We start from the raw sequence: 72089 nt of genomic DNA, 5'->3' as shown, positions 1-72089 counted from the left end.
TGTTATTTCAGACGACTGTGGGATTTTCTTTTTAACAGAAGGGTAGATGCTATGTCCAGAGACATTTCCTCATTGATTGTATTTTTCCAATCATAGATTTAAACCTGTCCTACCCAGTCCTCCAGACTGTCATAGTGAACATATCATTTATAGAAACTGGAGTCCAGGAGAGACTTGGCAACATCCACAAATGAGAGAGAGCTACAGATGAGGAATGTCTCTCTAAACACCACCACTGACGAAATTATCTTTTCCGGCTTGTTAATCCACATGACCTGCCTTGGCTTCCCCAGACTCTAAATGTTTTTTGAGAGCAAAACCACAGGGCCAATAATAAGCTAGAAAATGACAAGAACATGTTCTTCAAGTTGAGAATCTCACAGAAAATTGTCAATGACTTGAAAGTAATAGAGGAGACAAAGAGAGACATCCATTGGAGGGTAAGCTAAGGCTGCCTTAACCTCCAGAAACCAGGAAAAGTTTAAAGCTTCAAGGTATTTGTACTTGAGTCTCCAGATGGTCGGATTCTGGACTCTAAAGTCTAACAAGGGAACAATACATTTGAAGGTCAAAGGATGAGTCCAGAAACTGGGGAAGTTTCTCTCCAGTATCACAGAGAGAGAGTCACACACACCACCACAAACAACTGATGAGCAAAAAAACACTCAACAGTTCCTGGACTCCAAACTTCATCTTGCATATAAGCTGCTGAACTACCTAGAACCTGAGGAAAACTAACAAGACAGTAGACGACGGTGAAGAGAGCGAAGAGTATGAGCCATCCATCAAAAAATGTATTCCACAACCAGAAGCACCATTAACAACATACGGGGCCAGACACATACCAGAGATACTAGACTGATGAAACCAAGGTTGCAACGGCTAAAAATACATGACATGCATCAGCTGCAAGATGTTCCTCTGCATAACAAAGAAGAGAAACTGCGTCCTAAAGTACCGTCACTAAGACTTTAATGAAGGAAGAAAAGAAAGAGGAAGAGAAGGAGAACAGCGAAGAGAAGGTGGTGTTACAGATTCAAACCTGTGCTACCCAGGACCTCTGGACTGGAGACTTTAAGTTATGTTCATGTTCAGTTTCATTTAGAAAGTTTCATTAGAAAATGGATTGACATTCTTGTTTTCTTGTCAGTCTATTCTGATTTTGAAGTGTAGCTGTTTTCTAACAGTAAATTTGTTCTGCTGTCCACTACAGTGGACATGCTGTAAAATATCAAATAATAATATGTCTGTGAAGATTTTCAGTCCTCCAGGTAAAGTTATCTGGAAGTTGAGTCGTGACAACTGTACTGTCTTTCTTGTTAGGTTGAAATGTTTCACTACTCATCGAAGTCGCTTCTTCAGTCTGAGGAAAGTTGGTTAGAGACAAACAACAAACCCTTCAGGCTGGAAACCAACTAGTGATGTCTGTCTGACTTCACCTGATCTTGATTTGTTGTGGGAAAAGATCTGGAAAAAGACTGGATCAGACCAGTTGAATCTGGTTTGATCCAGTCAAGTGATTCACACTAGAGACCGAAGCAGTCAGTGCTTCAAAAGTCATTGGTCCCGTGTCTTTTTCAACACCAAAGTAAGATCAGGTGAAGTCAGACACACATTCAACAGGTTCCTTGATGTGTATTAGCACTACAGTATATAGCCACTCTAAATAATACACAACATGTTTCACCAAGAACACCTTTTACCAACAACTACTGACTAATAATCCACTAATCTTTACAAACATGTATGAACATTATTCACAGAAACTCTAGTTACACTCATCACATCTTTATAAAGACGCTGCTTTTACCACAAATCTTTGAATGAATGAACCCATTTTCAAGACAATTGATGAATTGATTCATTTGAACATAATCAAAACAACCTGGAAGAAACATTTTTCTTGGTTTTCAGTAGTAAATATATGTCTTCATAAAATAAAGTTAAACATTAACAGTGAAAACAAAGACACGGTTACACTGTTATGAAAGGAAGCGTGGAAACTTTGGTTTCTTTAAAGAGCTGTACAGTCCAACAAAAACACGTAAAACCCACGATTGTTGCTAAAACGGAAATAACTCAGTTTAGTTTCTTAGAAATATAAGTTTAAAACTATCATTTAGTACTTTTAACTACGTTTTAACGACGTAAAAACGGGAGAACCCGCATGGACTCACCTCAACTCAGAGACGGAGGAAAACAGGAAGTATCCACAGGAAGTGACATCATCGGGAGAGAAATCCGTTAATAAAATAAAATAAATAAATATAAAATAAAAAGAAATCCACCAAAATAAAATTTTTAGATACAGTTCACAAAACCATATACATACGTGGAGATGTAGTAGTGATGTAGTTTGATGTGAACAGGACATTCTACGTTATAGTAAAAGCCGACTTATTTAATAGAGACTTTTATTTTGGGGCCGTTTTCCGGTTCCGTATATTCGGTTCGCAGGGCATGATGGGAAACACCTGGCTCTCACCTGATCTACGATCTGATTGGTTCAGGAATTGGCTCAAAGACAGGAAGTTTTATAGAAACGTTTCCTCTTTTATTTACTGTGAAATGTTTTATATTAATTAGTCGAGTTTTCACTGTCACATTCTTTTACATTTATAAAAGTTGATGTTAGTCTGATATTAGACGATAAAATAACATCTGCACAGATGTTTGAGCCCTGACAGTCTAAACAGAGCATTAATAAAAATTTAGTCTATGTATCGTTTTACATTCATCAACTCAACTCAACTTTATTTATAAAGCCTTTATTTAAAACAGCCTTGGCTGACCAAAGTGCTGTACACAACTAGTCAAGAGAAAAAACAAGCAATGAAGACAATGAATAGTAAATAAAATGACGGAATGAAGAATAGAAACAAAGGAACAAACACAGAGTCTTCATGTTGAATTAAAAGCCAGGGAATAAAAGTGGGTCTTCAAGTAAGTTTTAAAAATGGACAATGAAGGTTCCTGCCTAATGTCATTCCATAATTTGGATGCTGCAACAGCAAAAGCTCTGTCCCCTCTAGGTTTCCGCCTTGACTTCGATACTGTCAGGAGAAGCTGGTCAGCTGACCTGAGAGACCGGAAAGGGGTCTTAGGTCAGCTTAACCATAGGGAATAAGTAGCTCAGCAAGATAAGTGGGGGCAAGACCGTGTAAAGATTTAAAAACAAACAGAAGCATTTTAAAATAAATTCAAAAATGCACATACAATCAGTGGAGAGACGTTGTAAGTTGTTCAAAGACGGTCCTGAGAGGTGTTTGTTTCATTACCAAACAACACAACGTAGACAAACTAAAATACCTCATCAGGATACATAATGTATTTATCCTAAAGGGACTAATAATACATGTAACCTATGTTTTAAGAATTAAATCAAATGGCTTAAAGGAAAACAACATGTTTCTGATACTGTATGTGTGAGGAAGATCTGATATTTTTGTGAGTAAAAGTAAACAGAGAAACATTAAATTAACATATTTGTATGTTATTTATTTTAGTCTGTTAAAAAACAAAACTACACTCACAGAACATTAAACATGTTTGCTGTATACATTTAGATTAATTTAGAAAGTCCAACATTTGTGCTTTGAATTTTGTTTTTATTAATTTTCAGAGTAAAACATTTTACTATTTAGTCATTAATTCCTGGTAGATTTCCTGCTGAGAGTTGTGTGAAGCAGCAGGTGGAAACACTTCATCACCTGGGACGAAGTTGTGGGCCAAACTAAAAATACTAAATATTGAAAAATTTACTGCAATTGTCCATATCTTCCCATATCAACTCAACTCAAAACTTTAGTTTTGAGTAAACATGAAATCTGGAGCAAGCAAAGCTTAATATTATAAACAAATGAGAAATTACATTTGAAATAAAACACATCAGTGGTATTCGCTTCTTATTTAAATAAATTAAATAACTTATTAAATCTCTATCTGTAGTCTTTCAAATTTCTTTTTAATGAAAATCTTTTTTTACAATCCAACAACAAAACAATCAAAAATAATAATAATTTACTTCAAGTTCTCAACTATTACCAGTCCATGTCTTGGACTAGAAATTGTTCATACAGACAACATCATTCAAGCTCAGTTCTGACTCTTTGATGTTTTCTCTGTGTCACTATGCTGTAACAAAAATAATTGTTAAAGTAAAACTCATATAGAATCTGTATTGTTACTGATATTGTGATAATTTTTTTATTGGATTGGATCATATTATTTTTGTAGATGTTTAATTCTCACCATTGTGGCTTCTTTGGGGTGGTTGTGGCTCAATAGGTAGAGTAACTGTCTTCCAATCATAGGTGGTGGTTCGATTCCCGGCTGCAACGTCACATGCGAAACTGTCCTTGGGCAAGATACTTGCCCCCGGTGAGTCAGATCAGCTGCATAGCAGCTCTGCCATTGGTGTGTGTGTGAATGAGAAGCAGTGTAAAGCACTTTGAGTACCAGTTAGGTAGAAAAGTGCTATATAAGTGCAGAACATTTACCATTCATTTATGGAGGCTGGTCATTCAGTAGGTGCAGCCAAACTACAAGACTCAGCAATCTGACTCCAACACAGGTTGAGCTGGACAGACTCTGCACAGATTCAGCCCGAATTTAGATCAAATTTTAAATTGTTTGATCTGCAGCTTTTGCTCACAGGAAGTCTGCCCAGCCTTAATTTTACCACTGGAACCTCTGAGTCGTTTTGCACATTGAGTAGGTTTTATTTTTATCCTATAGTGTATTTAGTGAATTGTGATCTCGACAAACAGCTGTTTAAATCTCTTGCAAAGGTGGAAGTGAATTTTATAAACAGCTATGGCTCTTATGGGAGCATATACTGTCTTATGTTTGTTGTGTTGTGCATCACTGTCCACAACACAACAAACATAAGACTATCACTGACCTGATAGTTGATGTTGTGCATCAACTATCAGGTCATAAAAAAAGGCAATTGTATAAAATTGTTATTTTATAAATTAAAACAAAATATTTTTTTCCCCACACAAGATAAAACTCAGTGAGAGTGATGAGATAATAGACCTACTTATTTAGAATTTTAGGGTTTGTTCCCAGTCAGATGCTTTCTTTTCTTTACTTGTCTCCTTACCTCTGTGGAGCAGCTGTAACCTCCTGAAGGAGGCGACCTTCACCGCCTGTAACAACCTCATTGACCCACAGCCCTACATCACCGCCTGCACCGACACTTTGTGCAAATATTCTGCAGTGGACGGACTCGACTGTCAGTTCCTGGAGGCCTACGCCAGAGCCTGCAGCCTGCTAAACAACAACACAAGTGGAGGACTGGTGGTCAACGATCGGCTGCTGTAAGACCTTCACTTTCACTCTGTGATGTTCTCAGAGAAACACAATAAATGTTGTAAGATAACAAGGTTTTAAAGACAAGACAGGACATGAACAGACACAGTAAGAACTAAGTACTGAGCCATGTACAGTAACTTCTGTATATTAAACATTATTTCTCCTTGTTTGTCTCTCTCAGCCCCCCCTCAGGCCTTCTGTCAGGACAGGATCTGCAGTGCTCATGAGTTCTGTGGTGACAACACAGACGGTGGAACTCGCTGCTTCTGTCGAGCCCTGTTTGCCGACAAGTACAGTTCAACGGGCGCTTTGGGTACGACAGCTGTGACACAAAGAGCTCATGTTTGACTCACTTGTGTCTGCAGCAAGAACTCTGCTTCACTTACTCTGGTCGGTTGTCTCGTGAGGTCAGATGGACGAGCTGACCCACATGGTGACCTTCAGCTTCAACAGCACCAACACCTGTGGGGCTGTGGTCAAGGTGGGTTCTCTCCTCCACCTCTTTACTGATCTTTTCCGATATTCTATAGCTTGAGATCTTTGTGAGTTCAGACTTGGCTCTAAACTTCTTCTTTTCTAGTACTGTTGGACCTCTATGTTGTCTATCTGAGCCACACAGGAGTCGTATTTTAAGACTAAAGTTTGTTAAATAGTTTAAACTTGTGAGGATCTTGAGCAGTGATTTGAATCCCTGTGGTTCTACAGGCCAACAACAGTCAAATAATCTATGAGAACACCATCATGAAGCAGAGCAGCTCCTCTGAGGTCATTTCTCGCAAAAACCAGGTCTACATCGACTTCTCCTGCTTCTATATTCAACCAGACATCAAGAGCGTGTCATTCAGAATTAAAGACAGGTGTGTGACAGATGTTTGTTTAAATTACTGTATGTTGTGAAGCTTGTAGTAAATGTAAAACTCAAGTGTGTGCTGTGTGTGTTGTGTGTTTATTCTGCAGCTCTGTGATCCAGAACATCATATCTGGACCTTGGGATTACACTCTGACCATGAAGTCCTACACTGATGCTGCTCGAAGGAAAGCTGTGGACTCCAGCACTGAAGTCCTGCTGGACCAGAGGATCTGGGTGGAGATAAAAACTGATGGTCTGGATGGCAGGGTCATTGCTGTGGTGACTGACTCCTGCTGGGCAACCAATGAACCATCACCCTATAGTACTCTGAGATACGACCTGATCAAGAACAGGTGAGACACACACAGAGGTGTCAGCTGCTCATTGATGATCCAAGAGATTCATTAATTAGATGTTTGACTCCAGAAAACAACATCTGTCCTGATGTGATGTTTGTTTCTCTATTTGTGAGCAGCTGTCCAAATCCCGCTGACCAGACTGTGCGAGTGCAGGGAAATGGACTGGGAACATCCAACTACTTCTCTTTCAACATGTTCCAGTTCTCTGGACACTCTGGTGACGTCTACCTGCACTGCAAAGTCCAGCTGTGTGTCAAACAGAACAACAACTGTGTCCCGGTACACATCGCAGCCAAACACATCACACATGTACACTGATGGAACCAGATCCTCCTCACTGGAAAACACTTAGCACAAGACGTTCTGCTGGTTAACACACAGACTGTAAACTGTTATCACATCTGTGGATCGATTCATGTGGTTCCTCTGCTCACTTTCCTTATTTCCTGTCATCTGTATTACACCCAGTTTAATTAAATATATCTGAACGACATCCTCCGGTTTCTACAGCGCACAGGACAACATTCATATACACTCACCAAGAAATGACACAGTCAAACACAAGTCCAATTGTCACAATTTAAGGAGGGGGGCGAGGCAGGAATGAACTGAAAACTGGATTTATTGGAGAAAACTACAAACTAAGGGGGGTTTCAACCTACACTACAAAAACAGGCAGGAAAACAAGAGTACAAAGTGACAACGTAAAACTACCAAAGCGGCATGGAACAAAGTAACAAAACAAGAAACCAAAGTACAAATCAAAACCACTGCACAAGGGCAGGAAAACGATCACGGGAAAAACAGGTAACACAGTCCAAGGTCCAGAGGGGGGAAATAGACAGGGCCGAGGAGGACTAGCAGGAGCAGGCAGGGTTGAGCAACAGGCATGGAACACAGACTGGAAACAGGTTGGGAACTGACAACGATCTGAGAGAGGGAAAAGGGCAGAGGAGAGTTTTGTAGGGAGAAGGGGACGCAGGTGAGTCCAATGTTCAGCTGATTGCTGTGAGCAGAGAAAGAGAAGGGGCTGGTGGGTGGAGTCCAGAGGGAAAGTGAGGTGTTAGAACTGAGGGAAATCCCAGCCTGGCCTGGTGCCAGGCCGAAACGGTGACACAAATGTTTTATTTCTAATCTTGTTTTCCTCCTTTTCCCAGTTACGTTTGTTGATCTGTAAATTTGTATTGTTTACAACAATATCAAAACAACGATTGATTGTCTGGAATTCACCTTTTCCAGGATTGTGTCATACCTCTTCGAAGTCGCAGATCTGCCAGACCTCCTAAATATGAACATGAAGCTGCAGCACTCATCACTATGACCTGGACTAATTAGGTAAGACACAACTTTTCTGCTGTAGATTACAATTAGTTTCAGACATTTATGTGTAATGTCATGTTTGTTAGTAACAACAGGCAGAGAAAGAGGAACTATAGCTTTACTGAAACATTACTAGATGATACATGTGGTTGTTGTATAGTTGTGTTGTACATGGAGCAACAGAACAGATTAAGCTCTGAAATGAGGTTAGAGTTTCCTGTGATCCTCTTCGTGTGCAGACAAACAAAGTCACCACAGTGAACCTGAACAGACAGTCTGTTGATCTGACTGTGGGAGAGGTTCTGCTTATAAAGGGAGCAGGTGAAAACATTCAGCGCTTCATTATTTAAAAGATGAAGAACTCTAAAGACTGAACAAGATAGTCAAGCTCGCAAATAAATAAAAAGGAGAGTAAACATGAAAACAGAGCTGAGACTGCAGGGGTGGGAAACTCATTGACTGAAATGCTGAGGAGGTGGGTGATACCAACGCAAATAAAATCAAACGTTTTCCAGTTTTCTGCTTGAGTGAACACACCTGATCCAGGTACAGTTTGAAAAAACAGGCAGGACAGTGGTCCTCGAGGAGCATGGTTGCTGTCCCCACTCTAATGACAGAAAGTGTGACTGAAAATAAATAAGTCACAGTTTGGTCTGGTTTGTTTTCACAGTCACTCTGACAGAGCGACAGGTTGTCGACCACAACAATCCCTGGCTATTTTGATGAATCCTCATCTACGTATCACAGTATCATGTGTGGGTTTAGATTTGATTTTCCTTTTTTTCAGCTCATATCTGTGATATATCAAACATAACTCTAACTGAAAACTTGTTGCATCACTACATCTCCTAAAAGTTTGGAGACAGTTCACAAACTCAGGAAATATTGTCCTGTGATCTTCTTCTTTAAAGAAACTGTATCTTGTCATAAATATGAATGTGAGAACCTCCTGCTGTTTGTACTATAACAGCTTCTTAACAACCAGAATGCACTGTTCTTGTTGAGCTCTGCAGTCCTTCTTTGGGAGCTAGCACATTACCAGCCAGATGCTTAAGACCAAACTGTGCATGAATGAACCAACACTGCACACTTCACAGAGGGATTACTGAGAAGTATTATTTTTGTTAAAAACTGAAAAATAAGGATTTAGAAAGGATTTCAGTCAATTGAATGTGATAAAAAAAAAAATCAACTCTTACAAAACAAATACCTTTTAACTTTATGTATAAACTCTGTCATTTTCCATATTTTTTCTATTTTCAATTTCCATAGAGAGAAATCAAAAAGGATTTAAACCATTAGTGAAACACACACCGGACGCTGAGGTTTCTTTGTGATGAAATGTGTAATTTATATTTATTTTTATTTCTTTCTTGCCTTTTGGCTGTTTCCCTTTCGGGGGTCGCCACAGTGAATCATCTGCCTTTATTTAACCCTATTCTCAGCATCCTCTTCTAACTTCTCTCTCACTACATCTATGAATCTACTCTTTGGTCTTCCTCTAGACCTCCTGCCTGGCAGCTCTAACCTCAGCATTTATTAGCCGATATTCAATTCAATTCAATTCAATTCAAATAAATATTATTGATATAGAGCCAAATCACAACAGAAGTCATAGCTGACTTTGCTGGGCATGAAAGACTCATCATTAACACAAACTGGAATCTATCTGATAGATATGATTTAAACCACTCTAGTGCTGTTCATTTGATCCCAATGACATGTTCCAGTCTGTGTAATAAAATGTTGTGATCTATAGTGTCAAATAGAACTATAGAAACGACTATAGAAAGTAGCCCATTGTCTGATACTTTTCAAGAATTTTAGAGATAAAGGGTAGATTGGATATCGGTATTAGTTTTAGGGGTAGGGGTTTGACTACAGCAACCTTAAAAGCCTGTGGTACGTAGCCTGTTCGTAAAGATAGATTGATCTGATCTAATATGGACGTGCTGATCCAAGGTAAGACATCTTTGAGGAGTCTAGTCGGGATGGGATCTAAGAGAAATGTTGATGTTTAGAGGAATTAATTACTGAAATTAATTCAGAATGATCTACGGGGAGGAAGCAGTCTGAGTATGAGCGTGGTCTTACAAATGAATCTAGAGTTGTTGTACAAATGACACCATCTATGCAGAATGCAGAGAGGATCTGATCAATCTTTTCTCTAATAGTTATGATTTTATTTGTAGAGAAATTCAAATCATTGCTGCTGAGAGTTGAGGGAATACTAGGCTCAACAGAGCTATGACTCTTTGTCAGCCTGGCTACAGTGCTGAAAAGAAATCTGGAGTTGTTCTTATTTTCCTCTATTAATGAGGAGGAATATGAGGTTCTAGCTTTACGGTGGACTTTTTATATATTATTAAGCTTTCTTTCCAGGCTAGGCAATATTCATCTAATTTGTTGGAAAGCCACCTCCCAACGGATTTGTGAATTGTACCATGGAGCTAACTTCCCCTGATTCATTAGCTTCTTTTAAAGAGGAGAAACAGTATCGAGTATTGTTCCGAGTAAGGCTGCAGTACTATTAACAAGATAGTCCACTTTTACTCCTCCACCTCCCCTATCTTTGCCTCACCAACCTGTACAAATCCACGTCTTCCTCCTTAGTGTCCAACCTCGTATAAGTCCTCATATACCTATGTCATATTGTTTGTCCTTAGCCAACTCTACCTTTACCTTACACTGTATCTCCCTGTACTCCTGTCTACTCTCTTCAGTCCTCTCAGTGTCCTACTTCTTCTTAAATAACCTGTTTCTTTGTATATACACACCTGAACTTCCTCATTCCACCAAGTCTCCTTGTCTCACTGTCTACTTCCTTAATGACACAACAAGTACCCTCCTACCTGTCTCCCTGATCACATTAGCTGTAGTTGTCATCTGAAAACACTTCCTGACCACAGAAAGAAGCAGCTTAAAGTCTGATCTGAAATGAACAGAGATCCAATAAAGGGAAGATACGACTGGTGTAATGTGTCTGAACCTTCTGGATTTAGTTCAAATTAAAATCTGCAGCACTCTGAACCATATGAAGACTTGTAGTGCTAACAACAACAACAACAACAACAACAACAACAACAAAAAATCTTACTACAACACATAACTACATCACCAGAATGTACTGCAGTTCTGTCAGTACTCTGGTCTGTTAATTGTTGTACTGATCTGTGAATTGACTTTTTGCCTTCTAATCATCACAGAAGGTAAAAAAAATATTAAATCTGAGAGAAAATATTGACTGATAACATTTATTAGTTGCAGTCACATCTCAGTACCATGTACCAGTACCATGGGTAGCACCGAGCACTAACCATGGCACTGTAAGAGGAACTGTAGGAGGCCAGCAGTTCACTGGGGCTGAGCAGGAGTCCGAGGCACCAAGAAGTGGTGGGAAAGGCAGGAACTAGGTCAGCAGACGCTGAGGCCACAAGAACAGCTGAAGAATAGACAAGATCTGCAGAGGAGAGAATCAGGTCTGGATCTGTGCAGTGTGGAAGCTTTTATTATCATTTAAGAGTCATCAAAGTTTGTGTTTTGTCTTTGTTATTACTTCAAAAGTATTCTTTAAATAAAACAGCTGCAGTTTTTTAATAGATCACAGGTTAATTATAGACAAACACTCACAGAGAGAACAGATGTGAACAGTTTGACCCAATGAAGTCAGACCGGTGTGTGGAGTGTGTTCTGAAATATGTGTTGTTTAGAAACAGCGTGTGTGTGTGTGTTGGAGGTTCAGTGGCTCCATCGAAGATAAACACGGTTTTGAAGTTAACTCTTGCAGAAATTGATATTTTCCATTAATAGTTTGCTAAGAGTTCATATATCCTTCACTTATTTTACACATCATAAACTTTCTTTGCTGAAGGAGCAGATGTTTTAGAGCAGAGATACGTTTGACTGAGTTAGAGTGGGAGACAACACAAAGTCTCTGACCCTGGAAATGAAGATAGCAAAACAGGGAGTATGAGGAGTGAGAAAGTGAGAGAGGCTTTGATAAATAGCCGAGTAACAGATAGGTCTTGGTTCATTTGCTGAGCCCTCTCTTGAGAGTCCAGTCATGTTCTCCTTTCTGTGCTTTTCTAACTTCTTTATACTTTGTAATAAACTGATTAAAAGACTCAAATTATTGATACAAATTCTCTTTATTTGCATGACATAAACCAGAGGGTGAAATGTAGAAGAACAGGTGAGAAACTTAAAAAAAGTTAAAGTTTAGAAGTTTAGAAACGGGTGATTGAGAAGAGAAAGGGTGCTCCCTCCTGGACTGGAAACCTGGATCCACACAGTACTAAATTACAGAAATGTGTTTGAGGGTGTTTTTAATGGAAAATCCCATTTCAGACAGTCAAAGTCAGAATACAGGCTTATCTCAGTATTTCAGAAAACACTCAGACTCTTTGTTGAGAAGAATCTACTCCCACAGCACAGTGTGTTTATAATAAAGAGATATGAAGTGATTAGAAAAACTTATAAACCGACCTAAAAAAAGAAATACAGTTAAACTAGAGCACTGAAAATCAGCAAACACCAACAGAGATGTGTTTTCATCATAATTATTATCTGTAAAAATACCAATAAATCCCCCTAAAAAGAGTTGAAAGCTGTAACATTACATTATTAATGTTTAATAAAGTCGATAAATAAAGGTCCAGGAAGTAACAACTGTACTAAAGTACATAACAGTGTTGTCATTAAAGTCTACTTTGTATTTGTACCGTATCAAATAGAACCAGTTAATAAAGGACTGAATCATTTCAGATTAACCAGCTGTCAGTAGATGAAGTGGATGAAATCAGTGATGTTCAGTCAATAGTTATTAAAATAAGTGTGTAAAAGTTGTCGTTGAGCAGTTTTTCCTTCCTGCAGCTCAGCTCGAAGATCCAACATCCAACATGTGGGACAGTATCAACTGTGGAGACTGATGAAGACAAGAGAAGCAGCAGGAGTCTCACTGAGGATTTAACAAGACTGTGGACAGAAACTGTGCTAAAGGACAGTTTCACACTTTATTCTTCTTTGTTCTTATATTAATAATAATATAATAATAAAATTATGAACACTTTAAATTAGCAAACAAACCGGAGTTTAGTACAGCGACTATATGATAAGACAAAAAGACTTCCTGTTTTCAAAATAAAATACCTAATTATATGTGTAAGTTTCCTTATAGAAATAAAACAAACTGCTTTATACTGTAATGTGAGGAGAAGCAGATCATTCATGGGGCTTTTACTATAACGTAAAATGTCCTGTTCACATCACAGCAACAACATCACTCTACTACATCTACACGTATGTATTTGGTTTTGTGAACTGTATATTTAATCTTATTTTGAAGGAGCTTTTATTTTCGTAACTGATTTTCTGTGAGTGACCTATGACCCGATGATGTCACTTCCTGTGGATACTTCCTGTTTTCCTCCGTCTCTGAGTTGAGGTGAGTCCATGCGGGTTCTCCCGTTTTTACGTCGTTTAAACGTAGTTAAAAGTACTAAATGATAGTTTTAAACTTATATTTCAAAGAAACTAAACTGAGTTATTTCAGTTTTAGCAACAATCGTGGGTTTTACGTGTTTTTGTTGGACTCTACAGCTCTTTAAAGAAACCAAAGTTTCCACGCTTCCTTTCATAACAGTGTAACCGTGTCTTTGTTTTCACTGTTAATGTTTAACTTTATTTTATGAAGACATATATTTACTACTGAAAACCAAGAAAAATGTTTCTTCCAGGTTGTTTTGATTATGTTCAAATGAATCAATTCATCAACTGTCTTGAAAATGGGTTCATTCATTCAAAGATTTGTGGTAAAAGCAGCGTTTTTATAAAGATGTGATGAGTGTAACTAGAGTTTCTGTGAATAATGTTCATACATGTTTGTAAAGATTAGTTGATTATTAGTCAGTAGTTGTTGGTAAAAGGTGTTCTTGGTGAAACATGTTGTGCATTATTTAGAGTGACTATATACTGTAGTGCTAATACACATCAAGGAACCTGTTGAATGTGTGTCTGACTTCACCTGATCTTACTTTGGTGTTGAAAAAGACACGGGACCAATGACTTTTGACGAACTGACTGCTTCGATCTCTAGTGTGAATCACTTGACTGGATCAAACCAGATTCAACTGGTCTGATCCAGTCTTTTTCCAGATCTTTTTCCACAACAAAACAAGATCAGGTGAAGTCAGACAGACATCACTAGTTGGTTTCCAGCCTGAAGGGTTTGTTGTTTGTCTCTAACCAACTTTCCTCAGACTGAAGAAGCGACTTTGATGAGTAGTGAAACATTTCAACCTAACAAGAAAGACGTACAGTTGTCACGACTCAACTTCCAGATAACTTTACCTGGAGGACTGAAAATCTTCACAGACATATTATTATTTGATATTTTACAGCATGTCCACTGTAGTGGACAGCAGAACAAATTTACTGTTAGAAAACAGCTACACTTCAAAATCAGAATAGACTGACAAGAAAACAAGAATGTCAATCCATTTTCTAATGAAACTTTCTAAATGAAACTGAACATGAACATAAATTAAAGTCTCCAGTCCAGAGGTCCTGGGTAGCACAGGTTTGAATCTGTAACACCACCTTCTCTTCACTGTTCTCTTTCTCTTCCTCTTTCTTTTCTTCATTCATTAAAGTCTTAGTGACGGTACTTTAGGAAGCAGTTTCTCTTCTTTGTTATGCAGAGGAACATCTTGCAGCTGATGCATGTCATGTATTTTTAGCCGTTGCAACCTTGGTTTCATCAGTCTAGTATCTCTGGTATGTGTCTGGCCCCGTATGTTGTTAATGGTGCTTCTAGTTGTGGAATACATTTTTTGATGGATGGCTCATACTCTTCGCTCTCTTCACTGTCGTCTACTGTCTTGTTAGTTTTCCTCAGGTTCTAGATAGTTCAGCAGCTCATATGTGAGATGCAGTTTGGAGTCCAGGAACTGTTGAGTGTTTTTTGCTGATCAGTTGTTTGTGGTGGTGTGTGTGACGACACCGTCCAAGAAATAAGAAAACACACACACACATGCTCCATTTCTTGGTTCTACTTGCCACAAGGTAGAAGCTCAGCATGCGGTCACAGGGGTCCACGCCACCCATGTTGTCATTGTACTCTCTAATGACTGTGGGTTTTTTCACTTGGACCTGGACTTTGTCTTTGTTTGACCATCTGGTGCAAATCATCATGCCATCTGATTTCAGGATCTTTCCTATGTGCCGTAGAGGCCATCAGCACTGGCTTGTTGTCAGACCATTTTCTGATCACAAACCCAGGACTTCTTCTGACCACCATCATTGATCCCCGGGTAGAGGTCTCTCTCTGTGATACTGGAGAGAAACTGCCCCAGTTATCATCCTTTGACCTTCAAATGTATTGTTCCCTTGGTAGACTTTAGAGTCCAGAATCAGACCATCTGGAGACGCAAGTACAAATGCCTTGAAGTTTTAAACTTTTCCTGGTTTCTGGAGGTTAAGGCAGCCTTACCATACCCTCCAAAGGATGTCTCTCTTTGTTTCCTCTATTACTTTTAGGTCATTGACAATTTTCAGTGAGTTTCTCAACTTGAAGAACCTGTTCTTCTGATTTTATGGCTTATTATTGTCCCTGTGGTTTTGTTCTCACAAAACATTTTGAGTCTGGGGAAGACAAGGCAGGTCATGTGGATTGACAAGCCAAAAAAGATAATTTCTTCAGCGGTGGTGTTAAGAGAGACATTCCTCATCTGTAGCTCTCTCTCATTTGTGAATGCTGCCAAGTCTCTCCTGGACTCCAGTTTCTATAAATGGTGTGTTCACTGTGACAGTCAAGAGGACTGGGTAGGACAGGTTTAAATCTATGATTGGAAAAATACATTGAATGAGGAAATGTCTCTGAACATAGCATCTACCCTTCTGTTAAAAAATGAAATCCCACAGTCGTCTGAAATAACATGAAAGTGACAAAAGTAATAACAAATATAAATTTACAAAAATAATAAAGCAGCATTACTAATCATGTGACTTGTGGCTTTGGAGTACAGATATAAACACTATACACAACATTTATAGTTGGACACACAAGTCATTTTATTTACATTTGTATTCTATAATTTCCAGTTGCATATGAAATGGTCCCAGTGAAAGATGCAGATGTGTTTGCAGATGTTTTTCACTAACTTACTGGTAGGAGAGCAGACATCATGAGATCATCAGATTAATCATCTGAAGGATCAACTGGATCAATTACACACAGTGATCCTCATCTGCTGAGTCAGTGATATTCTGTAGCTGTGTTTTTTGTCTTATCTTGTGTCTTTGTTTGTTCACAGATCACATTCATCTCAGGTGAGGACGAGCATTGTTTTGTCTGACATCAGGACTGCTTTGTGAAATCTGGTGCCACTGAGAAAGAAGCAGGATGAGTTCTCCCCAAAAGGTGAGTATTTAAATCTCTTACATCTCACATACTTTGCATTTTTTATTATCTCCATTAACAAAACCTTAAATTTTCTCTCTCTGTCCTTTTAGAAACACAGAAACGCAAAGAAACAATGTCAGTATTGTAACAAAGAATTGTCTTCATCATACAAACTAAAGATTCATGAGAGAGTTCATACTGGAGAGAAACCATACAGCTGTGATCAGTGTGGTAAGGTATTCAGATCAGTAGACGGACTAAATCTCCACAAGAGAATTCACACCGGAGCAAAACCGCATCAGTGTCAGGAGTGCGGCAGTGCATTCATATCAAAAGGAGACCTAAACAGTCACTATCGGAGATTTCACAGTGGAGAGAAACCATACAGCTGTGAGCAGTGTGACAACGCTTTTGTAACATCAACAGAATTAAAACTTCATCAGAGAGTTCACAGTGAAGAGAAACCATACAGCTGTGATCAGTGTGGTAAAGCTTTTGTAACATCAACAGAATTAAAACGTCATCAGAGAGTTCATACTGGAGAGAAACCATACAGCTGTGAGCAGTGTGGTAAAGCTTTCTCTCGGTTGGATTCACTAAAAAAACACTTTCTCATTCACACTGGAGAAAAACCCTATAAGTGGAAATAATGTGAGAAAACATTCATATCAGCTCAGAATTAGGTTTTTTAATCATACATTTACCTGGAGGATTAAAGAGTCTGCACCACACTCGTGATTGGAAAACTTTTTTCTCATCTTTTATGGATCCTCACCAATTTTGTCTTCCAACCCCATAACAAATGTAAACTTTGCAGCCTGTTCAGAGTTTGTATGAAAACTCTCAACTAGCTGTTCTCAGTAATACAGTCTGTTTTCCTTAATTAAAAATAAAATCTGTCAAACTAAACTGCTGAAAAAAATGTAAGGATCACTTTTAAAACCCATCAGAACTCAATGGGATATTTACACTGATCTGGACTCGGTTATGTGGAAGAAACAACAGGACGCCACATTGTTTGATGGAAATTCAAGTTATCAACCTACAGAGGACTGAATTCAAAGACACCTTCGAAACCAAAGTGAAAAACATCTGGTGGGAGGTTTGTCCATTTTGTTGAAATGTCATTGCAGCAAGTCAAATGGTTTTCAGTAGCTGTTATGTCCTTGTATACACGACTGACTACATCAGGACATGCTCCTAATGAGTCAACAGATGATGTTATGTCCTTCAAGATCTGGACTTTGCGTCACGTTTTTTTCGTTGCAGTTAAAATCTCTAAAAGTTAGATGAGATGAATTTGATGTATGTTGTTATCTTTTAAAAATATTCTGCTCATTGTGTTTTTTATTTTTAACGTGGTATTACAGTTGTCTGTGTTTTCATTTTGAATTAGATTAAATTAAATTCATTATTGTAGTTTTATAGTCAGCTCTAGTAGCTCATATTGTTTTTTTTTACCAGTATTCAATAGTCTTTAAAACATATTGGTATTTTCAACACATAGTATTACTGTCTGTTTCTCAATTTCTTAAACAACAAACACTAGTAAATCAGACCCTCAGCCACCATCACAGGTAGAATCAACTTCTGGGAGAAACACTGTTTGTTTGTTTGTTGTCGATTTTTAATTCTGGTCTTTTACTGATAAATGTATTCTGTGATGATATCGTTGAATTGTTTCTTACTTTCATAAAAAAAAAATAAGACATGAACTGATAACTGTAACAATAAAGCAACCTTTTTATTAAACAATATATGTTTTGAAGCGATTTAATAAACCAGTGTTAGTGTTGTATCTTTTGAGAAGTTTTAACATTTAAATAAGAAACTGACCCTCGTTAGTTCAACATAAAAATAAAAACAACAAAGCTGTAGTTTGTAAAAACTGAAGAAAACTGGTTGATTTCTAACTGAGCAAATATTAAACAAAGAAAATGGAAATAAAATTATAAATATTAAAATAACTCATGAAGTATGGCTGGAACTAATAAATGTTATCAGGATCAATATTTTCTCCCATAATTGACCTTTTTTGGCACCTGTGATCATTAGAAAGCAAAAAGTTGATTCACAGATCAGTACAACAATTATCAGACCAGAGTACTGACAGTACTGCAGTAAACTCTGGTGATGTAGTGATGTATTGTAGTAATGTTCTGTTTTCTGGGCAGAAACAAGTTAACACTAAAAGTCTTCATACGGATTGAAGGATTTTAATTTGAACTAAATCCAGAAGGTTCAGACACATTATACCAGTCGTATCTTCCCTTTATTGATATGATTGGTTTGGTGGTGAGTTGGTGATGGTCTGGAGAGGTTTGTCACCTTGAGTGCCATTAGTTATTAAGATGAAATCCTTAGACCCACTGTCAGACCCTACACTGGTGCAGTGAACAGATGGAAAAACTAGAGTAAAATCAGCAGTTTAACTAGTGATGTTTGGTTGTTCGTTATTAAAATAAGTGAGTAAAAGTTAATGTTGACCAGTTTTTCCTACCTGCAGCTCAGCTCAAATATCCAACATGTGTGACAGTAACAACTGTGGAGTCTTGGTCCATGTATTAAGTACAGTTAATTATTCAAGTAATACGGTTCCTGATGCTGTGTTTAGCTGCAGTAAGTTGGGATGAAGAACTTGAGACTTGCTATTTGCTTCAGTCTCTTTGTCTCCACTTGGAAAATAAAATTAGAAAAAGGAAACCGGAGGACAGAACAAGTAGCTTGACTTTCACAATAAAACACCCAATAGCATTTGTAGTGTTCAGCAACATGTTGTTGAGAATATTTAGGAAAAAGTTAGTCTGTATGTGGTAAGAAGAAGAAAATTAATTTAAATTCACTGTGCATGTAGAACAGAACCGATTCCAGCTGCCACTGGATGAAAGGTGGTGTACTGTACCACGTCACTCAATGTCCATATTACTCATTATACATCCAAATTAGTCATTGTCTATCCATATTGAGAGTTATCCTTTTACATTTATTTCGATCATGAACTTAAATGTAACTTAAAGTGACCCTTATGAAACTTGCCTTTGCCCTTGTTAGACAGTGCTCCAGACTTTTATCTTAGGGAGTCAGACAGGATGTCCTGGCATGGAATTGACCTCGAGACAAGAACCAACTGTAATGTCTCACAGACAATTATCATCTATTCACCTCTCCCTCCCATCTGAAATCCATAAAAACAACTGTATGGGTTAGATTCTTTGAGTATGTTTCTGTCAGTCGTGTGCTGATGTATTCATGCTCTCTGTGTAAGAAAATAAACTACTGCCTTATTAATCTCATCGGTGGTCCTGAGAAGTTTGTTACAGAAGTTTTTCAGTTTTCTTGTTCAGGTTTAACACACTACAGCTTTGTCGTGTTTGTTGACTTCACGAGAGTCAGTTCTTCATGTTGTGTTAAAATAGTTCAACACTGGTTGATTAAATCACTTCAGGCTAAATAGTGTCTATTTAAAAAGTTGCCTGATTGTTTTCAGTTGATGTCTTAAAAAGAAATCAAATCGTAAAAAACAATTCAACAATATGATCACACAAAACATTTATTAGCAAAAGGCAGGAATTAAAAATAAAATCAACAACAAACAAACAGTGTTTCTCCCAGAAGTTGATTCTACCTGTGATGGTGGCTGAGGGTCTGATTTACTACTGTAGACCTACACATAGCTGAACCAATCAAATACTGAGGATCTTAACACATTATTGACATGATATGAACATTTTAACTGACAGATTCAGATGATAATTAAAGATCATCAGGTTTCTATCCACCAACAACAGCACGTTTCATTTGTCCTGTCATCAATTTAAAACATTGAATTCACATCATTCATGCTGCTGTTTGACATTTTAGTAGAATTTAAATTCATCTAATTAATTTAATAAAATTTAAAAATGAAAAAACTATAAAAAAATTTCACACAACAAAACTAACAACATATATCAACTTCATCTTATCTAACTTTAAGATTACTGATGCTAATACAAATAATATGAGCTATAGTTATACAATAGCAAAAAAAAAAGAGATTTTAACAAGGAAAAAAAGTGATGCAAAGTCCAGATCTGGAAGGACATAACATCATCTGTTGTCTCATTAGGAGCATGTCCTGATGTTGTCAGTCGTGTATACAAGGACATAACAGCTACTGAAAACCATTTGACTTGCTGCAATGACATTTCAACAAAATGGACAAACCTCCCACCAGATGTTTTTCACTTTGTTTTTGAAGGTGTCTTTGAATTCAGTCCTCTGTAGGTTGATAACTTGAATTTCCATCAAACAATGTGGCGTCCTGTTGTTTCTTCCACATAACTGAGTCAAGATCAGTGTAAAAATCCAGCACGACCTTTTTACCCATTGAGTTCTGATGGGTTTTAAAAGTGATCTTTACATTTTTATCAGCAGTTTAGTTTGACAGATTTTAATTTAACTTAAGGAAAACAGACTGTATTACTGAGAACTACTGAGTTACTGAGTTTTCATACAAACTCTGAACAGGCTGCAAAGTTTACATTTGTTATGGGGTTGGAAGACAAAATTGGTGAGGATCCATAAAAGGTGACCAAAAAAAAAGGGTGGCGCAGACTCTTTAATCCTCCAAGTAAATTTATGATTTCTCACATTATTTGCACGTATTTGGTTTTTCTCCAGTGTGAATCCGTTCGTGATACTTTAATGAAGAGGACCTGCTAAAGATCTTCCCACATTGGTCACAAGGATAGATTGTTTCTTTAGTATGGATGTTTCTATGAACTGTTAATGCTCCTATCAGAGTGAATCTCTTCCCACACTCCTCACATCTATATGGTCTCACTCCAGTATGTGTTCGTTCATGTCTGTTGCGCTCTATTGAAGAAGTGAAAGCTTTTTCACAATGTCTGCACTGGTATGGTTTCTCTCCACTGTGAATACGTTTATGAACTTTTAGGCTTCCTGAATCAGTAAAATCTTTCCCACACTCGTCACAGTGATAAGGCTTCTCTCCAGTGTGAATCCGTTCATGACGCCTTAATGAAGAGTAGGTGTTAAAGACCTTCCCACATTGCTCACAAGGGTAGATTGTTTCCATAGTGTGGATGTTTCTATGAACATTTAAATTTCCTAGGAGAACAAATGTTTTCCCACACTCCTCACATCTATATGGTTTCACTCCAGTATGTGTTCGTTCATGTCTGTTGCGATCTACTGAAGAAGTGAAAGCTTTTTCACAGTGTCTGCACTGGTATGGTTTCTCTCCGCTGTGAATACGTTTATGAATTTTTAGGCTTCCTGAATAAGCAAAATCTTTCCCACACTCATCACAGTGATAAGGCCTCTCTCCAGTATGAACTCTCTCATGAATCTTTAGATGGTACGATGAAGAAAATTCTTTGTTACAATACGGACATTGTTTCTTTGCGTTTCTGTGTTTCTAAAATGACAGACAGAGAAAATTTAAGGTTTTGTTAATGGAGATAATAAAAAACAAAAAGTATGTGAGATGTAAGAGATTTAAATACTCACCTTTGGGGAAGAACTCATCCTGCTTCTTTCTCAGTGGCACCAGATTCCACAAAGCTGTCCTGATGTCAGACAAAACAATGCTCGTTCTCAACTGAGATGAATGTGATCTGTGAACCAACAAAGACACAAGATAAGACAAAAACACAGCTACAGAATATCACTGACTCAGCAGATGAGGATCACTGTGTGCAATTTATCCAGTTGATCCTTCAGATGATTAATCGGGCTGATCTCATGATGTCTGCTCTCATACCGGTAAGTTAGTGAAAAACATCTGCAAACACATCTGCATCTTTCACTGGGACCATTTCATATGCAACTGGAAATTATAGAATGCAAATGTAAATAAAATTACTTGTGTTTCCAACTATAAATAGTGTGTATAGTGTTTATATCTGTATTCTAAAGCCGCAAGTCACATGATTAGTAATGCTGCTTTATTATTTTTGTAAATTTATATTTGTTATTACTTTTGTCACTTTCATGTTATTTCAGACGACTGTGGGATTTCATTTTTTAACAGAAGGGTAGATGCTATGTTCAGAGACATTTCCTCATTGATTGTATTTTTCCAATCATAGATTTAAACCTGTCCTACCCAGTCCTCCTGACTGTCACAGTGAACACACCATTTATAGAAACTGGAGTCCTGAAGAGACTTGGCAGCATTCACAAATGAGAGAGAGCTACAGATGAGGAATGTCTCTCTTAACACCACCACTGAAGAAATTATCTTTTCTGGCTTGTCAATCCAACATGACCTCCCTTGGCTTCCCCAGACTCAAAATATTTTCTGAGAGCAAAACCACGGGGCCAATAATAAGACAGAAAATGACAAGAACACGTTCTTCAAGTTGAGAAACTCACTGAAAATTGTCAATAATCTGAAAGTAATAGAGGAGACAAAGAGAGACATCCTTTGGAGGGTAAGCTAAGGCTGCCTTAACCTCCAGAAACAAGGAAAAGTTTAAAGCTTCAAGGTATTTGTACTTGAGTCTCCAGATGGTCTGATTCTGGACTCTAAGTTATACCAAGGGAACAATACATTTGAAGGTCAAAGGATGATAACTGGGGCAGTTTCTCTCCAGTATCACAGAGAGACCTCTACCCGGGGGTCAGTGATGGTGGTCAGAAGAAGTCCTGGGTTTGCCATCACAAATTGATTTCTTATTTCTTGGACGGTGTCGTCACACACACCACCACAAACAACTGATGAGGAAAAAACACTCAACAGTTCCTGGACTCCAAACTTCATCTTGCATATGAGCTGCTGAACTACCTAGAACCTGAGGAAAACTAACAAGACAGTAGACGACAGTGAAGAGAGCGAAGAGTATGAGCCATCCATCAAAAAGCGTATTCCACAACCAGAAGCACCATTAACAACATACGGGGCCAGACACATACCAGAGATACTAGACTGATGAAACCAAGGTTGCAACGGCTAAAAATACATGACATGCATCAGCTGCAAGATGTTCCTCTGCATAACAAAGAAGAGAAACTGCTCCCTAAAGTACCGTCACTAAGACTTTAATGAAGGAAGAAAAGAAAGAGGAAGAGAAGGAGAACAGTGAAGAGAAGGTGGTGTTACAGATTCAAACCTGTGCTACCCAGGACCTCTGGACTGGAGACTTTAATTTATGTTCATGTTCAGTTTCATTTAGAAGGTTTCATTAGAAAATGGATTGACATTCTTGTTTTCTTGTCAGTCTATTCTGATTTTGAAGTGTAGCTGTTTTCTAACAGTAAATTTGTTCTGCTGTCCACTACAGTGGACATGCTATAAAATATCAAATAAAAATATGTCTGTGAAGATTTTCAGTCCTCCAGGTAAAGTTATCTGGAAGTTGAGTCATGACAACTGTACGTCTTTCTTGTTAGGTTGAAATGTTTCACTACTCATCAAAGTCGCTTCTTCAGTCTGAGGAAAGTTGGTTAGAGACAAACAACAAACCCTTCAGGCTGGAAACCAACTAGTGATGTCTGTCTGACTTCACCTGATGTTGTTTTGTTGTGGAAAAAGATCTGGAAAAAGACTGGATCAGACCAGTTGAATCTGGTTTGATCCAGTCAAGTGATTCACACTAGAGACCGAAGCAGTCAGTGCTTCAAAAGTCATTGGTCCTGTGTCTTTTTCAACACCAAAGTAAGATCAGGTGAAGTCAGACACACATTCAACAGGTTCCTTGATGTGTATTAGCACTACAGTATATAGCCACTCTAAATAATGCACAACATGTTTCACCAAGAACACCTTTTACCAACAACTACTGACTAATAATCAACTAATCTTTACAAACATGTATGAACATTATTCACAGAAACTCTAGTTACACTCATCACATCATTATAAAGACGCTGCTTTTACCACAAATCTTTGAATGAATGAACTCATTTTCAAGACAATTGATGAACTGGCTTAAAAAATCTTAAACAAAAGGAAATTTACCAGTGAACACAAAGAAGTTATTAAAGGGATTAAACTCTTAATAATAAAAAGTATAAATAAAAAAGGAGAAGACGTGCCTGTGTAAAGTTAAATATAAAAACTAGTAAACCAACTTCATTTGATTTGTTTCTACATGAACAACTTTAAAAGAGAGAAACAGCAGCGGACCGCAGGAGAAGTCTGGTGTGGAAACGGTAAACTTTAGAGTTTCTTTAAAGAGCTGTACAGTCCAACAGAAACACGTATAATACAAGACTGACAATAAAACTGAAATAACTCAGTTTAGTTTCTTTGAAATATAAGTTTAAAACTATCATTTAGTACTTTTAACTACGTTTTAACGACGTAAAAACGAGAGAACCCGCATGGACTCACCTCAACTCAGAGACGGAGGAAAACAGGAAGTATCCACAGGAAGTGACATCTTCGGGTCATAGGTCACGCAGAAAAAATCCGTTAATAAAATAAAATAAATAAATATAAAATAAATAGATAAATTTGTAGATACAGTTCCCAAAACCATATACATACGTGGAGATGTAGTAGTGATGTTGTTTGATGTGAACAGGACATTCTACGTTATAGTAAAAGTCTCCTTGTTTAATAGAGACTTTTATTTTGGGGCTATTCCGTATATATTTGGTTCGCAGGGCATGATGGGAAACACCTGGCTCTCACCTGATCTACGATCTGATTGGTTCAGGAATTGACTCAAAGACAGGAAGTTTTATAGAAACGTTTCCTCTTTAATTTACTGTGAAATGTTTTATATTAATTTGTCCGAGTCACATTCTTAAATAAAAGTTGTGACTTTTCAGAAAAGTTGATGTTAGTCTGAAACTAGACGATAAAATAACATCTGCACAGATGTTTCAGCCCTGACAGTCTAAACAGAGCATTAACCTAAATGAACATGTTTCATGTTTTGGCCATTACAGGGGATCAGGAATAAATTGTTCAAAGACGGTCCTGAGAGGTGTTTGTCTCATTACTAAACAACACAACACAGACAAACTAAAAAACCTCAGTAGGATACATAATGTATTTAATACATTACTACTAATACATGTAACCATGTACATGTAATACATGTTTTATGAATTAATTAAAACTTCGTAAAGAAAAACAACATGTTTCTGATAGTGCATATGTGAGAAGAAAAAGAAAAACAATAAGAAACTGATATTGATAACTGATATTTTTGTGAGTAAAAGTAAACAGAGAAACATTAAATTAACATATTTTTATGTTATTTATTTAAGTCCAACGTCTGATCCTGGCTTTGACTTCTGTTAAGAAAACAAAACTACACTGAAAGAAGATTAAATATGTTTACTGTATAAATTTAGATTAATACAGAAAGTCCAACATTTGTTCTCTGTATCTCTCTGTCGTCTGTATCTCTCCTCTCTGTCGTCTGTATCTCTCTCCTCTCTGTCGTCTGTCTCTCTCTCTCCTCTCTGTCGTCTGTCTCTCTCTCCTCACTGTCGTCTGTATCTCTCTCTGTCGTCTGTATCTCTCCTCTCTGTCGTCTGTATCTCTGCTCTCTGTCGTCTGTATCTCTCCTCTCTGTCGTCTGTATCTCTCTCCTCTCTGTCGTCTGTATCTCTCTCCTCTGTCGTCTGTCTCTCTTCCTCTCTGTCGTCTGTATCTCTCTCCTCTGTCGTCTGTCTCTCTCCTCCTCTGTCTCCTGTCGTCTGTCTCCTCCCTCTGTCGCCTGTCTCTCTCCTCTCTGTCGTCTGTATCTCTCCTCTCTGTCGTCTGTATCTCTCTCCTCTGTCTCTATCTCTCCTCTCTGTCGTCTGTCTCTCTCTCTCCTCTCTGTCGTCTGTATCTCTCTCCTCTCTGTCGTCTGTATCTCTCTCTCTGTCGTCTGTATCTCTCTCTGTCGTCTGTATCTCTCTCCTCTCTGTCGTCTGTCTCTCTCTCCTCTCTGTCGTCTGTCTCTCTCCTCTCTGTCGTCTGTATCTCTCCTCTCTGTCGTCTGTCTCTCTCCTCTCTGTCGTCTGTCTCTCTCCTCTCTGTCGTCTGTATCTCTCTCCTCTCTGTCGTCTGTATCTCTCCTCTCTGTCGTCTGTATCTCTCCTCTCTGTCGTCTGTATCTCTCCTCTCTGTCGTCTGTATCTCTCTCCTCTCTGTCGTCTGTATCTCTCTCCTCTCTGTCGTCTGTATCTCTCTCCTCTCTGTCGTCTGTATCTCTCCTCTCTGTCGTCTGTCTCTCTCCTCTCTGTCGTCTGTATCTCTCCTCTCTGTCGTCTGTATCTCTCTCCTCTCTGTCGTCTGTCTCTCTCCTCTCTGTCGTCTGTCTCTCTCCTCTCTGTCGTCTGTATCTCTCTCCTCTCTGTCGTCTGTCTCTCTCTCCTCTCTGTCGTCTGTCTCTCTCCTCTCTGTCGTCTGTATCTCTCCTCTCTGTCGTCTGTATCTCTCCTCTCTGTCGTCTGTATCTCTCTCCCTCTGTCGTCTGTCTCTCTCCTCTCTGTCGTCTGTATCTCTCTCCACTCTGTCGTCTGTCTCTCTCCTCTCTGTCGTCTGTATCTCTCCTCTCTGTCGTCTGTCTCTCTCTCTCCTCTCTGTCGTCTGTATCTCTCCTCTCTGTTGTCTGTATCTCTCCTCTCTGTCGTCTGTATCTCTCCTCTCTGTCGTCTGTATCTCTCCTCTCTGTCGTCTGTCTCTCTCCTCTCTGTCGTCTTTCTTTATTAATTTCTTTCCAACCTCAAACTTTCTCTCATCTACTGTTGAGTCGCTAATTTTACCGCTTGTGATCCACAGAATTGATTGGCTAAGTGAAGTCACGTGGGATGGCTTAACTCGCATTCAATTGGCCAATGCGTTCTCGCGTCCACTAAATATCTACAGTAAAGATCACAATAGCTGGTCCGCCTGTTAGTGACCCCTGCTTTAGAGTGTAAAAACGTGAACCAGCTTACATTTTAATCATTTAAATTGTGTGGCGTAAAGAGCTTAAAGGAGCATTTGGCACTTTTACTTATGTGTAAGAGTGTTTTACAATAGGTTTTAATAACAAAATGTATTTGTTGCCAAAGTTAAAGTGATGAAATTGTCTATAATAATGTGAAAGATGGATGATCGATACAAACAAACCCTCTTAATATAAAGCTTGAATGACAACTATGATGACTGCAATACAATAGCTGTTTTAATTGGCATCGAGAATAAACTACAAGTGAAAGTTAAATGGTGTCCACACCCTGCAAAAAGGAAATACTAAAAACTAAACAAGTGCCTTCTTAGGTAACATTTCAGCCCAGTGTTCTTCGCCACGTACTCAACAACAGTGTTTTTCCATCACAACAATCATTATTAGAAGAACATGATAATAGCAACATGATAAACCTGTTGTTCACATCACCTACAAAGGAAAATAAAATGTTTGATGCGCTTGAATGTTTGAGACGTTACATAAAGACGCCTTTTCTTCCACCCCACATCCTGACACACATTTGTATGCAAATTAGTTGAGAAGACGTTCTTCATGCTTCCCCAGTGTCTTCCAACCTTCTGGGATAGGTCAACAAAACTCTGGGCCAAAAGGATCTTTAGAAGGGCAGGCTTTCTTTAACTCAGTGACAGTATCTGTCACAAATTAAGGAGGGGGACGAGGTAGGCTTGAACTGAAACAGGCTTTATTGCTGAGACTTACGAAACCAGGGAAACTAAGGGGGGTGTCAACAGACACTACAAAAAACAGGCAAAACACGAGGACAAAGTAACAACAGAAAACCATTGCTTGAAGGCAGGAAAACACTCACTGAAAAAAGGGGTAACAAAGTCCAAAGAGTCCAGGGGGAAGCAAACAGGGCTGAGCAAGATGAGCAAGAGCTGGCAGGGTTAAGCAGGCAGGAATAGCAACAGGCAGGGAACACAGGCTGGAAACAGGTTGGGGAGCGACGCTGGAAACAGGTGGGGGGACGACGACGATCTGACAGAGGAGAAAGGGCTGAGGAGAGTTTATGTAGTCTGGGGGGAACACAGGTGAGTCCAATATGCAGCCGATTGCTGGGAGCAGAGGGAGAGAAGTGGCTGGTGGGCGGAGTCCAGAGGGAGAGCGAAAGGAAAATCCAAGACCGGCCGGGGCCAGGCCGAAACCATGACAGTATCTACTAAGTACATTTGGAATAACACTGTATACCTTATACACCTGTCACCACTGGAACCTCTGTGTTGTTTTACACATCAAATAGACTAGATTTTCATGTTGTGGTGTGTTTAGCAAAGTTTGATCTCATGTGACAGGGACACGTTCTGGAATCAGCAATGATTGATCTGACTCTACATTTTAGTGGCAGCTACATGTCTGTAACGTTTCTCCCCCCAACTCACACAACACCAGACTAAGTAGTTTACTCTGAATAATGAAGCTACGTGCTTCATGCATAATTTAAGATTTAATAAAATGCTGCAGTCACTAGAAGTAGTACAGGTAGACATGGCTCTATTAAGGAGCATATGCTGCACACTCAACTACACCCTTGTAAAAATTAAATAAAAATCTTATTACTTTATAAATTAGATTGTTTATGTGTTGTGTTCATGCAAATTAACTTTAGCTGTGTTACTCGATTCAATGCTAAATATCTACTTTTACTACACAGACACTGAAGTAAAGGTCGTAACATACGCTTTTATTACTGTTTATAAAACTTCTAATTTCACAATTCACAGTTGTCTGTGGTCTGAGAAAAACACTGTTTGTTTTATTTTTAATTCCTGCCTTTTGCTAATAAATGTTCTGTGTGATCATATTGTTGAATTGTTTTTTACATTAACAGTTTGATTTCTTTTTAAGACATCAACTGAAAACAATCAGGGAACTTTTAAATAGACACTATTTAGCCTGAAGTGATTTAATTAACCAGTGTTGAACTATTTTAACACAACATGAAGAACTGACTCTCGTGAAGTCAACAAACACGACAAAGCTGTAGTGTGTTAAACCTGAAAAAGAAAACTGAAAAACTTTTGTTACAAACTTCTCAGGACCACCGATGAGATTAATAAGGCAGTAGTTTATTTTCTTACACAGAGAGCATGAATACATCAACACACGACTGACAGAAACATACTGAAAGAATCTAACACATACAGTTGTTTTTATGGATTTCAGATGGAGGGAGAGGTGAATAGATGATAATTGTCTGTGAGACATTACAGTTGGTTCTTGTCTCGAGGTCAATTCCATGCCAGGACATCCTGTCTGACTCCCTAAGATAAAAGTCTGGTGCACTGTCTAACAAGCAAGTTTCATAAGGGTCACTTTAAGTTACACGGTTTCATGATCAAAATAAATGTAAAAGTATAACTCTCAATATGTATATACAATGACTAATTTGGATGTATAATGAGTAATATGGACATTGAGTGACGTGGTACAGTACACCACCTTTCATCCAGGGACAGCTGGAATCGGTTCTGTTCTACATGCACAGTGAATTTAAACCAGTTTTTCTTCTAATCACAGACAGATTAACTCTTTCCTCATTTTTTTCTCAAAAACACGTTGCTGGACACTACTAATGCTCTTCTGCGTACTCTGTGACTCTGTCTGTCATGGAATTGACCAACATGGAGACGACATCAATTCCATGACAGACAGCGTCACAGAGTACATTAACTTCTGTGTGGACAACATCATCCCAACCAGGACAGTGAGGTGCTTCTCGAACAACAAGCCCTGGATCACCAGCAAATTAAAGGAGCTGCTGAACAGGAAGAAAAAGGCCTTTATGGAGGGAGACAAGGACCAGGTGAAGTCTGTGCAGAGAGAGCTGAGGGTGAGTCTGAGGCAGAGTAAGGACGCTTACAGAAGGAAGCTGGAGAACCAACTCCAGCAGAACAACATGAAGCATGTGTGGTCTGGAATGAAGAAGATCACTGGCTTCAAGGAGAAGGGGAACCAGGTGGAAGGGAACCTGGACAAGGCCAACGAGCTGAACCATTTTTTCAACAGGTTTACAGCACTACCGCCCTCCCTCTCCCCCTCCTCCACCTCCAGACACTCTGCTGCACCTTCCCGCTCCACCCCCTCCTCTGCCAGACTCACAGACAGAACAGCGTCTCCACTGCTGCCCCCCCACACCCCACTGCTGCCCCCCCACACCCATCCTACAAGGAACATCAGTGACGGTCATAAAACCACACCCATCACTGGGACTCTTGCAGAAGAAATGATCCCACCGTCACCCCCCTCCTCTTCCTCTACCATACCCACCTCCCCTACCCATCTGTCAGTGACCAGCAGCCAGGTGAAGAGGCAGCTGGAGAAATGGAACCAGAATAAGGCAGCAGGACCTGATGGTGTCAGCCCCAGAGTCCTGAAGGCCTGTTCTGAGCAGCTCTCTGGGATTCTACAGCACCTCTTCAACCTGAGCCTGAGAATGGAGCAGGTGCCAAAGGTCTGGAAAACATCATGTCTGACGCCAGTTCCAAAAACCTCATCTCCTTCTGCTCTAAATGAGTACAGACCAGTCGCCCTCACCTCACACATCATGAAGGTCCTGGAGAGACTGGTTCTGACTCATTTGAGACCTCAGGTTGAGACATCACTAGACCCACTGCAGTTCGCCTACCGTCCCCGGGTTGGAGTAGATGATGCTATTGTCTACCTGCTTCAGCGAGCTCTCTCACACCTGGACAAGGCAAACAGCACTGTGAGGATCACATTCTCTGATTTCTCCAGTGCCTTTAACACCATCCAGCCTGTCCTGCTGAGAGAGAAGCTCCTGAAGATGCAGGTAGACTCCTCCACAGCCTCCTGGATCACTGACTACCTGACAGACAGACCACAGTTTGTACGACTGCAGAGATGTGAGTCTGAGCGGGTGGTCAGTAGCACAGGAGCACCTCAGGGGACTGTCCTCTCACCTTTCCTCTTCACCCTGTACACCTCAGACTTTCAGTACAACACTGAGTCCTGCCATCTGCAGAAGTTCTCAGATGACTCTGCAGTGGTTGGGTGTATCAGCGGTGGGGAGGAGACCGAGTACAGAGGTCTGGTGGACAGTTTTGTGAAGTGGTGTGGGAACAATCATCTCACCTTGAATGTAAGCAAGACCAAGGAGATGGTTGTGGACTTCAGGAGGAAGAAAACTGGCTTTGACACTGTGTCCATTCTGGGTGAGAAGGTGGAGGTGGTGGAGGTGGTGGAGAGGTACAAATACCTGGGAGTTCACCTGGACAACAAACTGGACTGGAAGTTCAACACAGAGGCTGTATACAGGAAGGGACAGAGTAGACTCTACTTCCTGAGGAAGCTCAGGTCCTTTAATGTTTGCAACAAGATGCTGCAGATCTTTTACCAGTCTGTTGTAGCCAGTGTGATATTCTTTGCTGTCGTCTGCTGGGGCAGCAGCATCAGAGCCAGCAACACTAAGAAACTGAATAAACTGATCAGGAAAGCTGTCTCTGTGCTGGGGGCTCCTCTGGAACCTTTAGAGCAGGTGGTGGAGAGGAGGATGCTGCACAAACTGCTGAGTCAGAGACTTCCCCAGCTCCGCTGTGACAAGGAACGGTTCAGGAAGTAATTTGTGCCAACAGCCATCAGCCTGTACAATGATTCACAGAGAGTCAGTGTCCACGCTGATGGTTTAACGATATGTAACCAAGTCACTTTACATTCAAGTTCTACAGGGGGTATTGTTGTTATTACTGTCTATACTGTGTGTTATTCTTGTACTGGGTTTTGTGAAGTCGTTGTGTAGAGTTTTTAACTTAATGTTCAAATGTTTTTCTGTGTAACGGCTGCTGCAACACCAAAACCAAAGTTTCCTCTTGGAGATCAATAAAGTATCTATCTATCTATCTATCTATCTATCTATCTATCTATCTATCTATCTATCTGTTGTGAAAATCCAGTTACTTGTTGCGTCCTCCGGTTTCCTTTTTCTAATTTTGTTTTCCAAGTGGAGACAAAGAGACTGAACCAAATAGCAAGTCTCAAGTTCTTCATCCCAACTTACTGCAGCTAAAAACAGAATCAGGAACCATATTACTTGAATAATTAACTGTACTTCATACATGGACCAAGACTCCACAGTTGTTACTGTCACACATGTTGGATCTTTGAGCTGAGCTGCAGGTAGGAAAAACTGGTCAACGTTAAATTTTACTCACTCATTTTAATAACGAACAACCAAACATCACTAGTTAAACTACTGATTTTACTCTAGTTTTCCATCTGTTGACTGCACCAGTGTAGGGTCTGACAGTGGGTCCAAGGATTTCATCTTAATAACTAATGGCACTCAAGATGACAGACCTCCCCAGACCATCACCGACCCACCACCAAACCGATCATGATGAACAATATTACAGGCAGAAGTTCTCCACAGCTTTGCCAGACCAGTTCACGTCTGTCACATGTGCTGAGAGTGAACCTGCTTTAATCAGTGAACATCACAGGAGCCCAGTGATGGATCTGCCAATTCTACTGTTGTATGGCAAATGCCAATCAAGCTCTATGGTGCCGGACAGTGAGCACAGGGCCCACAAGAGGACGTCATTTTGCTCTGACAGTGCTCATCTTGTTCCTCCTTAATCAAATGATCAGATACCGGTCGTGTTGATGGGTTAAGGACCTTCTACTGAAAGACACAGCAAACCTTCTGACAATGTCATTCACTGATGTGACATCCAGGAGGAGTTGGAGTGTCTGTTCAACCTCTGTAGTGTTTTAAATTGATGACAGGACAAATGAAACGTGCTGTTGTTGCTGAACAGAAACATTGTTCAGTACAACAACCTGATGCTAAAGATTGTCTAAGAGGTATCACAGAACTTGGTTCAGGTTAGAGACAGAGTGACGTCTGATTAAACAGAAACTTCACAGTGACACAAAGTTTATTCACTTAAACTAAAACCACATTTCCTCCTCCTCAAGTTTTTATTGTGGCATAAACCACAGATGAGACTGTGAATCCTGTTCTCTGATGACAGTCGCTGGTTTTTACCGTCACAGAAATGATCATCAACCTCACTGATATCAAAGGACTCAAGTCTCAAACCAGAGACCAGGTCAGAACTGATGCTCAGTGATGACATCATCATAGTCATCATCCAATCCCTGTTCAGCCTGTGTGGGTGAGGTCATCACCATGGAGACAGGCAGGTGATTTTCTAGAGTCAGAGGTTGGAAAGAAAACGTATCAACAGTTAACACCTGAAGATTTGAGTTAGAGACAACTGAGACTGACTGATGAGTGTTTAGGTGTCAGGTCAGGGACTGATTCAGAGAGTTACCTGTGGGTCTGTGTCGTGTTAAAAAGACACCATGAGGAGAGTGGAGATGAAGAGTGGACAGAACACCACCAGGTGGAGGACCAGTCTGAACAAGAGCTGGAGGAAGGTGGGGGCAGGTGGTGAGGCTGTAGTTGTAGGTTCTTCTGTAGAGGGTGGAGACTCTCCATGACTGCTGATGTGACACTTGTAGAGGCCTTCATCAGACTTGGTAACATGGTGGATGGTCATGTGACCTGTAGGCTCAGTCCTGATGAGGGAGCCATCTTTATAGAAATCAGCTGGGAGCTTGGAGGGAGGGCTCTTTGTTTGACAGTGCAGAGTGACATCATGTCCCTCCATCACAGGGAGGACAGGACTCTGCAGGATCACTGATCCACCTCAACACAGAGACAAACTACAGCATTTCATCCATTTCCACACAGACTCATCAACACTAACTCCACAGTCTGATCTTACCAGAGACAGTGATGTTGATGATGGTACTGGTTGATCCCTCTCTGGACTCACACCAGTAAACTCCACTGTCCAGTGGGACAATGTGACTGATCCTGCAAGAAGAACCAGCTGTTTCTCCCCAACCATCCCCACATTGAGTCTTGGTTTCTTTGATTGTGTTCCTCCTGAGTGTCCATCCAGCAGAGCTGTCATCCTCCTCACAGCTCAGAGAGAAAGAATCTCCATCAAACAACTGAGAGCTGCTGGGACTCACAGTCAGAAAGGCTGGGAAATTTCAATATATATATATATATATATATATATATATATATATATATATATATATATATATATATATATATATATATATACATATATATATATATATATATATATATATTGTTATATTGAGGTGTAGACATTGAGGTGTGTAGACATTGTCAAAGCAAACAACCTCAATATAACAATATATATATATATATATATATATATATATATATATATATATATATATATATATATTGTTATATTGAGGTTGTTTGCTTTGACAATGTCTACACAGAGTATAATGAAGAAGAACCCCTTGACAACATCTAGTCCAGTAAAGAATAGGTAAGGTTGTCACTGTCAAAGTCTACAGTCAAGAGACACTTTATGAATTAATATGCAGACATTTTACAACAAGGTAAAAGACCCAGGTAAAGCTAAAAAACATGAATAAGAGAGTGTTTCTCAAGTCAGCTACCTGATCTCAACCCAACAGAGCAGGTTTTCAGTTACTGAAGACTGAAGGCAGAAAGACCAACAAACAAGCAGTAGCTGAAGGCAGCTACAGTAAATGATTTTTTATTTACTTTGCTGACAAAACCATGAAGAAAAGCATTTATATTGTACATTGTACATTTAAACATGTTTCCATAATTTAAACTGCTACTGTATTATTAATAATTTATTAAAAATGAATTAGAGTACATAGTATTAATGAAAAGCATATTAAGACCAGGTGTTTAGTGAAACCAAACCTGGAGGATAAAACTGTGGTCTCTAACCAACTATCTTTACACTGAAGAAGCTACTTGAATGAGTAGTGAAATGTTTCGAACTAACACGGAGTGAGTGCTGTTGTCATGACTCAACTTCCACAGTTTGTGTTTCTATGTTTAATTTCTACAAAGAAGTTTTATTGTTATTATATTTTAAACTCTAATGAACAATCAGTGTTTTTTTTTTCTCAGAAAGTTGCAGAAAAATAATTTTTCCGCTGTAGAAACATGCAGGGGTTTTATTTTGATTCATTCATTGACAAGTGTCAGAGTTGTGTCTGCTTTCAGTCTGGTTGTCTGTCCGGCAGATTAAGTCTTGTTTTCAGTCTCCACTTTCAGAAGTCGACTTTTAAAATATCAACTTGTCTCGTTTCACTTCAATTTTTTTTTTTAATTACTAAAGCCTATTGTGTGGTGGTAATGACACCATTGTAACATATTTTAGAATATTTTTTTCAAATTAACAAGACAAATCTCACTCTACGATCCTTGAAAAAATGACTCATATGTTGTGGTAACATTTTCATATCTATGAATAAGATATCTGAAAACCAGCGTGGTCATATCATTACATAAGTAACCTTAACCTTGCATAAAGGTGTTTCACTTCCCTTTATTATCCTAAAGGGAAACTGCAGAAGCCCCATGCAGCACTGTACCCACACACAAGATACATGTACAACCACAACAGACAAATCAGCCCAATCTGAGACGATCTCTCACTAAAAGTAAAATTAAACGATACAAAAAATTCACCTACACCAGATATCTGAACATCTGAAAGTGAGTGTTCAACTATAATATGTAACATTTTTCTGTTCTTTTGTATGAATAACATATGTTGGTAATAAATAATACAGTTGTCAGATTGTACTAACCTTGGTTTGTTTTTCAGCCGATCATCAACGTCACAACTAGAGAGAAAAAAGGTTAATTTTAGCTTATGGATAAATTTTCTCTCAAGGAAACATTCTCAACAAGACACACAGGAAGAGTTACAGTTGGTGAGAAATAGTTAAACAAGTAAATAAATAAAACAGTAAACCTGTACTTACAGAGCAGTCACTGAAGAGACGCTCGCTCCATTTTACCATTTACTGATGTGAGTCCACTTCCTCTTTGCAGGTTAGTATGGAGGGATTGTGGTTCACATCTCCAGTTCTTGAACAAAAATAGTTTAAAACACTGATTTGATCAATATATAAACATAAATATTTTTTCAGAATTTTTCAGGATCTTTGACTATAATAAACTATAAAACTGAGGTGTTTGAATGCTACATGACTGACATACTTTGCTGTTTACTCTATTACCTTTATTTTCAGTCACCATGTTGGGAACACATTGTTTGTACGATAGTTGAAATCAGCAGCTTTGAGCAAAGAGACTGGACTGACCTGACTGAATCGGTTATTTATCATGTAATGAAACCCTTAAATAATATTTAATAACCCAGTGTGATAATTTAGGACAATTTATCAGTAACTAAGGTCACATAATACTTTTGATGTTCATTGATATTTTCTTGGCAATAATTACAGACTTTGACTTAAGTGTGATTTTAAATGCAAGAATTTCACGTGTATTTCTGCAGTTTACTATGCAGAGTTTAAGTACTTCTAGCAGTGCTTTTTCACTGGCTGCTAAGTACATGTTTGCTGACATCTGCTGGTTTAAAACAAGACCTCTGACTTGGAAATAATCTGCTGCATCACTCTGAGTCCTTTTATTTTAGTTTTTATTCTTCAGTTTGATGTCAGCTTTGGTATCTATTCTACTGACATCATGTTTATGAAAGGTCAGTGATGTTCTTTTATAATTACTGATCACTTTATTAATTCCACTTTCATGTACTACCAAATGTATTTGAACCACAAACAATATCTAAATATAATTTTATCAGAAGTGAAATTTGGAAAGTCAGGAATGAGTCGATGTAATGAACACTTTCAAATCCATTCTACCCATAAAATCTTCTTTTACTTGTTGAATTTAATTTTACATTGCTGCTTTTCCTCAAATAAACAAGTGATGTAACTTGAGTTGATCAGGCGTCCTCGCTGCTTTCTTCTACTAGTTCATGTTTTCAGTGATGGAGAGTAAAACATTTACTTTTGAGGATCTGGGAACTGGCTGCTGGCTGATCGGGTCTTTTAGTCTTTAATTGACAGGACAATAGCAAAATAACTGTTAAAATAACATTTCTGCATTAACGTTAGTAGCATGTTCATGTGATAAGACTTACAGAGAAGAACAAAAAGGAAACTCAAGCAGGACAGGATGTGTCCTCCATGCTGTAAGTGATGAGCAAAACTGTCTCTTTAAATCAGCAGTGACATCAGCTTCTTTATTCCTCCATCACACACAGAACCGCAGTATCACCATGAGATCAGATAAAGAAGTCTCTTCTCGGAGCACCATGGCTTGTTTAATCCGGATTCTTTTCACATTTATAACACATGTGATTGTTGCTGTTGCCTCCGACGGTAAGCTGTGAGAGTGGGTCAACGCCTTTGTTATCAGTGTTGACAGATTAGGGATGATGAAGAAGATGATGCTGCACAGGGTCCAGTTAAACTATCATAGAATAATAAGTTAAGCGTGATAGTTTATGGTCTATGCATGTTCTGGGACGCTGTCTGAGTTTAATATTGAAATTATAAGGAGGTTTCAGTGTTGAAGTTATTCTAAGGATGTTCAGCAAACTAACCTTCGAGATGAAAGTGAAAGTGAAACTAAATATAGTTACTGAGGGAAAAAGACAGATCATTTTAACTTGAATGTCAAAATTTTTTTATTAATATTGGTTAATTAGCATGTTTCAGCGTCTTGTAGTGTGCTACTACTAACATCATCTGTGTTCATGTGCACTTACAGTAGGTACTGTGTATCCGTTTTGTATAATACAGTATTGCGTGTCTGATTTATTCTAGAAATGTTGTTTTTCATTCAGGGTTTATTTAAGCCCCTTCACTTTATTCTTCATTCATATTCTCTTCTGTCTTTCTGTTTGTATGTACTACCATGATGTCGTGTTGTCTTTACCAATGTGTCAGTGCTGGTTTATATCGGTTGCCCTTATTGTCCTTTTTTTTTTACATTCACAAGAGGTCACAGTGAAGCCTGGAGAGAACGCCACTCTGGACTGTGTGGGTTCTTCACAGGCTCCCATTGAAGTGTTAAAGTGGGTCAAACCTGACCTGAAGTCCGATCACTACGTCCTGTTCTTTCGTGACGAAAACATTCAGGAATCCTACCAGCATCCCCTTTATGTGGACCGAGTGAAGCTGAGACATCCAGAGATGAAGGATGGAGACGTTTCTGTGATTCTGAAGAGCGTCACCATCAACGATACTGGAATTTATGAGTGTGAAGTTTCAGCGAGCAACACAACCCGCAGGAAAAGAGCCCACTCTAAGCTCTGGTGCACCATCAACCTTAAGGTGGAAAACTCAGGTGATCTATGGGATTTTGGTGAATTCAGTCTCTGGACAGGATTTGAACTGTATTTTATAAACATATGGTAAATCTCTTCCATCCATAGTTTTACTTGAATAGATTTACACGTATATCTTCATTAATTGAAAAAATAAGTTGCATGAAAAAAAATGTAAAGTTTAATTTAGGTTGCAGTTAAGTTGCATAGAACCTTAACTTAATTTATTGTAATAATATAATGAACCAGGGTAAAGTGGCTTGGCTTGATATTGTTTCACCTGTTACCACCTCACTTTCTTCCCTTCAGCACCTGGTACGGACCAATCACTGGATTCCTGCATCTGGAAGAAGATCAGCTGCTTTATGTTAGAATTGCTGCTGTTGTTGTTCTTGTCATACCTATAGTTATTGTTTCAGTAGTAATCAAGAAACAAGACACTAAAACAGGGGCAGGTCCTCAAATACTGACTAACTGATGAATAGCAACTTGAAAGTGAAGCAAGTCAAGTATGAATAAGTTGGTTAAGGTTCTTCCTTAACAAAGCTTTTCAGCTCAGTGGCTCCACAAAAGTGATAGAAGCTATATCTACTGGTTGGTAATACATTTGTACCAATTTTTATTGAACATTCCAGTTGCTGATCTATGTATGTACTTATCTATTATGATTTTTTAATTCTTTTATTTATTTATAAAGTGGTGTCTTGATGATGTAATTAAGTATAAATGCTGTATTTACTCAATTTGATTTGAAGCAACAAATCTACGTCAGGGAGAAGCAAATTGCTACAAGAATAAATGTTTTTTGTTTTGTTAGACTTAACCAGATTCATTTTTTTATTTACATACAGAGAAACATGTGGAGTTTTAAGTTAACATTGACTAACTGGTGAATAAAACTTAAATAAATCAAGTTTACATCACACATGACACGTTTAGCAACTTGAAGAGTTCTGTAATCAACAGTTTTTTAAGTTAACAATATAAAACTTGAATAAAACAAGTTTACATCACACATGACACGTTTAGCAACTTGAAGAGTTCTGTAATCAACAGTTTTTTAAGTTAACAATATAAAACTTGAATAAAACAAGTTTACATCACACATGACACGTTTAGCAACTTGAAGCCTTCAGTAATAAACAGTTTTTTAATCTGCTAATGGAGCAGAGTTCCAAAACTAACTAAAAACTAATATTTATTTTATTTAAAGGCTTTACAGTATAAATAATACAATTTATTTGTGTTGTTGTTAATGTTTTATATCTTTCTGCAAGATTTACTGTGTTAGATTCTAGTCAGTCCAAGCAGCTATCCTTTATTCCTGTACCTACATGTGCACATTCTTTAACTTCAATAAATTAGAGGAGGTTCAGTGTTATGCAAATATCTTAAGATAATTTTAGGTGGATTTCTAAAAATAAACTTATTTGTATATGTGAATACTGAATGACCTTATTTATCACTGCCTGGTCTCATTATTCACTAAGATCTATTGTGTGGTTTCAGTTAAACAACCTGTTTAAACATAAAAACATCATTATAAACGACAAATACATTATTCATCATTAAAAGAAATTTTAAACTTAAAGACAGACACAAAAGGGGTGGAGCCTGACTGTCGAGGCCACACCCCCTCCGGTGCTCCTGTATAAGTCTCTGTGGCGCAATCGGTTAACGCGTTCGGCTGTTAACTGAAAGGTTGGTGGTTCGAGCCCACCCAGGGACGGAGATTTTAAGCAATCACAGTTGATCACAGGCCAGTAGAGTGCACTGCAGTAAATAGCAGCAACCCTCTTCAGTCTAGTTCACTGAGCATAGGCAGAGTTGGTCTTCAAACCCAAACAGCCAGGTGACTACCAAAGTCTACAAACATATATACAGTGTCATCTTAAATGATTGGTTCACACATTAATTAATTCCCACTTATTTAAGGAATAATACTAAAAAATCCGCTAAACAATAAACGGACAAACATGCAGAAAATAATGGTGTTTTATTTAATAAGGCTCTGTACCTGGCGAGTCAGTGCTTCAATAGTCATTAGAGAACTCAACAATAAAGTTTTTGAACTGACTCTAAGAATAACACCACCCTAGTCTGTGATGAAAATTAAGTAATAAAAACTTTTTGTTAGAACATTCACCTTCTTTTTTTTATTTTATGTTATTTTACACTGGAAAAAAAAACTTTTTTATGTCAAACTAAAAACCGACCTCATCTGAAATCATCTCAACTGATTAAAAATATAAACTAAAAGTATGTGGCCATATTATACTTTAATTCAGGGTTTCTATTTTATTGTGCGGAGGCTCTTTTGAAGCATTATATTATTATTTTCAAGTTCAAAAACAGCAAATACATCTTAATGTCTTTGTGTTATTTATTTAACAGTAGTGACTTTGTGTTACATCTTATACATAAATACCTTTACAGAAATGGGTTAGTGTATGTACAGTGATACAGTTTATCCTCACTGATGGAGCACGACTGTAGGTCAAATGTCTCTTTTTTGTACAGATCCCAAACTTTAGGCCTCGGACCAAGTGTAACATTTCATATCTAACATCATGAAAGGCACAATACGACCTCTTTATAGTGACTCAGCTCACTCATCACTGGTGTAGACAACTGGTTTTAAAAGTCAATACAACTTTAATACAACAAAATACAAAAGAAATTATTTAAATAATGTAAAGACACAAAAGAATAAAGAAAAAAAGATCCCAGATAGAGATCGAGCAAAAGAAGCCAGTACAGTCCAGCATAAACAGGATGGGAGACAGAACACACTGTTACCTGGGAGTGGAATGATGGCAGCTTGATTTCCTTCTTGTCAGGAAGTCCATTTGCCATCACTCAACTTCCAAATAACTTCACCATGACTGAGTCTTCACCCACACGCCGTGACCTTTCTGTAACCACAGCTGGATGGTATTTAGGCAGACCACTCTGGTTCCGGTTCCTGTTGGTTCTTAAACGACAAATACGCTATTTATAATTTAAAGAAATCTTCAATATAAAGAAAGACACAAAAGAGGTGGAGATTGACTGTCGAGGTCACACCCCCTTTTGGGAACAAGTACAGGTCTCTGTGACGCAATCGGTTAGCGCGTTCGGTTGTTAACCTCTGTAAACATAGAAACATAATTATAAGCAACATATACACTTACAATGGTTCCTCCAGGGTAAATGTTATGGCGGTAGTAGCACCATCCAAAGTCCATTTCTTTGAGGACATTAATAAAGTAAGTAATTATTCTGTTAGATAGATGGATTATGATGACATTGACCACAAAGCATCATAGTTTTCTTTACCAATTCAAAGAATTTAGATCTGCCCTAAATTATACATTTACAATTTAAAGAAATTTTTAATTCAAAGAAAGACACAAAAGGGGTGGAGACTGACTGTAGTAGCCACACCCCCTTTTAGCAGCTTGTACAGGTCTCTGTGGCGCAATCAGTTAGCGCGTTCGGCTATTAACCGAAAGGTTGGTGGTTCGAGCCCACCCAGGGACGGAGATTTTAAGCAATCACAGATGACATGTCCAGGCCAGTAGAGTGCACAGCAATAAATAGCAGCAACCATCAAAAGTGTAAATCACTGAGCACATTGGCCCAGAGTTGGGCTTCAAACCCAAACAGCAAAGTGACCACCTGAATATAAAAACATAACTGCAGCGTTATCTTAAATGATTGGTTTACCCATTAATTAAGTCCCAGTTATTTAAAGGAATAATACAGATAAATCCGCTAAATGGTAAAACGGACAAACAGTAACATGCCAGAAAATAATTGTGTTTTATTTAATGAGATGAAGCAGAACACCTGGACAAACATCTAAACCACAAAGTGAGTATTGCTAGAAGAGTCATTACTATAATTAAGATTAGTAGAAATATTATTATATTTATATTTTTTACATCCACATGAGGTTCAAGCCCACCCAGGGACGGAGATTTTAAGTAACCACAGTTGACACATCCAGGCCATTAGAGTACACAGCAAAAAACAGCAGCAACCATCATAAGTCTAATTGACTGAGCACATTGGCAGAGTTGGGCTTCAAACCCAAACAGCCCGGTGACCACCAAAGTCTACAAACACACACACACATATATATATATATATATATATATATATATATATATATATATATATATATATATATATATGGAGCGTCAGCTTATGTAATTGGATCAACCATTTATTAAATCCAGCTCATTTGAGGAATAATACCGGTACATCCACACATTCTTTAACTCCAATAAATTAGAGGAGGTTCATTGTTATACAAATATCTTAAAATGATTTTATGTGTATTTCTAAGAATGAACTTACTTGTATCTATGGATACTCTGACTTTATTTATCACTGCCTCGTCTCGTTATTCACTAAAATCTATTGTGTGTTTGTGTAAAAGCCCTGAAAAGGGAGGTATTGGTGAGAGTGATACACGACAACTTCTCCTCAGCTCATATATGTATTGAGTGAAGGAAGAGAAGTGACGCGACCTGAGTACCTCAGCCGCTCAACGCTCCCTCTGCTGGACTCTCTCCTTCTCCTTAACTACATTCTCCCACACTCCAGTCGACTCCATTGTGCCACTGACACCGGCACAAGACACATCACAGAATACTCTAGCTCTGACAACAACATTATGAACACAACACAACACTACAAACAAAACCATGATCAAATATGCACCAGCTGCGAACCAGCACCGCCTCCACTGGATCAGATACAAAGCATGCAGGCCACGTTACTCCATCTGTCACATAATCCCCATCAAAAATAGATGTTGTCCTCAACATCATTAACCCTAACAGTCATCAAATATGGTAGAACATGTTCAAACAGGTTTGTTACAGGCTGGAACTCTTTTGTTACATTTTGTTCTTCCGTTTTCAGTCCCATGTGGCAGGTGAATTTACAGACTGGATCTCTTTTAGTACATTCAGGTATTTCCTCTATCAAACACACTTGTTCAATACGTGTAGATACGTGAGAACTGTCCAGAGTACATTTACACATTTCCGAAATCAAGCACAGTCATTGTGATAAAGTCTCTTATCGTGCAATGTCCATAACAGCAGAACTTGGCTTTACTTTACACCTCTGGGTGTGTGTGATGAGTGTGAAGTTGTAATGTCTACATAATAAACAAAACTTGGCTTTTGCCACAAGTCCAGCATTTTAAACTGTCCAAGGCAGGGACATCCTAAGTTCTATAGAGATACAGTTGTTGATTATAACATGGTTGTCCTGACTGTACCCAAGCTGGAAGCCTTGTATAAAGGGGATGTGCAGCCAGTGTATAACAGGATGGTGTTCCCATTTTGTCGTATCTGAGGGTCTTTGGTGGCCTACGAAGTCTCTGGGGCCGCTGATACCTCATGTCCATCTCCTCTTCCTGGCTGACATTTACCATGGGGAGTGATTCTTGTCCCCCTTCAGTATCAGTTGAGTTTGTTCCCTGAACATTCCTGTGCTCCAAGGAGTTGTCATCATCCACCTCTTGCTGGGACGGTTCCCCTGCAGGTGTACTGAGGTCAGGTGGGATCCCACTTACTTCTGTACGCGTGCAGTTATAGGCGAATGTGAGCTTATTTAAGGAGTCTTTCCAGTTCAGCTTGTCTCTCTCGGTGAGGGTCTTAAGCATCTGCATCAAAGTTCGATTAAAACATTCTACTTGTCCATTTCCCTGTGGATGGTAAGGGGTTGTTCTTGATCCTGCTATGTTGCAGTACCGGCTGTTGTGGAAATTTCAAGCACACCATGGACAGAGATGGCCATTGACCATAAGGCATTTGACTCTTGCTGTGCCTCTACAGCCTGTGCAGTCGCCCCCACTGCATCATAAGACATCTCCTCTGTGCACTCATTCATGAACTTCTCTGACTCTACTGGCATTCTAGACAGACTATCAGCATCAATGTTGTCTTTCCCAGGACGGTATTTAATGGTAAAGTTGAAATCAGCCAATTCAGCCACCCATCTGCTTCCTGTAGCATTCAACTTAGCAGTGGACAGAACATAAGTCAAGGGGTTGTTGTCGCTGTAAACTGTGAAAAAGGGGGCATAGTACAAATAGTCACGGAATCATTCTGTAATTGCTCATTTAAGAACGAGGAACTCTAATTTACCTGAATGAAAGTGATAGTTTTTTTCTGATGCTGACAGTGTTCGAGACCCATATGCAATTACACACAGTCTCCCATTCTGTTTCTGATACAAAACTGCACCAAGCCCCTTGTTGGTCTGTGTGGAGAATGAATGGCTGGGAGAAATCTGGGACTGCCAAGACAGGGGGTTGAACCAGACCGTTTAGTAGTTGTTTCAGGGTTTGTTGGTGTGAGTCTGTCCATTCAATTGGTGTGTGAGATGGCACCACTTTCGCATTTCGCTTAGTGTGCAACTTCCCTCTTTTGTTAACTCATAAAGGGGGCTGGCGATGCAAGAAAAGTCCTTAATGTACTGGCGATAGTAGCTCAATAGTCCAAGAACCTGCCTCAACTCACCAAATGTTTTGGGGTTTTTGTCTTTCAAAACTGTGTCAGCAGGATCCATTTTATTTCCTTCTGCTGATACTATTCTTCCCAGGTAGCGGATTTCTCTTTTGAATAACTCACATTTGCTAGGTTTTAATTTAATTCCACACTGTCTGAACCTTTGCAAGACTTTTCTTACATCATTGACGTGACTTTCAAATGTTTTGCTAAACACTAATGTATCATCCAGATATGGGACACAAATTTTGTCTCTGAGTCCTTCTAAACACTCCTCCATACAGCGCTGAAAGGCTGCTGCAGCATTCATAAGCCCGAATGGGATTCTGGCCCATTCGTACAGTCCCCATGGTGTCACAAAAGCTGTTAGATGTTTGCTGTCTTTTGCCATGAATCCTTGGTGGTATGCCTTCCCTTGGTCTAACAGTGAAAACATGGTGTTTCCTCCGAGGCCATCCATGATATCCTGGACTCTGGGAATGGGTTGTCTGTCAGGGTGAGTTTTACGGTTCAGCTCCCTGTAATCTATGCATAGACGCAAAGAGCCAAATTTTTTCCTTACACAAACAACAGGTGATGCATAGGAAGAGTGGGATTTCTCTATCCACCCCTGCGTGATTAGGTCTCTCAGATAATCTTTCATTTCCTCATATAATGGTTTAGGGACTGACATGTAAGTCCGGACTACTGGCTCTGGATCTTTTAAGGAAATTTCCAACTGGAGGTTCTCAATACAACCTATATCATTGTCTGACCAAGAAAAAGAGCTTGACTCCTCCCTCAACATCTCACATACTATTTTTCTCTGTTTCTCATGTAAGTGACTTAGATCAATCGGGGGGTCCCAAGGTTCTGTACCATTTTCCTGATGTTCAATGTGCTGGGTCTGAATGCTATTGATATCAGCAGGTGAGTGTGTTTCCCCAACTAAGCTAAGCGGGTACACAGATGCAACTGATTGTACTGTACCAATAACTACCAGTGGGTCAGTGGGGTTTTGTACACTCAGAATAATGTTTGGCTGTGCCCCTTTTCTCACCTGTACCAACGTGTCACAGAACTCAAGTCCCTCTGGCCACTGGGGGTTGTTATCAGGCTCAAATATCATGATGATGTCTTCTTTAAAGGGCCTGGTACGAATCCTACATTCTACTTGGACAGCGCTGTGGCTGCCTATGTTCATCTGGTGGCAGGCTGTTCTTACCAAATACTCACTTGTTCTTTCAACGTTCACTGCATTAATAAATGCCTTTCCCCCTTTTAAGGTTGGGAAAAGCTGTTGTCACAGTTTTTATCAGTTTCTCTTCATCTACATTGTTCGTCTGGTTCTTTTGACTGTTAATAACAACACGTTTAATGACATTAAAACCAATAATAGGACGTGGCTGTTGATTGCCTCTCATTACCAGCATGGGAACATGAAACTCTTCAGTGTCACCAGCTAGCCTAAAAGTCACTTCTATCCACCCCACATAGGGCATGTCCGTACCATTAGCTGCCTCCACTTGCAGGGGGTCATCTGAGTCGACTATCTCTGCTATGTCTCTCAACTTAATGTCTGGGAAGTTGTTAGCTTTCCACACCTGATCCACCGCAGACACCTGGGAGCCAGAATCCCACAGTACTTGAGTTTTCTTCCCTTGTAAGTAGCAGTGGACAAAACATTTTTTCCCTACAAGTTCAGTCACTGTACAATGTTCTTTTGTCACAATGTTTCTCTTTTTGTTGGTCATCGTCTTACATGACTGGATTTGTCTCGATCTCTTCTTATTTTGTGTTAACAGTTTACAGTCTTTCTTATGTTCGGGCCAATGACTAACCTGACATTCCTTGGAACAATAGCATGTTGCTTTGCACACTGAACACGGTTGAAACACTTTCTGTTCTTCAGTTCCTCCACAGCTGGTACACTTCTGGGACAGTCTGACTATGCCGGTCACTCCCTGTCCCTCGGGGGCAACCATGTCTCGTTTAAAGGAGTCCCTGTCAGTCTCATTGTCAGTCTCCTTGCCAATAGGGGGATGGGGCTTAGGACCAGTCTCTGGTTGCTGAATGGACTCTCTAATTTTTGACACTTCTGCCTTTAGATCCGTTAACAGTACTATATCTGCTTTGATTTCTTTTAGGTCAGACAACACATCTAGGGGTAGTATAGTTCTGGTTTGTTGGCCTGTGAGTTTCTCCTGCTTCTCTTTCTCATTCGCCATATTGAGCCTCTGTAAGAGCAACTCATCAGAGGTAGCTGGTTGCAGCAGGTAGGGCTGGAGATCAGTTTTTATGTTGTCATTTTGCAAGCCTGTGAGTATAGTGTGCATGAACATGCTCTGTACTAATGCAGGGTCATACTTTAGGCTAGATTCTGCTTCCTGTGATGCAAACAGTATTTTTTGCCTTAAATCCATGGCTCTGATTAAGAAGTTCTGTGGGGTCTCTTTGTTACCTTGGGCCTCTGTAGTTAACTGTTTGTATAGCTCAGTTGCACTTCGTTCTTGATAATGTGAGCAGAGGATCCTTCTAAGAGTAGGCAGAGACAGATCACCTTTACCTTCTAGATAGCTGCGCAGCTGAAGTCCCGGTACAATAGCTCTAATGACAGCATCCACTATTTCTGACTCAGGGTACCCTTTGCTCAACCCATTCTCAATTTGGTGGGCCAGGCTAGAGAATGTAAGTCTGTCCTTTTGTCCAGGCTCACTAATTTGACCTGAGATTTTATAGTCTTTTTGCCATGATGGACTGTTAGCAGAAGCTGGGGTTGTGCAAACTGGTACGGTTTGATTGCTGGTCATATGCTGTCTGTTAGTAAGTTTCTGCATTTCCATTTCTTTCTGTTGCACCATAAATTTCAGCTGCTCTAATTCACTCTTCAATTTCTCCTGTTCATCCCTGTCTTTTATGTTTTCTTGCATATTAGTTTTGTTAGGATCTTGCAAGATTTTTAACATGTCCAAGGCTCAAGCTTTGACATGCCCTCATCTTCAAGTTCACTCAGTTCTTCTCGTTCAACATGTTGGATAATATATGAGACAAGGGCATTACAGGTTTTACCAGCTATCCTTTCTCTACTTGTTCTTGAAATTTCAAGAAAGACACTTATCTGTATCAGCTGGTCTGCGGTTAATTGGAAAAGAGCTCTCTTAATCTCAAACTGCAGGTTCTCAATTTCTGGATCCATCCTGGCAGGAGAGCCACAACCTAATTCGTGGAAAGAAGTGTTTTGCAAGTTACAGTGGACTTTTGCTGCTCCCTGGTGAACACTATTCCAACTGGGGCTGTGCTTCCTACCACCTGGGTTACTTTTATAGGATGATCGATGTGGGAGTTCCCTCTATTGCAGGGTACCTGCCTCACTTCTCCCATCCCAGCAGTGCCTCCAAATGTAAAAGCCCTGAAAAGGTACTTCACATCATGTGTTGGCTCTCTTGCAGCGGTTGTCTCTCTTGCCGCCCGGGAACTCTCTCCCATTGCTCCAGCTGAAGTAGACATCCCTGACACATATATATTAGCCTCTAGCTAATAAGACACATGGACACCTGCTCTTGTCTCAGTTTGCATCACTCCGCTCGCTCAGCTTCTCCCCATCGGGAGGTCAAGGAGGGGCGTCTCCTTTATTCAACGTATAGAACAGTCAATGACGTATGTACATAGAGATCGTCTATAGTGACAGTCATCGCACTCTAACACCCCCACTCGATGATGCCACTTACATCAATCATAATATTACATACCAAACATGTAGGTATGGAACCTCTCAATCTTGACTCTTGTTACAGATTTTGTGAACACATCTGCCACCATGTTTTCAGTAGGACAGTAAATCAGAACAACTTTTCCTTCTAACACAGTGGACCTTGTGAAATGATATTTTATGTCCACATGTTTGCTTCTCTGACGATTCACAGGATTCGGTGCCAGACGTATAGTTCCTTGATTGTCTTCGAAGATTTTGACTGGCGTGTCTTGAAAGTTACAGTCCATGTCCTTCAATAGTTGTGTGAGATAAAGAGCCTCCTGGATTGTGGCTGCCAAGGCCATGTACTCTGCCTCACACGTTGACAATGCTACAGTTTGTTGTTTCTTGGTTTTCCATGAAATGACAGCACCACCTTTATTTAAGCTGAAACAATAACCTGTAATGGTCTTCTTGTCATCTGGGTCGTTAGCCCAATCTGCATCAGAATAACCAGTCAGTTCCAGTTTGTCGACACCTCCTTTATAACACAACTCAATGTCTTTAGTTCCTTTCAAATATCTGTACACATGTTTCACAGCTGTCATGTGTTTTTCCCTAGGATCTGTCAGATATTGGGATAATTTACTCACAATCCAACTAATGTCTGGTCTGGTACAGCTCATAATGTAAATGAGACTGCCCAACATTTCTCTGTATTTCCTCTGGTCTGTTGGATCTCCTTCTGGAGTGAGATCACATTTTGCTTCACTGGGTGTAGCTCTGGTTTTACAGTCATACATGCCAAAGCTTTCAAGAATCTTGTCAATATACCTGGATTGGTTCATTTTGACAGTATCTTCCGTTTGGGTAAAGTCAATACCAATAAAATGAGAGAGTTTTCCTAAATCTTTCATTTTAAACTTATTTTTCAGTTTATCTTTGACTTCTCTCAGACACTTTTCGTTGCTTGTTGCTACAATTATATCATCCACCCATACCAACAAAATTACCTTCTCTTTGTCTGACAGTTTAGTGTAGATACAGTTATGTGTTTGACTCTGTACAAACTCATTCTCTGTCAAAAACTCATGAAGCATCATGTTCCAGTTTCTTCCGGATTGTTTAAGACCATAAATTGATTTGTTTAGTTTACATACCAGTTCCTCTCCTTTCTCTGACTTCATATGGAAACCTTGTGGCTGTTCCATGTACATTTCATAGTCAATGGGTGCATGTAGATATGCAGCTTTAACGTCTAACTGGTGTAACTTAAAATCATGCTGTGTCACTAACTGCATTAGCATTCTTAGTGATGTTAAACTTGCAGTTGGAGAAAACGTCTCGGAGTAGTCTAGTCCTTCGATCTTTGTGTACCCCTTTGCTACATACGTGGCTTTGTATGTTTCATTACCCTTTTCATCCTCCTTTATAGCATAAACCCACCTTCCCCCCACTGTCTGTCTGCCCTCTGGTAGAGGTACAAGAGAGAAAGTGTCATTTTGCTTGAATGAAATCATCTCATTTGTCATAGCTTTTCTCCACCTGTCTGCCTTGTCTGACCTTATAGCTTCTTCATAGGTCTGTGGTAGTCCAAATGTAGTTCTGTAACAGTAATCAATAGTTAGTTCACTATTTTGTACTGTGCACTCATAATCTTCCAAGTATTTGGGTTTCTTTCTTTCTCTGCTTGACGTTCGTGTAGTTTGAGTATCTGTACCCATGTCTGTCTCCTGTTCATCAGACCTCATCTGTTCTGTTTCTGACTGACTTTCATTGATTGGTCCTGGTACCCGCCCTGTGAGGTAGTCTCCCTGTTCTGTTTCAGTCTGTGTTTGACTCTACATCTTTTCTTGGATAAATGTATCATCCTGTGGTTCTGACACCACTGGGAATATTTTTTGATTAGGCGTCTTCCCATTGGTATCTGCCTCATCACGTCGACCGTGCGGCAAGCCCGGTCCAAAATGTGTAGGCTGTCTGCCTACCTGTGTCTCTCTGCACCGGGAACTCTCTCCCGTTGCTCCAGCCGAAGTAGACATCCCTGACACATATATATTTGCCTCTAGCTAATAAGACACATGGACACCTGCTCTTGTCTCAGTTTTGCATCGCTCCGCTCGCTCAGCTTCTCATCATCGAGAGGTCAAGGAGGGGCGTCTCCTTTATTCAACGTACAGAACAGTCAATGACGTATGTACATTAGAGGTGGGAAAAACGAGTCTTTGAACTGACTCAGATCCGTGAGTCTCGAACTGTAAAGTGAACGAATCATTTCGTTCATTTCGTTCATTTTACAGCGTGTTGCGGTGTAACCCTCTAGTGGGCGATATAAAAATGGCCGCGGTTCTCAGACACTATATGGTGAAGACAACATGGTTTGTTCAGCTGACAAATTATAATAGGCCTACACAAAATGTCACAAGCAATTCAAACCATGTGAAAACATAGGAAAGCAAATACACACAACAATAAAGTGATTTGTGTTCCTGCATCCTCCCTGATGTTGTTGTTTAACAGCGCAGCAGTGACTTTGTAGCTGTCACGTGACAAATGCAGCCTAAACTGTGACAGCTGGTAGAGGACGAGTGAAAGTTAAACTTATTTGGATAATGAGTTAGACTTTTAAAGCAACAAGTAACAAGTTCCCGAAAATATTTACATGGTGCATTTATTGTGTCCAAAACGCGACATCATCATCATCATTATTATTATTATTATTATTGATGTTATTGTCGTTGTTATTAATAATGTTACATTTTATTATTTTATGGAAGAGAATAGCACAATTAACATGTTTATAATTTTCAAAAGTATTTATGTACAAACATAATTTACATTATTTACACAAAATCACTACACACATCTACAAGAATCAAAGACAACTAATTAATTATGATTCCATGAATAAATAATGTCTGTCAGGCGTCAGTTGACAAATAAATGACCGTCAGATATCAGACATCATTAATTTCCTTGTTTCTCAGTCCACAGCTCCGTAGCGGAGCTACAGCTGTCACCTGACAAATGAACGAGGAGCTGAGTAATGACTCACAGTTGAGTGAGTCGTGAACGAATCATTTCTGTTTCCTATCCTGCTGACTGAGCTTATAGAGCTGCTGCCATGTGGCGAGAGAAGGTACTGCAATGAACTGGAAATGAACGAATCACTCACTGAGAGAACTAATCACTCTCAAGTCATAGAAAAGATTTGTTCATACTGAACGAATCGTTCATATTGAACGAATCGTTCACGACCGAAACAACACTAATGTACATAGAGATCGTCTATAGTGACAGTCATCGCACTCTAACATCAAGCCTTGAGGTCTTACAGTTGATAGAGAACACCTGCAGCACCTGGCTCCACAGTCTGCGGCCAAGTCGGTCTCACGAGCATGAAGTCAGAACAAGTCGGGCTAAAGTAGGACAGAAATGAACCGAATGTACGGAACTGGAAAGTGGCCTGTACCCGCCAAAATAAAAGGATATATTAAACAAGTAGGCTTTTACTATAACGTAAAATGCCCTGTTCATATCACAGCAAAACAACATCACTCTACTACATCTGCACGTTTGTATTTGATTTTTTTGAACAGTATCTGTAATCTTATATTGAAGGAGCTTTTACTTTCGTAACTGATTTTCTGTGCGTGACCTATGACCCGATGATGTCACTTCCGGTGGATACTTCCTGTTTTCCTCCGTCTCTGAGTTGAGGTGAGTCCATGCGGGTTCTCCCGTTTTTACGTCGTTAAAACGTAGTTAAAAGTACTAAATGATAGTTTTAAACTTATATTTCAAAGAAACTAAACTGAGTTATTTCAGTTTTAGCAACAATCGTGGGTTTTACGTGTTTTTGTTGGACTCTACAGCTCTTTAAAGAAACCAAAGTTTCCACGCTTCCTTTCATAACAGTGTAACCGTGTCTTTGTTTTCACTGTTAATGTTTAACTTTATTTTATGAAGACATATATTTACTACTGAAAACCAAGAAAAATGTTTCTTCCAGGTTGTTTTGATTATGTTCAAATGAATCAATTCATCAATTGTCTTGAAAATGAGTTCATTTATTCAAAGATTTGTGGTAAAAGCAGCGTCTTTATAAAGATGTGATGAGTGTAACTAGAGTTTCTGTGAATAATGTTCATACATGTTTGTAAAGATTAGTTGATTATTAGTCAGTAGTTGTTGGTAAAAGGTGTTCTTGGTGAACAAGGAAGGTGAAGTCAGACAGACATCACTAGTTGGTTTCCAGCCTGAAGGGTTTGTTGTTTGTCTCTAACCAACTTTCCTCAGACTGAAGAAGCGACTTTGATGAGTAGTGAAACATTTCAACCTAACAAGAAAGACGTACAGTTGTCACGACTCAACTTCCAGATAACTTTACCTGGAGGACTGAAAATCTTCACAGACATATATTATTTGATATTTTACAGCATGTCCACTGTAGTGGACAGCAGAACAAATTTACTGTTAGAAAACAGCTACACTTCAAAATCAGAATAGACTGACAAGAAAACAAGAATGTCAATCCATTTTCTAATGAAACTTTCTAAATGAAACTGAACATGAACATAAATTAAAGTCTCCAGTCCAGAGGTCCTGGGTAGCACAGGTTTGAATCTGTAACACCACCTTCTCTTCACTGTTCTCCTTCTCTTCCTCTTTCTTTTCTTCCTTCATTAAAGTCTTAGTGACGGTACTTTAGGAAGCAGTTTATCTGCTTTGTTATGCAGAGGAACATCTTGCAGCTGATGCATGTCATGTATTTTTAGCCGTTGCAACCTTGGTTTCATCAGTCTAGTATCTCTGGTATGTGCCTGGCCCCGTATGTTGTTAATGGTGCTTCTGGTTGTGGAATGCGGTTTCTGATGGATGGCTCATACTCTTCACTATCTTCACTGTCGTCTACTGTCTTGTTAGTGTTCCTCAGGTTCTAGATAGTTCAGCAGCTCATATCCAAGATGACGTTTGGAGTCCAGGAACTGTTTTTTCCTCATCAGTTGTTTGTGGTGGTGTGTGTGACAGCACCGTCCAAGAAATAAGAAATCAATTTGTGATGGCAAACCCAGGACTTCTTCTGACCACCATCACTGACCCCCGGGTAGAGGTGTCTCTCTGATACTGGAGAGAAACTGCCCCAGTTATCATCCTTTGACCTTCAGATGTATTGTTCCCTTAGTAGACTTTAGAGTCCAGAATCAGACCATCTGGAGACTCAAGTACAAATACCTTGAAACTTTAAACTTTTCCTTGTTTCTGTAGGTTAAGGCAGCCTTATCTTACCCTCCAAAGGATGTCTCTCTTTCCTCTATTACTTTCAGGTCATTGACAATTTTCAGTGAGATTCTCAACTTGAAGAACGTGTTCTTGTCATTTTCTGGCTTATTATTGGCCCTGTGGTTTTGCTCTCACAACACATTTTGAGTCTGGGGAAACAAAGGCAGGTCATGTGGATTGACAAACCAGAAAAGATAAGTTCTTCAGCGGTGGTGTTAAGAGAGACATTTCTCATCTGTAGCTCTCTCTCATTTGTGAATGCTGCCAAGTCTCTCCTGGACTCCAGTTTCTATAAATGGTGTGTTCACTGTGACAGTCAGGAGGACTGGGTAGGACAGGTTTAAATCTATGATTGGAAAAATACAATCAATGAGGAAATGTCTCTGAACATAGCATCTACCCTTCTGTTAAAAAAAGAAAATCCCACAGTCATCTGAAATAAACATGAAAGTGACAAAAGTAATAACAAATATACATTTACAAAAATAATAAAGCAGCATTACCAATCATGTGACTTGCGACTATAGATTACAGATATAATCACTATACACACTATTTATAGTTGGACACACAAGTCATTTTATTTAGATTTGTATTCTATAATTTCCAGTTGCATTTAAAATGGTCCTAGTGAAAGATGCAGATGTGTTTGCAGAAGTTTTCTAATTTACCGGTATGAGAGCAGACATCATGAGATCAGCCAGTTTAATCTGGATCATTGCACACAGTGATCCTCATCTGCTGAGTCAGTGATATTCTGTAGCTGTGTTTTTTGTCTTATCTTGAGTCTTTGTTGGTTCACAGATCACATTCATCTCAGGTGAGGACGAGCATTGTTTTGTCTGACATCAGGACAGCTTTGTGAAATCTGAGAAAGCCACCGAGAAAGAAGCAGGATGAGTTCTCCCCAAAAGGTGAGTATTTAAATCTCTTATATCTCACATACTTTGCATTTTTTATTATCTCCATTAACAAAACCTTACATTTTCTCTCTCTGTCATTCTAGAAACACAGAAATGCAAAGAAACAATGTAACAAAGAATTCTCTTCATCATACACACTAAAGAATCATGAGAGAGTTCATACTGGAGAGAAACCATACAGCTGTGATCAGTGTGGTAAGACATTCAAATCGGTAGATAAACTAAATCTCCACAAGAGAATTCACACCGGAGCTAAACTGCATCAGTGTCAAGAGTGCGGCAGTGCATTCTTATCAAAAGGACACTTGAAAAGTCACTATCAGAGATTTCACAGTGGAGAGAAACCATACAGCTGTGAGCAGTGTGACAAAGCTTTCGTAACATCAACAGAATTAAAAGTTCATCAGAGATATCACAGTGGAGAGAAACCATACAGCTGTGAGCAGTGTGACAAAGCTTTCGTAACATCAACAGAATTAAAAGTTCATCAGAGAGTTCATACTGGAGAGAAGCCGTTCAGTTGTGATCAGTGTGGTAAAGCTTTCTCTCAGCGAAGTAACCTGAAAACTCACTTTCTCATTCACACTGGAGAGAAACCTCATCATTGTGATGAGTGTGGGAAAGATTTTGCTCGATCAGAAAGCCTAAAATTTCATAAACGTATTCACAGTGGAGAGAAACCATACCAGTGCAGACACTGTGAAAAAACCTTCACTTCTTCAACAGCGCACAACAAACATGTACGAATCCATACTGGAGTGAAACCATATAGATGTGAAAAGTGTGGGAAGAGATTCACTCAGATAGGACAATTAACAATTCATAGAAACATCCACACTAAAGAAAGAATCTACCCTTGTGAGCAATGTGGGAAAATCTTTACCACCTCCACTTCATTAAGGCGTCATGAACGGATTCACACTGGAGAGAAGCCTTATCACTGTGACCAGTGTGGGAAAGATTTTGCCCGATCAGGACACCTAAAAGTTCATAAACGTATTCACAGTGGAGAGAAACCATACCACACTGTGAGAAAACTTTTCCTTCTTTACCGAACCGCAACAGCCATGAACGAACACATACTGGAGTGAGACCATATAGATGTGAGGAGTGTGGAAAAACATCTGTGCTCCTAGGAAATTTAAAGGTTCATAAAAACATCCACACTATAGAAACAATCTACCATTGTGAGCAATGTGGGAAGATCTTTAGCAGCTCCTCTTCATTAAGGCGTCATGAACGGATTCACACTGGAGAAAAAACCTATCAGTGCAAATAATGTCAGAAAATATTCCTATCAGCACAGACTTGCTCAGTACATGAGCGAGTCCACAATGGAGAGAAACCATACAGTTGTAAATATTGTGGAAAAAGCTTCAGCATTTCATCTTTATATCACAGACACAAGCTTTTCCACGCTGGACTAAAACCACTCTGGTGTCAAGACTGTGACAAATGTTTCTATACATCATCCGAACTCTCACGGCATCAACGTGTCCACACTGGACACAAACCGTACTCTTGCTCTAATTGTGTGAAAGGTTTCTTGCAGAAAAGTTTTTTTAAGAAGCACAATTGTGTTCATAATCGTTAGTTTAATTAATTATAAAATCTGTAACTTTGTAAGCAACTAGATCGTTTAGTGGTAAAATCGCCGCCCTCCATGTGGGGGACCGGGCATTTGAATCTTTCTCGCTCCTTAGGCACGACCCCCTTAACCCTCAACTAGCCGTTCTCAGTAATACAGTCTGTTTTCAATAAGTAAAATTAAAATCTGTCAAACTAAACTGCCGAAAAAATGTAAGGATCACTTTTAAAACCCATCAGAACTCAATGAGTAAAAAGTTCATGCTGGATATTTACACTGATCTGGACTCGGTTATGTGGAAGAAACAACAGGACGCCACATTGTTTGATGAAAATTCAAGTTATCAACCTACAGAGGACTGAATTCAAAGACACCTTCAAAACCAAAGTGAAAAACATCTGGTGGGAGGTTTGTCCATTTTGTTGAAATGTCATTGCAGCAAGTCAAATGGTTTTCAGTAGCTGTTATGTCCTTGTATACATGACTGACATCATCAGGACATGATCCTAATGAGACAACAGATGAGGTTATGTCCTTCCAGATCTGGACTTTGCATCACTTTTTTCCTTGTTAAAATCTCTCATAGTTAGATAAAATGAATTTGATGTATGTTGTTATCTTTTGAAAATAATGTGCGTTTTATTTTTAACGTGTTATTACAGTTGTCTGTTTTTTCATTTTGAATTACATTCAATTCATTATTGTACTATTACAGTCAGCTCTAGTAGCTCATATTGTTTATTTTTCAGCATCCAATAGCATTTAAAACATATTGGTATTTTCAACACATAGTATTACTATCTGTTTTTAACAACTAATTAAATGCTACTAAAATGTCAAGCAGCAGCATGAATGATGTGAATTCAGTGTTTTAAATTGATGACAGGACAAATGAAACGTGCTGTCGTTGGTGGATAGAAACCTGATGATCTTTAATTATCTTGTGAATCTTTCAGTTAAAATGTTCATATCATGTCAATAATGTGTTAAGATCCTCAGTGTTTGATTGGTTCAGCTATGTGTAGGTCTACAGTAGTAAAACAGACCTTCAGACACCATCACAGGTAGAATCAACTTCTGGGAGAAACACTGTTTTTATGTTTTATTTTTAATTCCTGCTTTTTGCTAATAAATGTTTTGTGTGATCATATTGTTGAATTGTTTTTTACATTAACAATTTTATTTCTTTTTAAGACATCAAATGAAAACAATCAGGGAACTTTTTAAATAGTCACTATTTAGCCTGAAGTGATTTAATTAACCAGTGTTTAACTATTAACTAACTATTTAAACCTGATGAAGAAAACTGAAAAACTTCTGCAACAAACTTCTCAGGACCATCGATGAGATTAATAAGGCAGTAATTTATTTTCTTACACAGAGAGCATGAATACATCAACACACGACTGACAGAAACATACTGAAAGAATCTAACACATACAGTTGTTTTTATGGATTTCAGATGGGAGGGAGAGGTGAATAGATGATGATTGTCTGTGAGACATTACAGTTGGTTCTTGTCTCGAGGTCAATTCCATGCCAGGACATCCTGTCTGACTCCCTAAGATAAAAGTCTGGAGCACTGTCTAACAAGGGCAAAGGGAAGTTTCATAAGGGTCACTTTAAGTTACGTGGTTTCATGATCGAAATAAATGTAAAAGTATAACTCTCAATATGGATATACAATGACTAATTTGGATGTATAATGAGTAATATGGACATTGAGTGATGTGGTACAGTACACCACCTTTGATCCAGTGACAGCTGGAATCGGTTCTGTTCTACATGCACAGTGAATTTAAACGACTTTCTTCTTCTAATCACATACAGACTAACTTTTTCCTCAACAACATGTTGCTGGACACTACAAATGCTCTTGGGTGTTTTATTGTGAAAGCCAAGTTACTTGTTCTGTCCTCCGGTTTCCTTTTTCTAATTTTGTTTTCCAAGTGGAGACAAAGAGACTGAACCAAATAGCAAGTCTCAAGTTCTTCATCCCAACTTACTGCAGCTAAACACAGCATCAGGGACCTTATTACTTGAATAATTAACTGTACTTCATACATGGACCAAGACTGCAGGTGGGAAAAACTGGTCAACGTTAATTTTTACTCACTTATTTTAATAACGAACAACCAAACATCACTAGTTAAACTGCTGATTTTACTCTAGTTTTTCCATCTGTTCACTGCACCAGTGTAGGGTCTGACAGTGGGTCCAAGGATTTCATCTCAATTACTAATGGCACTCAAGGTGACAGACGGAGGTCTGTCACCTTGAGTGCCAGACCATCACCGATCCACCACCAAACCAATCATACAGAACAATGTTACAGGCAGAAGTTCTCCACAGCTTTGCCAGACCTGTTCACGTCTGTCACGTGCTGAGAGTGAACCTGCTCTCATTAGTGAACAGCACATAGGCCCAGCGATGGATCTGCCAATTCTACTGTTGTAATGTCTACTGTATGGCAAATGCCAATCAAGCTCCATGGTGCCGGACAGTGAGCACAGGGCCCACAAGAGGACATAATTTGGCTCTGACAGTGCTCATCTTGTTCCTCCTTAATCAAAGGATCAGATACTGGTCCTGTTGATTGGTTAAGGACCTTCTACGGCCCCGTCCAGCTCTCTTAAAGAAACTGTCTCCTGGACTCTTCTCCATGCTCTTGAAAATGTGTTGGGAGACACCGCAAACCTGAAAATGGCAGGTACTGATATACTATCCTGAAGGAGTTGGACTGTCTGTTTAACCCAAGTAAGGTCCAGGTATCACCTCATGCTACCAGTAGTGACACTGACCCTGGACAAATGCAAAATTAGTGAAAAAATAGACGCAATGAGGAGAGAAAAAATGTCAGTGTCCTCCACCTGAAAAACCATTCTCGTTTTAGGGGGCCATCTCATTGTTGCCCCTCTAGTTCACCCAGTGAACCCAGTGGTTCAGTGGTTAATTTCATTAACACCAAAGCGGCTGAAACTGGTTGCAAGTAGCAGAGGAGGTTGTTAATCAGAGTAATATCCCAGAAATTTAACTGACTTGGTGTTTAACACTGATTCAAAAGTGTTTCTTTAAAATTTTATAGCAATGTATTTTCTTTTTTGTTTTTCTAGCAGATACAATTTTTTTTAATGATAATATATTAATCTTGTTATCTTGTTTTTAATTCCTGCCTTTTTCTAATGTTTAATTTTTTGTTGTTTGTTACTTTGATAATTAGATTTTCCTTTTTAGACATCAACTGATAACTGTAACAATCAGGCAACTTTTTAATAAAGACGATTTAGCTAAAAGTGATTTAATAAATTGACCAGTGAATCTTTGTTGTCAGATCTCACTTTAAGCTGCTTCTTTCGGTGGTCAGGAAATGTTTTCAGATGACTGGACAATGACAGCTAATGTGATCAGAGAGACAGGTAGGAGGGTACTTTGTGTTTCGTTAGGAAAATGAAACATAGACAAGGAGACTTGGTGGAGGAATGAGGAAGTCCAGAAGTGTAAACAGAGAAAGAGGTTAGCTAAGTAGGACTCTGAGAGGACTGAAGAGAGTAGACAGGAGGACAGGGAGACACAGGTGAAGGTAGAGGTGGCTAAGGACAAACAAAGGACATAGGAGGACTTGTGTACTGGGTTGGACAGTAAGAGAGGTGGATTTGTACAGGTTGGTAAAGCAAAGAGAGACAGATGGGAAGGATGTACAGCATGTTAGGGTGATAAAAGATAAGGGTGGAAATGTAATGACAGGTGCCAGGAACCACTGAAGGAGTACTTTGAGGAGTTGATTAATGAGGAAGATGAAAGAAAACGAAGAGGTGAGGAGGTGGCTGAAGAGTGGAAAGACAGGTGATCCTGATGACAGACCTGTAGAGGTATGGAAGTGTCTAGGAGAAGTGGACGTAGAGTTTCTGCCTAGGAGGAGACAAGGGAGATGTGCAGAGCTGTGGCAACTACAGAGGAATAAAGCTGATGAGCCATACAATGAATTTGTGAGAGAGTAGTGGAAGCTGGGCGAAGGGACAGAGGTGAGCAGCAAAGAAAGAGTAGAACAGATGCAGTATTTGCTCTGAAGATGCTGATGGAGAAGTACAGAGATGGACAAAAGGAGCTGTATTGTGTCTTTGTAAATCTAGAAGAAGCACGTTACAGAGAGGAGCAGTGGTTTTCATGAGGAAGTGGCAGAGAAGTTTGTCAGAGTAGTGGAGGACATCTATGAGAGCTGTAAGACGGTGGTGAGGTGAGCTGTAGGTGAGACAGAGGAGTTCAAGGTGGAGGTGGGTCTGCATCAATGATCAGCTCTGAGCCTCTTCTTGTTTGCTCTGGTGATGGACAGGCTGATAGTTGAGGTTAGACAGGAATCTCCATGGACTATGATGTTTGCAGATGACATTGTGTTCTGTGGGGAGAGCAGGGAGCAGGTGGAGGTAGAGAGGTGGAGGTGTGCTCTGGAAAGCAGAGAAATTAAGGTTAGAAGCAGCAAAACAGAAGACCTGAGTGTGAATGAGAGGAAACTGGTGGAACAGTGAGGTTACAGGGAGCAGAGGTAAAGGTCCAGGACTTTAAGTACTGACGGGTCAACGGGTCAGAGCAACGGAAAGTGTGGGAAAGAGGTGAAGAGACGTGTGGACGGGTGGAGAAAAGTGTCAGGAGTGTGGATCAGAGAGAATGTAAGGAAAAGGTGGTGGTGAGACCAGCGATGCTGTACGACTTAGAGACAGCGGCAGGGAGAGAGGACATGAAGTTAGTTGGTGTGAGAGAAGAGGAAGCAGAGCAGAGGGTTATATAGAGGCAGATGATTCACTGTGGAGACAACTGAAAGGAAACAGCTGACAGGAAAAGAAGAAGAAGAGACTTTTAACTGCTTCTGATGACACATGAAGTCAAACATGGACGTGCTCCTTCATATCTGTCCTGTGACCTTATACTCCATCCTGTGCTCTCCTCTCTCAGAATGAAGGTGATGATTTGGACATTTTCTTTGTTCATAATTGTATTTTTACCTCGATTGCTCCTGTACACACATCACTTATTGTGGGTCTGTGTTGATATAAAGACAACAGGAGGAGAGTGGAGATGCAGCACCAACAGAACACCACCAGGTGGAGGACCAGTCTGAACACAAGTTGGAGGGAGGTGGTGGGGATTCTGTTCTGAGGCAGAAGGTGTGGTTGTTGGTTTACCTGTAGAGAGAATTCACCTGTTCAGGTGAATGTGTGGATGAAACAAGTGACTCTCTGGACTCACACCAGTAAACTCCACTTTCCCATGAGAAGAAGCCATGGATGTTACAGGAGGAACCAGATTATTCTCCCCACTCATCACACTCAGCTCTGGTTTCTCTGGTTGTGTTTCTCCTCAGTGTCCATCCAGCAGAGCTGTCGTCCTCCTCACAGCTCAGAGAGATAAAGTCTCCTGTAAACAGCTGAGAACTGCTGGGACTCACAGTCAGACGAACTGCAGAGAAGAAAGATTTAAAATCAAATTACTGTTGTTGATTTCTCAGTTTGTTGTAGACTGAGCATGTTGACATATTCAAGTCCTCTCTTGAGCAGGTTTTAAATCTGTTTGTGTACAATTTGAAACATCTTAATTGCAGAGTACATTTAAACTCAGTATCTACTTTTGTTTAAATTTGTCCCAAGTAATTTTACTTGTACTTTTATTTCAGCACAGTTTTCCAGTTCTCTTTAATTAAGATGACACTGTCCCCTTAACAGAGACACTCAGTATCTGAGTCTAACCCTAATGTTTTTCATCCTTATCTTCTCATTGTCGTCATTTTCTACACTAGACACTGTCCTTCAGCAAGAAATGAATCAATTCTGGAGACAGACCCAGTTTTCATAGAGCGAGAGGTGGGAAAATTAGTTTATCACCAGCTGACACAGAGATTATTTACAGACTCATGATCATTAACACTCACATTCACACCCACTGGGAATTTAGAGTCACTGAATAATGTAACACGTACGTTTTCTAGCAGTAAGGAGGAAACACAGAGGAAACCAACACAAACAGAATGAGAACTTGTCTCAGTGTTTCACAGACAGTTGGTGAGTTTCAGCCTGTGATAGAAGAAGTTAACTGACCTTGGTTTGTTGTGCAGAAAAGCAGTGAGATCACAACTAAAGAGAAAAGACACAAAAGTCAGAATCTGTGACACAACAGGAAACTAAAGCAACAGAGAAACAGCAGAATCCAGTTCACAGAGAATGATCTTTGAATAAGAACAGTGATGAAGGATTATTGGTAAATGAAAAGAGACAGAGGAAGATAAAACATGACATTTGATTCAGAAACTGTTCATATTAAAGAACATTATTACTGTGATCTGTGTTAAAGAGAGTTCATCAATAACGATCTCATTTCTAAATAAAAACACTAAGAACTCTGTTAAAACCATCATTTACCTCTGGAGCTCTCACAAACCTACATTATTATTAGAGAGGAGATCTGAGACCAACATTTCCAGATGGATACAACAACATTAGACACAGAGAGAACTTACAGAGCAGCCACAGCAGAGATGTTTCCTCCATCTTGATCATTTCCTGGTTAATAAAACCCCCCCTCTTTCCTGTATGACTGTGTCTGTCAGGGTTGTGGTTTCAGTCCTGACTGAAACAAACAAACAAAAGACAAAAACAAAATGCTGCTGTCATAGATGCAGTGTGTGGTTTAACATCTGAAAACAACATTGTCTAGATGAAACATCTGCTGCAATGAAACCTGAATCCAGCGAACAAGTGTTCACTACTGATAAAATATAAATATAATAAAAGTTTAATGATGATGGTGACGTCCTGTGTGTCCTGTGGTGATGAGTTGTAAACTTGTATACATGAATATTGTGTGAGTGTAGTTTTGTTCCTGTAGAACATGAAAAATATCAGAAATATTTTTTGTTTACGCAGTTTGATTTAATTCATAAAAGATAGATTACATGTATTATTAGACCTGTTAGTGTAAATACATTATGTGTTCTGCTGATGTTTGTTATTTTGAAAACAGGAATTCGGCCATTGTTTCTCAAACATAAATGCTCTATTAAACTATAAATGTATAACATTATTAAGTTCATAGAAATCCAAGATATAAGCTACATTTAGATGAATGGTCTTTTGAGACTATCAGGGCTCAAACATCTGTGCAGATGTTATTTTAGTATCCTGAAAGGACTAGTTCCAGACAACTTTTCTGACAAGTCACAATATTCAACACCTGAACCAATCAGATCGTAGATCAGGTGGGAGCCAGGTGTCTCCCATCATGCCTTGAGGTCTTACAGTCAGCTAAGAACAACTGCAGCACCTGGATCCACAATCTGCGGCCACCCCAGAACAAGTCACATACAGATACGGAACCAGAAAGTCGTCTGTGTCCGCCAAAATAAAAGTCTCTGTTAAACACGTGCTTTTACTATAACGTAAAATGTCCTGTTCACATCACAGGAACAACATCACTCTACCACATCTACACGTATGTATTTAGCTTTGTGAACCGTATCTGTAACATTATTTTGAAGGAGCTTTTATTTTCTTAACTAATTTTCTGTGCATGACCTCTGACCCAATGATGTCACTTCCTGTGGATACTTCCTGTTTTCCTCCGTCTCTGAGTTGAGGTGAGTCCATGCGGGTTCTCCCGTTTTAACGTCGTTAAAACGTAGTTAAAAGTACTAAATGATAGTTTTAAACTTATATTTCAAAGAAACTAAACTGAGTTATTTCAGTTTTAGCAACAATCGTGGGTTTTACGTGTTTTTGTTGGACTCTACAGCTCTTTAAAGAAACCAAAGTTTCCACGCTTCCTTTCATAACAGTGTAACCGTGTCTTTGTTTTCACTGTTAATGTTTAACTTTATTTTATGAAGACATATATTTACTCCTGAAAACCAAGAAAAATGTTTCTTCCAGGTTGTTTTGATCGTGTTCAAATGAATCAATTCATCAATTGTCTTGAAAATGGGTTCATTCATTCAAAGATTTGTGGTAAAAGCAGCGTCTTTATATGATGTGATGAGTGTAACTAGAGTTTCTGTGAATAATGTTCATACATGTTTGTAAAGATTAGTTGATTATTAGTCAGTAGTTGTTGGTAAAAGGTGTTCTTGGTGAAACATGTTGTGCATTATTTACAGTGGCTATATACTGTAGTGCTAATACACATCAAGGAACCTGTTGAATGTGTGTCTGACTTCACCTGATCTTACTTTGGTGTTGAAAAAGACACGGGACCAATGACTTTTGAAGCACTGACTGCTTCGGTCTCTAGTGTGAATCACTTGACTGGATCAAACTAGATTCAACTGGTTTGATCCAGTCTTTTTCCAGATCTTTTTCCACAACAAAACAAGATCAGGTGAAGTCAGACAGACATCACTAGTTGGTTTCCAGCCTGAAGGGTTTGTTGTTTGTCTCTAACCAACTTTCCTCAGACTGAAGAAGCGACTTCGATGAGTAGTGAAACATTTCAACCTAACAAGAAAGACGTACAGTTGTCACGACTCAACTTCCAGATAACTTTACCTGGAGGACTGAAAATCTTCACAGACATATTATTATTTGATATTTTACAACATGTCCACTGTAGTGGACAGCAGAACAAATTTACTGTTAGAAAACAGCTACACTTCAAAATCAGAATAGACTGACAAGAAAACAAGAATGTCAATCCATTTTCTAATGAAACTTTCTAAATGAAACTGAACATGAACATAAATTAAAGTCTCCAGTCCAGAGGTCCTGGGTAGCACAGGTTTGAATCTGTAACACCACCTTCTCTTCACTGTTCTCTTCATTGTTCTTCCAACTAGAAGCCTTCTCTGGGATCCAGAGAAGGCTTCTTCTATAGTGGAGTAATCTGGGCCTGCTTGAATGAGGTGGGAAAGGTGCCTGTTGTGAAAGAGGTGTTGATGATCTGTGTAATGGCTGGTATTAGTGTTGGTGCGATAGCTTGAAGAAGAGTAGAGGGGATTGGATCCAGAGAACAGGTGGTCGGGCGATTTGAGAGGAGGAGGGTGGATACATCGTCCTCTGACAGTGTTGAAAAAGTGAAGTGAGATGCATCGTCAGGTTTAGTAAGCAGAATGTCATTGTCAGGAGGAGAGAACTGGGAGCTGATGGCTGCCACCTTGTTGGTAAAAAAGGAGGCGAAGTCGTCAGCTGTGAGACAGGTGGGTGGTGGAGGTGGGGGTAGATAAAGTAGAGACTTGAAAGTTGCTTTCTGGTGTCTGTGGTGTTGCTGAGCTTGTCCTGGTAGTATTCAGTCTTCGCCCTGGTGACACTGTAAGAGAAAGATTGAAGCAAATCCTGATAATCAGTTAGAGCAGGTTGAGACGTGGATTTGCGCCACTTCCTCTCAGCACTCCTGAGCACCGTGCGTTGTTCACGGATCTGGTCGGTGAGCCACGGTGGAAGCTGAAGGACGAGCAGGTCTAGTAGATGTTGGGCACAGACTATCCAGGCAGAATGAAAGACTATCGCAGAGCCTGTCCGTGGCTGCGTCGGTGTCGTAGGTGGATAAGACCTGCGATGAGGGCAGTGCTGCAGACCCAGGGAAGAAAACTGCTCCGGGTTGAGAGATCTAAGGTTGCGGTGGAATGTTTCCAATGCAGTGGAAGAATGAGACGGTCTAGAGATGAAGACTGTGAGCTGAATGAAGAAGTGATCCGACAAATGCAGAGGAGTGACAGAGATGTTGTCCATAGTGCAATGTCGGATCAGAACGAGGTCCAGGTTGTTGCCAGCTTTGTGAGTTGGAGGAGTGGAGACTAGTCTAAGGTCAAACGTGTTCAGAAGAGCGAGCACGTCAGATGCCTGTGGTTTATTGAGGTGGATGTTGAGATCTCCTAAGACGATAAGAGGAGTGCCATCCTCAGGGAACTGAGACAATAGCATATCAATATAACAATAGCTTACCATTAAAACAGTAAAGAGGTGGACAGAGGGGGCACACCTTGCCCTGCAGGGATGCTTTGAAGAGACAGACTGGAAGACTCTCTGTGACCCTCACGGTGAGGACATTGATGGACTGACGGACTGCATCTCTGACTACATTAATTTCTGTGTGGACACCCACGTACCCACAAAAACCATTTGCTACTTCCCAAACAATAAGCCCTGGGTCCTCTTCACCCTGTACACCTCAGACTTCAGGTACAACTCAGAGTCCTGTCATCTTCAGAAGTTCTCTGATGACTCTGCAATTGTAGGATGTATTAAGGGTGGCAATGTCACAGAGTACCGTGGAGTGGTGGATAGTTTCATTGACTGGTGTGGACTCAACCATCTGCAACTCAACATCAACAAAACAAAGGAGCTGGCGATGGACTTCAGGAAATCTGGGAGTCCTGTCATCCCTCTCTCTATACAGGGGGAGGAGGTGGAGGTTGTATCTGAGTACAAATACCTGGGAGTGTACTTGGACAACAAACTGGACTGTACCAAAAACTCATCAGCATTGTACAGAAAGGCTCAGAGCCGGATGTACTTCCTGAGGAGACTCAGGTCCTTCAACGTCTGCAGCACCATGCTGCGGATGTTTTATGAGTGTCATCTTTTATGCTGTGGTCTGCTGGGGCAGCAACATGAAGGTGGCAGACACTAACAGACTAAACAAGCTGATTAGGAGGGCTGGCTCTGTTCTGGGGGTGGAGCTGGACCCTCTACATGTTGTGGCTGAGAGGAGGATGCTGTCCAAACTCCTCTTAATCTTGGACAATCCCTCCCACCCACTGCACAATGTGTTGGCTGGACAGAAGAGCACGTTCAGCCAAAGACTTATTAACATTAAATGCTCCACAGAGCGCCACAGGAGATCCTTTCTACCTGTGGCCATCAATCTGTACAATTCCTCCCCCCTCTGTAAGGGGTGGGGGAAGTGAAACTCATATACTTGTGGTGAATATATTGACCCAATTTCATTTATCTATTTTACATATTCTGTATATATATCGAGTTTTTCGATATTGATGTTATTGTGTATTTATGTTGGTGTTGGATCTTTCCTGGTTGTGGTTCCTTTTCTTTCTGTCTGTTTTGAGAACAATGGTAATGAGGCAAAACAATTTCCCTCTGGGATTAATAAAGTTTTTTGAATCTTGAATATCCAGCTCGTCACAAAAGTCCCCCAGTTGGCCCGGCGGTCGGTAGATCACAATGATGTGGGCTGTGATCGGTGCTGTAATCCTAACGGCATGATATTCCAATGAAGACAGACTACTAAAGGGTGCCATAGTGAAGAACTTTCACGTATCTACTACGAGGAGACCAGTCCCGCCCCCCCCCCCCCCCCCGGCGTGATGGGCGAGGAGTGTGTGAAAAAGCAAAGCCGGTGGAGAGCGCGGCTGGGGTGGCCGTGTTTTGCGGCAAGCTTACAACAGCTGAGGTTGTAGCAAAAGCTGGAATGAAGTCTGCCTTGTTCACCGCCAACTGACAGTTCCACAGGGAAAGAGAAAAAGAGGCCGGTGGCGAGGTGTTCTGGGTGAGGGGCCGCAGGTGGGAAATGCATCGTCCTCTCGGAGAACGCCATGTCCTGCGTCTGCCGAGGAGGACTGGAATCTGCTGAAAACACATTGGAAGAAAGGAGACAGAAAGGCTTTAAGAAGCGGAAGGGGGTAAAGTGAAGAGAAAGAAAAAAGTGCAAATAAAGTTGGAAACCTTGCGTCTTGCGGTGTCCTTGCTCGGTGGACTCGCACAGGTAGACTCGGAGGTCTTTACCCAAATCAGACTCGCACAGGTAGACTTGCAGGTCTTTACCCAAATCGGTCTTCACACAAAGAGGGCTGAACACAAGGTTCTGACGCTCCTATAAGACAGGTGCTTTAAATATGGTCGTAATTGGCTACGGCTGAAACCGCCCCCTGGTAGAAACCAAACTAATTTGTGTGCCTTTGTTAGGTCAAAGGTGTGAATGCTCTGTGATTACTAAGCTGAAACTACCACCAAAAATAGATCAAAGCACTCTAACTACAGTTCCTAATACTTATTGAAACAGACTGACAAACAGGCTAAATCAGCAGACTAGAGAGAAATGACACAAACAAATTTCAAACAACCCTTACTTATTCAGTAGATCTCCTGTCCTAGTTTGGTGTTTGTTATGCAGAAGAATATCTTGCAACTGCGGTCACAGAGGTCCACCCCACCCAGTACAAATACCTTTAACCAGTAGAGTACGGCTTACCTGGAACAAATTGCCTGATGAAACAGTGGCCCATAAAAATAATCATTTGCTTGTCAATGCAGACTTTTCTAGTTTCTGGAGGTTAAGACAGCCTTACCTTACCCTCCAAAGGATGTCTCTCTTTGTCTCCTCTATTACTTTCAGGTCAATGACAATTTTCAGTGAGATTCTCAACTTGAAGAACGTGTTCTTGTCATTTTCTGGCTTATTATTGGCCCTGTGGTTTTGCTCTGACAAAACATTTTGAGTCTGGGGAAGCCAAGGCAGGTCATGTGGATTGAGAAGCCAAAAAAGATTATTTCTTCAGTGGTGGTGTTTAGAGAGACATTTCTCATCTGTAGCTCTCTCTCATTTGTGAATGCTGCCAAGTCTCTCCAGGACAGAAGTTTTTTTTACTAACTTACCGGTGTGAGAGCAGACATCATGAGATCAGCCCGATTAATCATCTGAAGGATCAACTGGATCAATTGCACACAGTGATCCTCATCTCCTGAGTCAGTGATATTCTGTAGCTGTGTTTTTTGTCTTATCTTGTGTCTTTGTTGGTTCACAGATCACATTCATCTCAGGTGAGGACGAGCATTGTTTTGTCTGATATCAGGACAGCTTTGTCAAATCTGGTGCCTCTGAGAAAGAAGCAGGATGAGTTCTCCCCAAAAGGTGAGTATTTAAATCTCTTACATCTCACATACTTTGCATTTTTTATTATCTCCATTAACAAAACCTTAAATTTTCTCTCTCTGTCATTTTAGAAACACAGAAACGCAAAGAAACAATGTCAGTATTGTAACAAAGAATTGTCTTCATCATACAAACTTAAGATTCATGAGAGAGTTCATACTGGAGAGAAACCATACAGCTGTGATCAGTGTGGTAAAGCTTTTGTAACATCAACAGAATTAAAACGTCATCACAGAGTTCACAGTGAAGAGAAACCATACAGCTGTGAGCAGTGTGGTAAAGCTTTTGTAACATCAACAGAATTAAAACGTCATCAGAGAGTTCACAGTGAAGAGAAACCATACAGCTGTGATCAGTGTGGTAAGACATTGAAATCAGTAGAAGGACTAAATCTCCACATCAGAAATCACAGTGGAGCTAAACCGCATCATTGTCAGGAGTGCGGCAGTGCATTCTTATCAAAAGGAGACCTAAACAGTCACTATCGGAGATTTCACAGTGGAGAGAAACCATACAGCTGTGAGCAGTGTGACAAAGCTTTTGTAACATCGACAGAATTAAAACATCATCAGAGAGTTCACAGTGAAGAGAAACCATACAGCTGTGAGCAGTGTGGTAAAGCTTTTGTATTATCAACAGAATTAAAACGTCATCAGAGAGTTCACAGTGGAGAGAAACCGTTCAGTTGTGATCAGTGTGGCAAAGCTTTCTCTCGGTCATGTTCCCTGAAAAGTCACTTTCTCATTCACACTGGAGAGAAGCCTTATCACTGTGATGAGTGTGGGAAAGATTTTGCTCGATTAGAAAACTTAAAAAGTCATAAACGTATTCACAGTGGAGAGAAACCATACCAGTGCAGACACTGTGAAAAAACGTTCACTTCTTCAGGAAACTGCAACAACCATGAACGAATACATACTGGACTGAAACCATATAGATGTGAAAAGTGTGGGAAGAGATTCACTCAGATAGGACAATTAACAATTCATAGAAACATCCACACTAAAGAAAGAATCTACCCTTGTGAGCAATGTGGGAAGATCTTTTGCAGGTCCTTTTCGTTAAGGCGTCATGAACGGATTCACACTGGAGAAAAACCCTGTGCAAGAAAAAAAGTGCAAATAATGTCAGAAAACATTCCTATCAGCACAGACTTGCTCAATACATGAGCGAGTCCACAATGGAGAGAAACCTCACAGTTGTAAACAAAGAAGAAAAAGCTTCAGCATTTCATATTCATATCACAGACACGAGCTTTCCCATGCTGGACTATAACCACACTGGTGTCAAGACTGTGACAAATGTTTCTATACATCATCCGAACTCTCACGGCATTAACGTGTCCACACTGGACACAAACCGTACTCATGCTCTAATTATGTAAAAGGTTTCTTGCAGAAAAGGTTTTTAAGAAGCACAATTGTGTTCATAATCGTTAGTTTAATTAATTATAAAATCTGTAACTTTGTAAGCAACTAGATCGTTTAGTGGTAACATCGCCGCCCTCCATGTGGGGGAACCGGCATTTGAATTTTTCTCGTTCCTTAGGCACGACCCCCTTAACCCTCAACTAGCTGTTCTCAGTAATACAGTTTGTTTTCCATGAGTAAAATTTAAAATCTGTCAAACTAAACTGCTGAAAAAATGTAAGGATCACTTTTAAAACCCATCAGAACTCAATGGGTAAAAAGTTCATGCTGGATATTTACACTGATCCGGACTCGGTTATGTGGAAGAAACAACAGGACGCCACATTGTTTGATGGAAATTCAAGTTATCAACCTACAGAGGACTGAATTCAAAGACACCTTCAAAACCAAAGTGAAAAACATCTGGTGGGAGGTTTGTCCATTTTGTTGAAATGTCATTGCAGCAAGTCAAATGGTTTTCAGTAGCTGTTATGTCCTTGTATACACGACCGACAACATCAGGACATGATCCTAATGAGACAACAGATGATGTTATGTCCTTCAAGATCTGGACTTTGCATCACTTTTTTCCTTGTTAAAATCTCCTAAAGTTACATAAGATGAATTTGATGTATGTTGTTATCTTTTGAAAATATTCTACTCATTGTGTTTTTATTTTAACATGTAGTATTACAGTTGTCTGTTTTTTCATTTTGAATTAGATTAAATTCATTATTGTTCTATTATTGTCAGTTCTAGTAGCTCATTTTGTTTTTTATCAGCATTCAATAGTCTTTAAAACATATTGGTATTTTCAACAAATAGTATTACTGTCTGCTTTTCAATTTATTAAACAACTAATTAATTCTACTAAATTGTCAAACAGCAGCATGAATGATGTGAATTCAGTGTTTTAAATTGATGACAGGACAAATGAAACGTGCTGTTGTTGGTGGATAGAAACCTGATGATCTTTAATTATCATCTGAATCTGTCAGTTAAAATGTTCATATCATGTCAATAATGTGTTAAGATCCTCAGTATTTGGTTGGTTCAGCTATGTGTAGGTCTACAGTAGTAAATCAGACCCTCAGCCACCATCACAGGTAGAATCAACATCTGGGAGAAACACTGTTTGTTTGTTTGTTTGTTTTATTTTTAATTCTGCTCTTTTGCTGATAAATGTTTTTTGTGATGATGTTGTTGAATTGTTTTTTATATTCATAAAGAAATTATAAGGCATGAACTGTAACAATCAAGCAACCTTTTTAATAAACAATACATGGCTTGAAGCGATTTAATAAACCAGTGTTAGTGTTGTGTCTTTTGAGAAGTTTTAACATTTGAATAAGAAACTGACTCTCGTTAGTTCAACATAAAAATAAAAACAACAAAGCTGTAGTTTGTAAAAACTGAAGAAGAAAACTGCTTGATTTGTAACTGAGCAAATATTAAT

The 72089-nt window shown here is 39.5% G+C and overlaps 4 protein-coding genes, 1 long non-coding RNA gene, 2 other non-coding genes and 1 pseudogene across 7 annotated transcripts in view; 6 read left to right on the top strand and 2 right to left on the bottom strand.

Annotated features, from left to right (window-relative positions):
- LOC113168273 (zinc finger protein 716-like) overlaps positions 1 to 2203 on the bottom strand; it is a 4886-nt gene extending 2683 nt beyond the window's left edge. Inside the window, exon 1 of the mRNA XM_026369286.1 lies at positions 2178 to 2203. The gene's annotated coding sequence lies outside the window, so the exon portion shown is untranslated. The remainder of the gene's footprint in view (positions 1 to 2177) is intronic.
- Positions 2204 to 5729: 3526 nt separating this feature from the next.
- LOC113168271 (pancreatic secretory granule membrane major glycoprotein GP2-like) lies at positions 5730 to 7891 on the top strand. Its single transcript, XM_026369284.1, has 5 exons — positions 5730 to 5800; positions 6025 to 6176; positions 6277 to 6522; positions 6645 to 6807; positions 7768 to 7891. The coding sequence occupies exons 1-5, from the start codon at positions 5732 to 5734 to the stop codon at positions 7861 to 7863; spliced, it is 726 nt and encodes a 241-aa protein (XP_026225069.1). The 5' UTR covers positions 5730 to 5731; the 3' UTR covers positions 7864 to 7891.
- Positions 7892 to 13265: 5374 nt separating this feature from the next.
- LOC113168281 lies at positions 13266 to 18084 on the top strand. The gene is made up of 3 exons (XR_003299384.1): positions 13266 to 13291; positions 16161 to 16267; positions 16360 to 18084. It is a non-coding gene; the product is annotated as an uncharacterized LOC113168281 (long non-coding RNA).
- A 2434-nt stretch (positions 18085 to 20518) lies between these two features.
- Positions 20519 to 24608, bottom strand: LOC113168270 (zinc finger protein 723-like). The gene is made up of 3 exons (XM_026369283.1): positions 24591 to 24608; positions 21764 to 21870; positions 20519 to 21671 (listed from the first exon to the last, which is right to left on the bottom strand). Exons 2-3 carry the CDS (start codon positions 21779 to 21781, stop codon positions 20883 to 20885), a joined length of 807 nt encoding a protein of 268 aa, XP_026225068.1. The 5' UTR covers positions 21782 to 21870; positions 24591 to 24608; the 3' UTR covers positions 20519 to 20882.
- Positions 24609 to 40039: 15431 nt separating this feature from the next.
- trnan-guu lies at positions 40040 to 40113 on the top strand. The gene has a single exon. It is a non-coding gene; the product is annotated as a tRNA-Asn (tRNA).
- Positions 40114 to 41832: 1719 nt separating this feature from the next.
- On the top strand, positions 41833 to 41906 carry trnan-auu. The gene has a single exon. It is a non-coding gene; the product is annotated as a tRNA-Asn (tRNA).
- Positions 41907 to 52224: 10318 nt separating this feature from the next.
- LOC113168261 (zinc finger protein 239-like) lies at positions 52225 to 55992 on the top strand. Its single transcript, XM_026369273.1, has 3 exons — positions 52225 to 52286; positions 54654 to 54763; positions 54856 to 55992. The coding sequence occupies exons 2-3, from the start codon at positions 54746 to 54748 to the stop codon at positions 55861 to 55863; spliced, it is 1026 nt and encodes a 341-aa protein (XP_026225058.1). The 5' UTR covers positions 52225 to 52286; positions 54654 to 54745; the 3' UTR covers positions 55864 to 55992.
- A 7935-nt stretch (positions 55993 to 63927) lies between these two features.
- LOC113168248 lies at positions 63928 to 71826 on the top strand (annotated as a pseudogene).
- Positions 71827 to 72089: the final 263 nt, after the last annotated feature.

This window comes from Anabas testudineus, chromosome 18 (genome assembly GCF_900324465.2).
Source record: "Anabas testudineus chromosome 18, fAnaTes1.2, whole genome shotgun sequence".
Lineage (NCBI taxonomy): Eukaryota > Metazoa > Chordata > Actinopteri > Anabantiformes > Anabantidae > Anabas > Anabas testudineus.
The sequence above is the reverse complement of the archived record's forward strand: the minus strand, read 5'-3'. Positions and strand labels throughout refer to the sequence as shown.

Excerpts from the sequence above, each read along its gene's own strand:
- LOC113168271 (XM_026369284.1), top strand. The coding sequence starts at position 5,732 with ATGGACGAGCTGACCCACATGGTGACCTTCAGCTTCAACAGCACCAAC. Across the intron at positions 6,177-6,276 it reads TCATTCAGAATTAAAGACAG|CTCTGTGATCCAGAACATCA; the intron begins GTGTGTGACAGA and ends TTTATTCTGCAG. Across the intron at positions 6,523-6,644 it reads TACGACCTGATCAAGAACAG|CTGTCCAAATCCCGCTGACC; the intron begins GTGAGACACACA and ends ATTTGTGAGCAG.